At 33.3% G+C, this 68,273-nt stretch overlaps 5 protein-coding genes and 2 long non-coding RNA genes across 13 annotated transcripts in view; 5 read left to right on the top strand and 2 right to left on the bottom strand.

Annotated features, from left to right (window-relative positions):
* The window catches only part of LOC146926636 (uncharacterized), a 3,844-nt gene extending 406 nt beyond the window's left edge, over window positions 1-3,438 (top strand). Inside the window, exons 1-6 of the mRNA XM_085700150.1 lie at window positions 1-14; window positions 228-459; window positions 1,333-1,560; window positions 1,654-2,361; window positions 2,445-2,504; window positions 3,005-3,438. The exon at window positions 1-14 is cut by the window's left edge and continues 406 nt beyond it. Of these exons, the coding sequence (XP_085556276.1) occupies window positions 1-14; window positions 228-459; window positions 1,333-1,560; window positions 1,654-2,361; window positions 2,445-2,504; window positions 3,005-3,045 (1,283 nt within the window). The 3' untranslated portion in view covers window positions 3,046-3,438. The remainder of the gene's footprint in view (window positions 15-227; window positions 460-1,332; window positions 1,561-1,653; window positions 2,362-2,444; window positions 2,505-3,004) is intronic.
* Window positions 3,439-10,034: 6,596 nt separating this feature from the next.
* Window positions 10,035-15,066, top strand: LOC146926635 (ERBB-3 BINDING PROTEIN 1). Its single transcript, XM_085700149.1, has 10 exons — window positions 10,035-10,132; window positions 10,230-10,350; window positions 10,722-10,806; window positions 11,152-11,301; window positions 11,392-11,545; window positions 13,605-13,820; window positions 13,903-14,039; window positions 14,131-14,222; window positions 14,313-14,492; window positions 14,730-15,066. The coding sequence occupies exons 2-10, from the start codon at window positions 10,260-10,262 to the stop codon at window positions 14,807-14,809; spliced, it is 1,185 nt and encodes a 394-aa protein (XP_085556275.1). The 5' UTR covers window positions 10,035-10,132; window positions 10,230-10,259; the 3' UTR covers window positions 14,810-15,066.
* Window positions 15,067-17,283: 2,217 nt separating this feature from the next.
* On the bottom strand, window positions 17,284-24,705 carry LOC146926634 (ribosome biogenesis protein BRX1 homolog 2-like). Of its 5 annotated transcripts, none has more exons than XM_085700146.1 (10): window positions 24,591-24,705; window positions 23,674-23,860; window positions 21,050-21,278; window positions 20,421-20,562; window positions 19,840-19,918; window positions 19,542-19,666; window positions 18,975-19,076; window positions 18,035-18,103; window positions 17,852-17,950; window positions 17,284-17,751 (listed from the first exon to the last, which is right to left on the bottom strand). In XM_085700146.1, the coding sequence occupies exons 3-10, from the start codon at window positions 21,259-21,261 to the stop codon at window positions 17,620-17,622; spliced, it is 960 nt and encodes a 319-aa protein (XP_085556272.1). In that variant the 5' UTR covers window positions 21,262-21,278; window positions 23,674-23,860; window positions 24,591-24,705; the 3' UTR covers window positions 17,284-17,619. The 5 variants fall into 5 exon arrangements, with proteins under 5 accessions (XP_085556272.1, XP_085556271.1, XP_085556274.1 ...); XM_085700145.1 differs by lacking the exon at window positions 24,591-24,705 and adding an exon at window positions 22,235-22,299 and having other exon boundaries at window positions 23,674-23,894; XM_085700148.1 differs by lacking the exon at window positions 23,674-23,860 and having other exon boundaries at window positions 24,591-24,688.
* Window positions 24,706-26,567: 1,862 nt separating this feature from the next.
* On the bottom strand, window positions 26,568-29,178 carry LOC146926633 (uncharacterized). Its single transcript, XR_015005459.1, has 2 exons — window positions 28,550-29,178; window positions 26,568-26,769 (listed from the first exon to the last, which is right to left on the bottom strand). It is a non-coding gene; the product is annotated as an uncharacterized LOC146926633 (long non-coding RNA).
* A 19,847-nt stretch (window positions 29,179-49,025) lies between these two features.
* On the top strand, window positions 49,026-52,755 carry LOC146926632 (uncharacterized). Of its 3 annotated transcripts, none has more exons than XR_015005454.1 (5): window positions 49,026-49,704; window positions 49,836-49,912; window positions 50,606-50,726; window positions 51,435-51,575; window positions 51,747-52,755. It is a non-coding gene; the product is annotated as an uncharacterized LOC146926632 (long non-coding RNA). The 3 variants fall into 3 exon arrangements; XR_015005453.1 differs by having other exon boundaries at window positions 50,534-50,726; XR_015005452.1 differs by lacking the exons at window positions 49,026-49,704; window positions 49,836-49,912 and having other exon boundaries at window positions 49,924-50,726.
* A 1,052-nt stretch (window positions 52,756-53,807) lies between these two features.
* On the top strand, window positions 53,808-54,989 carry LOC146926631 (uncharacterized). The gene has a single exon (XM_085708099.1). The coding sequence runs from the start codon at window positions 54,043-54,045 to the stop codon at window positions 54,835-54,837; it is 795 nt and encodes a 264-aa protein (XP_085564225.1). The 5' UTR covers window positions 53,808-54,042; the 3' UTR covers window positions 54,838-54,989.
* An 8,899-nt stretch (window positions 54,990-63,888) lies between these two features.
* On the top strand, window positions 63,889-64,952 carry LOC146926630 (uncharacterized). Its single transcript, XM_085706944.1, has 2 exons — window positions 63,889-63,934; window positions 64,167-64,952. The coding sequence occupies exons 1-2, from the start codon at window positions 63,889-63,891 to the stop codon at window positions 64,712-64,714; spliced, it is 594 nt and encodes a 197-aa protein (XP_085563070.1). The 3' UTR covers window positions 64,715-64,952.
* The last annotated feature ends 3,321 nt before the right edge of the window (window positions 64,953-68,273 follow it).

Below are 68,273 nucleotides of genomic sequence, written 5' to 3'. Positions count from 1 at the left end.
CACCCATCAACGAGGTTTTTCAACTACCCTTTTTGTTAATTCTTGTTTTCATTCAATTTTCGCTAATGGGTCGTTTTCTTGATACCCTTTTGAGTTTTTTACAACCCCTTTTGGTTAATTTTTGTATTTATTTAGATTTACTCAAATGGGTCGTTTTGTTTTTTTGGTAAAGATTGGATCTTTATTTATATATTTATTTGTTTGTTTTTGGTTTGGTTGATTTTTAGGTGCCGAAGAGTTTGATGAGTTTAGGTGAGATGCTTGATGAGTATATATGTTTGAAGGAGCAGAAAGTGATGTTGGATCAAGAAAGGGTTTGTATGGAACAAGAGAAGAACCGGGTTCAGATGTTTTTGAATGGTGTGCAGAATGTTATGAATGTTTACAATGCTAGTAAAAGTATTCCGTTGACCAATGCGAATGGAGTGCCTGCTGCAGTTCCTTCTCAATCGAATCTTGGTGAGAACACATTTTCTTGATTAATTAGGGTTGATAAGTATTTTTTTGGGATGATGTTGTTTTAATTTAGGTTATGTGTGATTGTGTTTACTTGATTAGGTGATGTTAGTTATGTTTTTGTTAGGCTTCTTAATTATTAGACACGTATGAAGCACGAATACGGACACAACACTGACACAAACACATGTCTGAACCTAGGACACCTCTAATCCGAGGAGTGTACGTGCTTCATAGTTATACACTTAGGGTTTTAAATTGTAGCTGTGGTTGTGTTATGGTTCTTGATATTGCGGAGAATTGTGATCCGATGAGTGGTTGATATTGTGGAGAATTGCAATCTATTGTGTCGTCATTCAAGGTTGATATTGTGAATTGTGATTGCAGATTAATTCTTGCAATAGTGTAGTACTTACAGATATAATCAATTGAAGATACACAAGATATTTAAATAACAATGAAAAAGAACAAAATCATGTGTGAACATGTTCTGCTAAAAGTTATGGCTGAGTGTTAGTTGTGGTTGGTTGCAGACTGTAATTCTAAACAAAGAATGTCATAAACTTTACATCATCAAATGAATTTCTCTGTCAATTTGGTGTTCAATTTGGTGTTTTTATGTATGAAACATTTTGTACTTGACAGTTACGTAACATTCATACAAGGTTTTTTGGGGGTTAGTTTACCATATTTTGTACATATCTTCACTTAGTCACAATTTTCTTCTGTTGTGTTTGAAGTGTGCAACTTTGCAAGCCAAGAATGGTTATCAATTCAGTATTACTTCTGGAATTGACCCCTTTTTATTTATCAAAACCACACTTTAGGACTAAGTTTCAATTGAAATGAAAACTGATTTAACATTCGACTTTTCAGGTGCTCCTACTACTGCTGCTGCTTCCCCTGCGACACAGACCACATCAAATATGCTCTCAGTGCCTCAGTCTAACAACACCAATTCAGAGAATGGAAGCTTTGAAACACCTGTTTTGAGTGTATCTGACAGAAAGAGAAAAAATACCAGAGCAGTGGAGCATGTACCTTCAATTGCTAAAAGACCTCGTGGTAGATCATCCACTACCAGCAGGAAAATTCCTGTCTCAGGTATAGTTGTACTCGTCTCCTAGCTTGTGCATCTGATATGTATATGTGTCATGAAATCGTTGATTTTAATATTTGTTCTGTCCTCACTCTCAGGTCAAGACACACTGCCAAAATCAAACAAAGCAGTCAATCATCAAGTAGTTTATCACCCTTCTTCTGCAACTCAATCATCGGCTGCGAACTGTGTACCAAGTGGAACACAGGTTCAAGGATCCAGTGTTGTGAAATGCTTATTCAATCCAGCTCGAACTTCTATCCCAACCAATTCAAAAGTTCCAAAGACACCTCCCAGAACAAATTCCAGTCACAGCAATACAAATATATCCCCTCCCGAGCTTTCTCAGGCTGCACCTAGCAACGTAGTGGGTACATCTACTTGTTACACTGTAATTTCAACCAAGAGAGTTATGGTTAGCCCTGCAAAACAAATGGCTTATATAGAGAGTAGTCATTGCATTTCACCCGTTAAAATGAATTCAGATAAGGCAAGTAAGAGGGATCATGTAAGAAGCAGGTTGAATTTTGATTCTTCTGATATGCCTCAGAGCTTTGATTCTGACAAATCATTGCCTAATAAGATTTCTACATCAGAGTCTAACAGCGAAGTTCACTTATGTGACCTTGATTTCCCCAATTTTGATACCTTTAGCTCAGACTTCTCATTTGCTGAAATGTTAAGTGATCTGGATTTTTCTTGTGAGGGTGTTGATTTTTCAATTGTTTCAAATGATAATCAAGTTATCCCGGAACTACCATCAACTTCAGTAGAAGCTCTATGTGAGAAAAATATGAACATACAAGGTAACGAAAATAATTGCCTATCTTCTTAATTATCTTAATTTTGACCTGTCCCACAATTTACTGAGAAATTTTCACTTTTCCAGGCTCTGATTGTTCGAATGTAACAAATACCTTCACAAGAAGCATAACAATTTTAAGCCCAGGTAAATATACTCAATTCTTTTAAGTATAAAATTGTTGATGTGATTTAACAACTTAAGCTTTTGGTATTGTTAGTCCATGACATGATAGTTCAACCAAGATTTAAAATTGTGGTAGGGTTGTGTTGCGATATGATAGTTCAACCAAGATTTAAAATTGTGGTAGGGTTATGTTGCGATATTTTATGTTGTGGAAAGTTTCAATCAAATATGGTTGCTGTTGCCACATTTGCGGTTGCGATGCACATGCAGTGACATCAAAGACTTTGATGTTACAGCCACATTTGTTGTTGTAGACTGTTTTTCAAAATCTTCAATTGGTTACTCTTTATTTGAACTAAAAAGATCTTACAGATGACAAGTCTGTGCATTATCACATTTCAAGTCCAAATGACATTTTTTTAAGAGCTAAACACTTCGAATATTCATGAGATATTATATGTATATGTTTGAATACTTTGCTATCTATCAGAAATATTAACTGCGTTATATTTTGCTTCCAGAGAAAAAGAACCAGAGCTGCTTAGATCAGGAGAATTGTTAATGAGGGAGTTTGAAGAATGACGCAGGCCGACTTGCTACAGTTGCTGCAACAGATTCTTATGGTCATAGTTCCAACGAATGTAGCTATCCTTGATTTAGGATGTTAACACCATTAATTTTTTCCTTAACCTTTGAACCTGTTTGGTCAATGGTCATCAAGGAAAAGCTAAAATGATTTTTGTGATTGTAGATAAGTACCTTTGTTGTTCTGGTCTACTCAATAGATTAACTTTTAGCTGGAATTATTAGATGCTAAACATGGTTAATTGTCTATGATTCAAGTCTAAAAATACTTGGAGCATTATTTTTCTGGTTGAAATGGTGTGAAACAACTAAACTTTGTACTAGAATGAGGTGAAGGAAAGACTAAACATGCAAGGAATCAACTTATGAATTCAGAATTTGCACTTGGCATTTGTCTTTGATGGTTAAAATTAGATTAGGGGACGTAAAATCTCATACAAATTTATTGAAGATTTGCAGTGAAATTAATGTACAATATACCAATTAGAGAATTTTGGAATTGAATTCAAGTCACAGTAGATATGTCTATATCAGTGCTGATGTGATAAGTCTAAATAAACTGAGTTAAAGAATTATATCTTTTAAGCAACTTGGCATTTGTCTTTCTTTCTTGATTGCAATGAGTTTAAATTTTTAAATACAAGACTTTATGAACAAGTGTCTATCATATCACCTTCTCATCCAACTCTTTATGTTATTCTCTCTCTCTCTATCCTATCCTACACACCAAACAAGCCCATGCCAAATTTGATATTTCAGAAGAAATAATAAATATCTCCAATTCCTCAACTTATAGTAAAAAAAGAGAAGAAAGTATCAACACTTGTGAAAGAGAAAATGAAATGTGTTAAGATCTACATCAACATACTTTGTCAATGGTCAGCATATAAACATAATATACATAAATGTAATAAGAGTTAAAATTGATAGTCTCTTGGTATTTCTAACATATATACTATTTATTCTCACATGACATGCATGGCTCAAATAGACTTATACTATTTATTCTCACATGACATGCATGGCTCAAATAGACTTATTTAATACATGAAAAATGAGAAATATACATTTATATTGGTTGGTGATTCAAGCATGTAGTTGATGTTTTTGTTTGTGATTAAAATAAAAGACTCCAAAAATCATATTGAATACATGAAAAATGAGACACATATATGTTTTCTTTGCAAGATATATTAGTTATTCGTGCATATAGTTTATGATTGAAATAAATTACTCCAAAGTCATGTTTAATTCATGACCATGAGAGAAAATCAATTGTGTGAGATATATCTAATATTCAAAATTATTATTTTTTAATTTAAATTTAATTTTATTTAATTAACAAAGCATGCATTCAAAAGGTTCAGTAGATTTCTAAAATGATTCTCTTTGAAAATTGTGTATTAACTCACAACATTAATTAAAAAATTGCTCAACAAAAATTAAATGTTGTAATGTTTGTTTTCTTAGTAGGATTTAAGTTGTTTATCTTTTAGGTCATTCTATATCAACTATGTGGCCATATTAATTCGTTTATATATTGATGAATTTGTCGTATTTTTTTTTTTTGGTAAATTTACAACTTAATTTTTTCATCTACGCTTTCACACCTTTTGCCCGATTTTCTTTTAAACTTCACCATTGTGCACAAACGAAAATTTTCAATAATAATATTAAGAGAGGGTCAAGCACATACTATTATATTTGGTCAAAAGCACAAAAAAATCACAGGACAAGACCGTCCCAGAGGGTAGTTCATAGGGAGGAGGCATGATCTTTATCTCATTTCTCATAATTCTATCAAGGAGTGATAGTGGCATTGCTCTAATTTGAATAAACATATAGTATCAAATTGGTGAAGTCTAAAGAATCCTCCCATATCCTTCTGAAACAGACACAATCGGCTCCGGTACAGGGAAGAAAATCAAAATCCTTCAACCCGTAAGGATCATTAATTAAAGGGAGAGAAGCAAGAAATTACTTAATAGAATTTATGCAGGTATATGATAACTTAGCCTTCATTACACTCTCATCTACCCAAGAGTACCCACTTATTTCCCTTTCAATTTTTTTTATTCGGTTCGAACAACTCGACACAAGGACCAAACCCTAAGTTGTATATTTATGTGAAAGAAGAGGACAAAACATCCGTCCAATTCTCATTAAATATAGCTTCGATCAAATAATCAGATGAGGTACTTAACCTAAGAACATTTTTTCCGGCTACAGGCTTAACTAACACAAAAAGGAAAAAAAGGATAATTTATCCAGTTTGATGAATGGATGAATTTTTTTGAGATAACTGAGAAATTGGAAGCACAAAAGTATTCAAGAACCATAGCAAGAGTTTGCAAAACGGAAGAGATGACCAAAAAAGGAAAGGTGAAAAAGGAAAGGAAAAGTATTATCTCTCTCTCTCTCTCAAGGTCTTACATCTCTCTGTCTCTGTCTCTCTCTCTCTCTCTCTCTCTCTCCCTCTCTCTCTCTCTCTTGTCGTAACATATTTTTATCAACTTTCATCATTCTGACAACCCTATTGGCAATGAAGGTCACATCATTCGCATCAAAATACTCGATTAGCAAGCTGAAAAACCACACTCGTACTACTACCTTCTCCAAATGATCATCGAAAGTGTTGAAATTATGGTTCCATTCCCTGAAAGTGAGATAATGATCATATATCAACCATAACCACCTAACATAGTTTGATATTGATCCTTTTTACTAGTAAAGGTTACTAGAAAGCAGTCATCTCCTATATCGACTATATATTTACACATAGTTCTTTTAGTCGATTCTTCGACGTCTTGTTTCATATTCTCATTCCCAACATATTGACTATAGCCCTTATTTTTGAGGATTGATAGATACAGTTCTCCTTTTTTATAAGTTAAATGAAATGCTAGACAATCTTACCCCCTAATTTGTACTTCTTCCACCATCAGACTATTCTCATCCTCCTCCTTATTGTTATCCACGAGATCTTCATCGTTAGACATCTCCTCCTCCTCTTAGCCCAATTCCGCTTGAAGAATCCAATATTAAGTCATTGTATGAGTGGAAAAAAATCTTCAAAAACCCTTTCTATTATACATCATGAAAGTTAAAAGATTAATTACATATTTTGATAGCATCAAGGATCATCAATTCTCGAGAACACTTATCATATTTTGCATTATGAATGCAAAATTCGTATAATGATATTATTTAGAACCATTGACATTGTTTGTATTTTATGCCAAGAACACACAACTCACATAACAATTTCACGTAAGTTAAATAGCCACCAATTTCACCATCTCGGTTTTTTAAAGGAGCGTCGAGCCTTAAAAACACTATACATTTCATGTTATGATTATTAAATTCCTACAACTATTAGATTTGGCATTGCCAACTCAGCAACATTTTATTGGTCCTTTGGTACTTAAAGGTCCAATACGCGAAAAATATAAGAGTATTACTTTTCCCACCCTATGGCCTTCTCGCGCGCCCTGCAAAAATTCCAAAAATACCCCTGGTCCGGATTATGTTTTCCGAACCAGATTGTTAGTTTTTCCGGAACATAAACTCCGGACAAATACGGTATTCATATTTTGTGTCTTTCTTTGATGTCAAGGGTCTCTGTTGACCGTTATATGAACCCCACACAAGCTGCAATGCAATTGCAGGGTTCATAGGAACGGTCAACAATGACCATGACACCACAAACACTCCTAAAAGCTACCTAAAAAACTTAAATTTTTTGAAGAAATGTAAGAAAGGATGTGAAGAAGAATGAAGGAAAATGTTGAAGATCCAAGCCTTTTTATAGCCTAAAACAAGTACTAGGTGATTTGTAAGTCAAAGAAAAAGTGTTTTTCATTCAAAACCGTCCAAAAAACGCTTTAAAACTCAACTAACCGGCCAAACCTTTTGGTGAAACGTCACTGGCCAAGTTGTTACTGAGTGCTTCCGGATTATATAATCCGAAACACATGCAGTGTTTCCGGATTATATAGTCTGAATGGCACCAGAATAACATAAATAATGAATCTTTTGGGAAGGTGGTTCGAAGATGAGCTTTTGAACTCGATCTTGCCGGCCTGCCAACTGACATGTTACGATCGGCAGGCCGACATGATCGAGTTCATAAGAACCTCTTTTTATGAACAATGCAATCAAATCATAGTTTTCATAACAATAAATACCAAACTTTTTTTTGTAAATCTAGAAGGACTATCTATATATTTTTGACAGCATGCTCAGGATCTTCATAATGCCGTCAAATAGAGAGCTAAATCATCCATTCGCGACAGCATTAGAAAGATCCTGAGCTTGATGACAAAAATTTGCATGGTTTGCTTTGGTGTGTTTGTGTGTTTTGCTGGTATTGAAGATCAAAACCGGAGAGGGTGTATTTATAGAGGTCCTTGGATGTTTTGGACCACATAAAATCTTAGTGCAATGTGGTCCATACAAAAGAATTCTATGCTGAATAGGTCCGGATTACGTTATCCGGAATGAACTGACGCCCTATGTATTTCCGGATTGTGTAATCCGAAAATAATATATTGGGTTATTTTATCGATTAAATGAAATTAAAACAATAAAAACATAACTAACACGCAATAAAAGACGCAATTAAAACATAAAGCAACGACTTAATTCAACAACACATAACTAGCACGCAATTAAAACAACATAAAACACGTGGTTAATTAAAACATAACACATTATCACGGATCATCTAAACAAACTTCTTCCTCCTCTGGTCCCTCCAGCAGAGCCCTAATCTCTTTGTAATTCCTGGGCCGGTGCAAACTTTTCAGGATTTGTTCAGCAGATCTAACCAACGAAGCGTCCAACTCAATCGGTCCTCTAGCGCTGTGCTGACCAAAGACAGAGAACATGGTTCTCACGTCGTCATCGTTTGTGAGCTTCATCCGGCTGAAGCGTAGAGATCCGGCTGAGTCGGACAATGGACATCGATATTCAACACCGACCACCCTCCTCGTGTCTCTGCGGTTGAGTTGACAGTTGATTTGATCCAGCTCATCCTTCAGCCCAGATAGGGTGACATCGTCGCGAATCCTAAACAGATGGGGTGGTGTTCCACCGTTGTAGTAGACTGCCGCTAGCTTGGTGTTCGGATCAAAGCCAGGGAATTCCTTTTTTTTTTTCTGGTGTAGTTTACTTGTAATGAAAACAGGGACCCCTATTTATAGAGGTATTTGGCCGTTGTGGACCACAAAAATTGTAGGTACAATGCAGGCCACACAGAAGAATCCAATGCTGAAGCAATCCGGAATATACAATCCGAACCAACCCTCACCATACACAACGTCCCAAGTTTCACTTTGGGACACCCCATTATCGTCTTTTTCCGGAATACGTTATCCGGAATGCATGTGTAGTCCGGATTATATCTTCCGGACTGCAGCAGAAGCTTTAGGCCGGTGGTCTGCACCACAAAGAAAACGTTTTTCAAACGTTTTGGGCGGTGGTCAACGTGTAAAAACGTGTTTTTACACGTTTTTTGACTGTCATTATTGCCTTCAAACACATTTTTGGTCCCTCCCTCCCTATAAATGGGCTTCAAAAGTTCACAATTTCTCACACCTTCTTTCTCCTCTTCTACAACGATGTGTTTCCATCGTTGGCCTTTCATAGGAAGAGGCCTCTTTGGAAAAGCATCAGGGTTCATATGATCGGTCAATAGGGTGGGGGTGAGTCTGAATCTGAGGTGGGTTTGTCTGGGTGTCATGTTGACCATCATGGTCTCTTGTTCCCTAGAGGCCCCTGTGCCCCCTCTGTCTCCCCACCAACAGATTTTCTTCTTCTCCACCATCTTCTTTCCTCCCACCCTCATTTCTCTTCATCAGTGGCTGGAGTTAGAGCTGGAGCCATTGGTATAGCTTATGTAATAGGATAGCATTAGAAATAGATTTAGGATATTATGTAATAAGCTTAAAAAGCTTGAAAGTTTGAAAATTGTTGTAATGTATTGTTCATATATTAATAAAATGAATTGTTTTTATGTTTGTGTCTTTTTATTTATGTTTTTTAGTTTATTTGCATTTTCATTTACGAATTGTAGACCTTACAATTGGAAAAGTTCTAATAAAACACTATTCCGGATTATATAATCCGGATATATCTGCAAATAAATCCGGAAAACATAATCCGAACAAGGGGTAAAATTGGAAAAAAATAGGGCGCGCGAGGAAAGGCATAGGGTGGGAAAAGTAATACTCAAAATATAAAAAGAATCAATCCTGTTAAATGGACAAACTTAAAAGATCACATGTGCAGTTTTGTCAAAAATATATTGAAATGCAGAAAAAAAATCAAACATATTTTTGAGGTGCATCTTAGACGCACCCACTTGCAAGATCATGATTTTGAAAATGCAACTTTTTCCCTCATTTGATGGGTGAATCCGTAAAAATATCAATGCAATTTATTTTTTTATTGTGTTTTTATAATTGTCAGGTCAACCTGTCAATTAGGGACGTAACATGGTAGTATTTTTAACCCACCTATTCAATTGAATATGTCCCACCGTATTCTAAACGAGTTATGCAAAGTGAGACAAATTAATCTATCTTACCACCCATGAAAAATGATCCAACCCTAAAAAAATTCATTCTTTTGTTCATGTATACTGCAAACAAAGAGCGTGTTAAAAAATATTTATTGTTTAGGACAATCATTTACTGTAAGGAGAAAATTTCTCTTTTGTACATTTTGTCAGTACTAATATGAGTATTGAACTGAATAAAAACATGGAATATCATTAAAAAAAACATGTATGTATGCATAAGATCAAAACTAAGTCAATTTTTGTCAATAAAAACAGTGTTTGTCCAAAAGAAACACATACATCTCCACTATCACCATCTTTCAACAAAAATAAAATAAAATTTGCAGTGTCACCAATTTTGATCACGAAGAGTACATAGAGCCAAAACTTGCCTCTTCAATGAAACCCTAATTTCACTTCACAAACCCTCATTTCTTCGAATCTTTGCCGCAAAACCCATTTCTTCCTTACTCTTCATTTTCTTCATTTTCATTTTTCAACTGTAAGTGATGCTCCAATTCTTCATTGTTTTGATACCCAATTGGGGAAAAATTTGATTTTTACGATTTTTGTTTGAATTTTTCATCTGGGTTTTTCAGGAGCATCAAGGATTGAACAAGTGAGGCACCATGTCGGATGATGAAAGGGAGGAGAAGGAGTTGGATCTCACTTCACCTGATGTTGTAACCAAATACAAAACTGCAGCTGAGATCGTTAACAGTATGTATTGTTTCTCATTCTTTTTTATTTTCATATTCCATATGGGTTTTGTTAATTCATAAATTGGATGCTTAAATTTATTGAATTTAGCTTAGGTTTATGTTTTTTTTTGTTAATTTTCATTTCTCGGTTAGTTTAAGGTTTCATTATTAATTTTACTTATTTTCGGAATATATCATTGTCTTTTTTATTTGCAAATTCGTAATGGGTTTTTGTAAATTCATAGATCAGATGCATAAATTGAATATATTCTTTTGTTTTTTTAATTTCTCGATTAGTTTAGGGTTTCATTGTTTGTTGTGTTTTTGTGCATTTTAATGTAGATGATTTTACTTTTTACTTATTTTTTTTTGGATTTGTTTGTTATGCAGAGGCTTTGAAGTTAGTTATTTCGGAATGTAAACCGAAGGCCAAGGTTGTCGACATTTGCGAGAAAGGAGATTCATTTATTAGAGAGTAAGTTTATATTGCTATATAACTAGTATCCTCTCACGTGCAGCATACATTATTTAATGTATATTTTCGATTAGTTATTTAATGTATATTGTCGATTAGTTATTTTCATGTAATTTCAATATTTAGATTCTGTGAAGGTTATTTTATGTATATTGTCGACTAGTTACTTTCTTGTAATTTCAATATTAAGATTCTGTGCGATGCATACCGTGATAATAACCGTTGATTGTATAAAGAAATATTGTATTTGGTGTTTTTGTGTGATTGTTGTAATTGCTATGTTAGTTTTGTTAATATTATTTAAATGGTTTTTAGCTTATGATGTTTTCTTTTATTGGTGTGAAGGCAAACTAGTAACGTGTACAAGAATGTGAAGAAGAAGATAGAGAGAGGTGTTGCTTTCCCGACCTGTATTTCTGTTAACAACACAATTTGCCATTTCTCTCCTCTAGCCAGTGATGAGACAGTGTTGGAAGAAGGCGATATAGTCAAAATGTAAGATTTTAGAGCTAGTTTTGTGATTACCCTGTGGTTTCGGCTATCATTTGAAAGTTGATAATGATGCATTTCTTTCAATGGTTGCAGTGATTTGGCTTGTCATATAGATGGATTCATTGCTGCTGTGGCTCACACTCATGTTCTTCAGGAAGGTCCGGTTACTGGACGGGCAGCAGATGTCATTGCGGCTGCAAACACTGCTGCTGAGGTTGCCTTAAGGCTTGTAAGGCCAGGAAAGAAGGTAATCAATTGTAAGATTTTTCCCTCATTTATATGTATTATATTGAAGTAATTTTGATTTTATTGCATTCATCCTGCTCCACATGTAGATAGGTTATAAGTCAGTGTCAATATGGCACTTTAAAATTGAAAGATAAGTAGATTACTTTGTTTGTTGCATCTGAAGGGATACCTTTGCCTTGGGAATTTTGATCTCTAAATGATGAAAACTAATCATGAGCTAGGATTAAATCCAATGAGGCTTTATTGTCATAGTTACACTGATAGAGGTCATTTATAGATTTTCTTTTTCTTTTGCATCAACCATTTAACCACAAAAGTTGCGTCTTTTCTTGTCCTCTCAGCTGACATATGTAGCTCATTGTTCTGTTTGTTTTGTTCATTTCAGATTACTTGGTTGTCATTCAAATCCTTTTGTACATTTTATTCAACCGATATGTCACCTCTTTTTTGATTGAAATTGTAGAAAGCGATATGTCATTTCTTTTGTGATTGTCTTTGTAGAAAAAAATCTCAGTCTGAACTGTTTCATTTTCCCCAGTTTTTTCAGTCTCTCTCAAAACTGTCTTATTTTGGTTTTTACTTTATAACATATTTGTGGATTTGATTAAATGAGATGATCTCTACATGATGAATACGTCATAGGCTAGGATAAGCTCCAATGAAGCCTGTTTTTGTCATAGTTACACTGATGGAGAGTCATTCATTCTTTGTTTCATAAATACCCATATCCCTTTGGGTGCGTCTTTATTGACCTTGTCATACTTCAAGCAATTTTTTCTCCCTTCATTTTTCAATATTAATTATGATAATATAATGAAGCTTTATCTTTTGTCTATTTGGACTCCTGAATCCTGATACTTACATATGATAAAACTGTAATATTGGCGACTTTGCCGAGGTGATCAAAATCATATTGATTTCCTCTTTTTCCCTGTTGCCAAAACTTGAATGGCTGGGACTAGTTTTATGTTCTGATTTGTATAGTCAGTACAATTTTCTAGTATAGCCAACATATTTTTTTTTTAACTTTACAACTTTCATAGATTTTCCTTCAAAACAAAAAACTTTCGTAAATTTGATTTGATGAACTGGTCTCTATATGATGAATACATCATAGGCTATGGATAAACTCCAATGAAGCCTGTTTATGTCATAGTTACACTGATGGAGAATTATTCATCCTTTGTATCATAAATACTCACTTTCCTTTGTGTTTTTTATTGACCTTGTCATACTTCAAGCAATTTTTTTCTTCATTTTTTGAAATTAAATATTTTAATTTAAAGGAGCTTCATCTTTTGTATATTTTGACTCCTGATACTTATATATGATAAAACTGTAATATTGGCAACTTTGCCGAGGTGATCAAAATCATATTGGTTTCCTCTTTTTCCCTGTTGCCAAAACTTGAATGGCTGGAACTAGTTTCATGCTGTTTTGATTTATATTGTCGGTACAGCTTTCTAGTGCAGCCAACATATCTTGGTTTTTTTACTTTTTAACTTTTGTAAATTTGATTTGATGAACTGATTTCTATATGATGAATACATCGTAGGCTATGGATAAACTCCAATGAAGCCTGTTTATGTCATAGTTACACTGATAGAGAATCATTCATCCTTTGTTTCATAAATACCCACTTCCCTTTGGTTGTGTTTTCTATTGACCTTGTCATGCTTCAAGTTATTTTTTTTCTCTTAATTTTTTTTAGATTAAATATGATGACATAATGAAGCTTATCTTTTGTATATTTTGACTTTTGATACTCTTACATATCATAAAACATTAATATTGGCAACTTTGCCGAGGTGATCATAACCATATTGGTTTCCTCTTTTTCCCTGTTGCCGAAACTTGAATGGCTGGAACTGGTTTCATGTTCTGATTTATATAGTCAGTACAATTTTCTAGTATAGCCAACATGGTACAATATTTAAACAATTACATATCAATTGCATGTAGCGAAGTGTGAGAATTTGTTTTTTCGACATTCATACATACAAATTTCCTGAGTTGTAGTAGGGTGTATTAATATTTTCAAATACTTTTCTTGACAGAACAAGGATGTATCTGATGCAATTCAAAAGGTTGCTGCTGCCTATGATTGTAAAATTGTGGAGGGTGTTCTAAGCCACCAATTGAAGCAGTTTGTGATTGACGGTAACAAGGTTGTACTTAGTATCTCTAATCCGGATACAAGGGTTGATGATGCAGAGTTCGAGGAAAATGAAGTTTATGCAATTGATATAGTGACAAGTACTGGAGAAGGCAAGGTAGGATTAATTTCATTAATATTTTTTCAGCATGATGTAGCACCATATGAATTATTGAACTAATATTTTCAATCCCTTGCAGCCTAAGTTATTGGATGAGAAGCAGACAACTATTTATAAGAGGGCTGTTGACAAGAGTTATCACTTGAAGATGAAAGCATCTCGGTTCATTTTCAGTGAAATAAGCCAAAAATTTCCAATCATGCCATTTTCTGCTAGGTAACTCTACTTAGTTCAATTCTAATGATGTCATCAAGTTTAAGTTCCGATTTTGATTATATGTCCACTTACAATTACACTCTTATTATAGGGCTTTGGAGGAGAAAAGAGCTCGCCTTGGTTTAGTGGAATGTATGAATCATGAGCTATTGCAGCCATATCCTGTTCTGCATGAAAAGCCTGGTAATTTTTCTATAGGCAATAACATGAACAGTTCCACAATTGAATTGTGTTCCTACGAGCCTAAACTTTGCTATACTGTTTCCTTATCAGGTGATTTTGTTGCACACATCAAATTCACGGTCTTGTTAATGCCAAATGGATCGGACCGCGTCACATCTCATCCACTCCAAGAATTGCAGCCCACAAAAACGATAGATGATCCCGAGATCAAGGCATGGCTAGCCTTGGGCACAAAGACAAAGAAGAAAGGTGGCGGAAAGAAGAAAAAAGGTAGGCTTGGAATAGATTATGTTGCTTTTGTTTTATCATGTTGCTTTAGTATCAATGCCTATTTTTGTACCAAAAAAAAAAATCAATGCCTATTTTTGTTCCATCATGTCGCTTTTGTATTTATTCTTTTTTTTGTTCTATCATATGCTTTCTGAAATGCATGGAATTTGCATATGATGTAATACTATAGGTGTCACATTTCTTGCTTAACAAATGATGCTTTGTGTTTTTGTTCAGGTAAGAAAGAGGACAAGGCTGATGAGACAGCAGAAGCTGAGCCAGTGGACTCAACAAATGAGGCCACATCTCAGGAATGAATTGACACCCTCACCCTCAATCCCAAAAAAGAAATGTTTTTCATTTCATTTTTCTGACACCCCTTTCAGTTTTGGTACATTGTTCACTAAATTATACCTTTTTGGATATGAATTTTGGTATAGTGTTTAGACATCGATTCTAATAGCAGTTTTCAGTCTCAAATATCAACTAAAAAACAGAAATTGTTATGCTTGGAAATTTGATCTGTCTTCGTATTTCAAATCTAAATAATACACCATACAATAGTTGAACTTAATTAATACATGGGTAGGTGCATCAATGATGTCTGAATGCAATTGATATAATGGAAATGGTGACATTTAACATGGGAAAGACTAAAATTTTTCCACCATGGGAAAGTTTATTTTTACCATTAGATTAAAGAGGAGCATATATTTTATGATGGTCTGCACACACAATATCATCCACCATCATTCTCTCTCTTGCACTCACCACCACCACGGTATTCCTTCATCTCTCCATCTTGGTCTTCATTTTCAATTCATAAAAGAACACAAAAATCACAACTCATGGATTTGGGCAAAATTGTTTATCCAACAGCTGAAACAACCTCATATTCTCCCTTTCATTCTTTCTCTCCCATTCAACTAAAACTCTGATTTAGAAATTGAGATTACAAAAACAAACATAAACAGAGGATTGAGTTCTTTAATTAGATTGAAGCCAGAATATTGTTTTTAATTCCGGGTTCTATAAACACCATGGTTTTTCAATTGCAACACATGGAGATTGTTTTTGAATTGTTCTTTAATTTTAATATTTTTTTCTTTTTATTTTTCAAATTTTTTTAAGAACAACAAGATGAAGATGGAAATGTGTTGTAGTTTCATGGAGGTTGAAGATAGTAAGTTGAAGATAATGAGGTTTAAAGCAGCAGGTGGTGAGAGGTGTGAATTGCAGATCTACTGATATTATGTGATGAGGAAAAATATAGGAAATAAGAGAGAGAACACTCAGAACAGTGATGTGGAAGTGTGTAAAAATATTTAGTGTGGAGAGAGTATTATAATGATGTGTTCTTGATTTGATCTAAAGGTCACAATAAACTTTCCCATGGTGGGAAAATTTTAGTCTTTCCCATGTTAAATGCCACCTAAAGAAATGGTGAAATAAGGTCTATTTCCGTTTATTTTTTGGAATGAAAATACGAAAGTAAAGAGGCAAAAAACTTAACATGGTTAAAAGCTTGTTTTTATGAAGGGTGCGTTTGTTGTATAATTTTTAGAAAAAAATCTACTTTTTTACCAAAAAAAAAAAAAACTATTGTCATTTAAGTTTTTCTTTAGGTTTTTTTTTTTTTTTAAATATGATTTTATCAAAATAATGTACGACTTCATGAAAATGTCAGTACAACATTTTTGCCTAAATCTATTGGCCATGTTTTTCTTTAAGTGATCTTTACTGGGAGTAAACAAATAGAAATCTTTAAAAAAAAATCTCTAGACTTTTTAACACAATCCTTTTTTTTTTAAGTTGAATCAAACGGACGCAAAATCTCTAATTTTGAAGTGATCACAAATGGTTGATGTAATATTCTTTCCAGGCAATACTAATGTTTAAAATATCTGATTGAACTGTTAGGTTCTATTTGTGAAATGGTAAATTAGTCTCTTCTTTTGGGTATATTGTATGAGTCATGTTTAATCGTGTGAATTGCATTGTTGCCATTTTTCATAAAAGAAATTGTGGCTTTGTTATTTTGCCAAATAAAATTGGTTTAGTTTGGATGTTGGCAATGAGATAACTACTTGCCTTCCTCACAACTGTCTAAGAGTGTAGAAATAGGGTATGTTTGGCCAACTCAGAGATCAAACCATTAACTGAAGTACAGTAAACTCATAAATGTTCATTCATGGAAGACCATGGAAATGCAATTAACACAAGAGATCATTGAATATTCTTTATTCTGACGACTTGTTCAATTGAGAATATACAATGCCAATGGTTCCCCTTTTATATCACCGAGGGTAAAAAGGGGAAGATAACAAAACAACTAAAACTGAAATAAAATACAAGCTTAACAGAAACCTAACAAAAGCAACTGTTTCCTAACTGATTATGAGATAGCCAAGACTAAGTCAAATGGGTCAAGTAGTATAAATACCATGTTGAGTTTGGAAAGCAGATAGTTAAAAATACCACGGTGCAGAAGTTTTGTGAATAAAATACTTTCAAGAGATTGGCATGGGTTGTAACATTCCGGATTGCACCTTATCCCGAACGACATGGATATCGATTTTTACATGTTTTGTGCGTTCGCAAAAGATAAAGCAACCATTAAGCCAAATGTTTAACATTTCTATTTTCAGTTAAATCAATGTCAACAAGAACAAGATCATCAACACAAGTTAAGATTGCAATAAAACCAGCGGAAGAACTTTTAGTAAAATGTGAATAATCAGATAGATTTGGAATGAATATAATTCAAACTTAAGAGTGCTGAAGTTAGAGATTTGGAAGATAAAAGTCAAAACAATAATTTAAGAAAATAACATTACAGATCATAGTTTCATGGGGTGGACCCAACTAGTACAAGGCAGGGTAGGAAACAGTCACCAGAAAAACAATAATTTAAGAAAATAACATTACAGATCATAGTATCATAGTTTGATGGGAACAATCAAATAGAAGTACATCCCATATCTCCAATAGAACATATAAAGCAATTCGCAACATCAAAAAGCCGCTATAGAGAACGGACTGCCAGCCAAAAATCACCATTTCATGTTGGATATAAGGTGAAATGTCCATTCTTGCTTTTAGTGAAAAGAGGCAGGTGAATTTAAGATTAATCTTTCCACATATCTGCAAACTCATCAGGCTCAAGAGGATTGGCCATCTCATGCATTTTCCTCCTTGTCTTTGCTTTGACCTTCTTTGCAAACGTTCCAGCCTTTTTCTTCTTCTGCAAAGCTCGGATCTACAACATAAAAAGGTTAAAAATATAACCAATATGTAGTTATTTTCAGTAGAAAATTACAGAAATTATAAGTGTACATTGAGAATATTTTGGTTGCTACCTGGTTTGGCGACACGTAGAGTGGATTCTCATATAAAGTCGGGCCTCCAAAACTGCCACCGAATATTTTAATCGGATTCAAGCAAAACCGTGGACCAACCTAAACAAGTAGTTTGCACACATCAGTTAAATGAATCTTAGGAATTGACAGATCAAATATAAATCGATAAGCCAATTTGCAGACCTCAATCAATGTCATTTTATCAAGGCTTCCACGGGGTAATTTGTCTGAATCATTGTGAGGAACAGAGATCTGCATGAGAATAAAAATGTGTTTTATTATGTAACATAGTTCAGTAAGCATCAATGACAACATAAAGTAGAAAATGAGAATAGCATTGCAAAGCCACATCTGCAAAAAATGCAAGTGTGCCAGCATAAAATAATACCTCTATCTTGTTTAAATTATTAAGACCTCCATACATTATAAAATAAGCAAAATTAAGTTCACCGGATTAGTATAAAAGTCATCAATGCATGAATAAGTAACACTGTAGATCCGTCAATCACATGTGGTAGCGCCATGGTGTTTAAGACATGCATACCTATGTGAAGAATACATTTTCTTTTCTCCTAGACTAGAAGTGTAGACAATGTAATTACATGATAATAGCATCCAGTGGTTTACAAAAAATCAGTTGAAAGCTTTCCATGTAACCATAGTAAAACAATCATTTACTTCTTCGTTGATATAGTATATAAGGTTTTGGTTTGATCTTACATCAAATCTAGACACATGTCATAATATCATATTTCTATTGGTCTTCAAAGTAATTGTGTTTTAAGTATATTTTTATTTTCATATACTAAAGCCTGTTTGTAAAGAAACCTAAGGCTAATGCTTTAATTTGAAATGTTCCCAAGCCCAGTTTATCCATCAGCAATGTTAGCAAAGAAAGAGGACATTTAGATTTGTCATCTCAATTTCACTCCAAGTCAAAAACTATGGCTAACCAAAACAATTGGCATAATTATAACCAAGATGCCAGCGCTTATTTGTTTTTAGTAGAGTGATGTTGAAAACAACAAACCAACAGATTTTAAAGTTTAAACTCGAAAATAATGCAAATTTGAAAACAATGTTATGCCAATTATTTAGATCTTTTGCAAATGCAAACACAAACCTGGTAATTTCGGAACCATATATGGTCATCAACAATCGAGAAAACAAAAACGTGGTCATGGAAAGGTTTAGCCTTTCTGTGGTCCTTCGGTGTTTCAAATATCTGGATGAAGAAAAGAAAAACTACGTCAGCAATAATCAAAATTGTGTATACTTTGATTATTCTAATAACCAAGAAAAAAATGCACGCGCGCACACACACAATCCACACCCCTTTTCAAATACATAACTCAAGTACAAGAACCAAAACTACAGAAAATTGTGAACAGGAATAAATGCTTAGCCCGCATTCTACACAATTAAAATTTTAAACTATGACAAGAGCCAAACATAACATTTATAGACTTCTCAAGTCAACGGCGACAGATTAAGAAACTTTTAAGCATATAGATATATGACAATAGATCACAAATACGTCAGAAAAATGCACATACAACAACTTTCGATCATACTAGGAACTCATACAACGCAACACCCCCAAATCACCACCAAACTAAGATGGTATTATCGAAATGACCTTAACTTTTGAATCCAAAACTGTGCATAGAAGAGTAATCAAACCAAATACCTGTAACAGCATCTCCTTCAACAATTTCCAGTATGCATCTTTTTCAAAATTTGATGAAAATGTCAAAAGAGGACGAGAGCCTTTTAGGTGATTCCCAGTAAGCTTCAATTCCTCCATTGTGTGCACTGGAAAGCAGTGACGGTAAAAGAGAAACTAGTAAAATGGCCTCGGAGAGAAAGAGAGACGGTCATAATTCAAAAAGAAGAATGAAGAACTGGATTACGGATCCTAGAATACTATATAATCATAGCAAGGAAATATGTAGTAACCTTAAGATAACAAACAGATAGAATATTACCGGCACTAACTAAAAATTTAACAGACGGGCCGTTGGGGCATTTTGCCATCCAGAGATAAAGATCTTTTGCCTTCCTGCACTGAAATTCACATACAAAGAAGGTAGATATAAGATAGTTATCCAAATGTCACAAATAGACTAGACTTGCTCGAGATTAAATGGAAAATGTTGTCTCAGTCGCCAGATTTAAAATAAGTAAACTGCGTAAATACATAGAAAACCAATTTGGGAGGGGAAACAAAGGAGTGAAAGTGTTCTACACTTTAAAATTTAAAATGGATAAAAAAAAAATCTACAAGACACAAGAATCAGTTGTGTAATCCATCACAAAAAGGAAACAGATTATATCAATTTGAAATTAACCAACAATAACATATTGCATTAGATCTAAATATCAACATTTTTTTTAGGGAATCTAAATATCAACATAGACATCAACATTTGTAACAAAATGGAATAATTCTTCACACCATAAACAAACAGTCAATTTTCTAACTCAACAACAACATAGCATAGCTCATAAACATAATGCATAGATGTCACTGAAAAACCTTGTCATAAAAAATATTTAAAAAGAATACCTCAAAAAATAAACACGACGAACAGTTTTTGAGCTCAACAAGCTCATTCAAGGTGGCGCCCTTAGTTTCTTTCGATTCAACCTTGTTATCCTTTTTGCAATGAGGCAGAAGCGATACCAAGTTCAACATCAAATGTCGGTACCTATAATAAGTTTATGATCAATACCATATTCAAAAACCAATAACCCACAATAAAAGGAAGAAGTATATTTGTGCTTAATTTCACGCACAAACATGAGCGTTCTGACACAATTATTTTACTGCACACAAAGAGCTTGTTTGGATTGCATTATTTAAATTTATCTACTGGAATAAAAACTTGTGAGACTGTTAGGGACAACTTCTAGAAACAACATATGAAATGTCCATAAACTGTTTTCAGCATCTTCCATGAGCTCTCCAAGATAGTTTATGGATACAACTTATAACTTACATCAAAACCATTTGACATTAATTTAATTTTTGTTGCAGAAATAACTTATAAATAAGCACTTACAAGATACACCCTTACAACATAATAACTTAACTAAGTTGTTTGCCAAACATAACCAAAATAAACAAATCCAAACTCAAAACAAGCACAAACTGTGCGGATACAGCAAAATATATTTGGGTTTTGAGATTTGTACCTGTAAACAATACGCCTAGAGCAAGTAACCAAAACTTTCTCTTTGTTCCTGAATACAGGTGAAGCACCATTATCCTTAGCCTCAATTTCATTCTCATTATCATTCTTATCCTTCCATCCCAAAAGGGTCCTCACTGGTCTCTCTGGAGCAACATCCTCCTTTTTGGGCACGGCCTCAGCTTCAGCCTTTTCACTTCGCTTTCTCTTCCCCATGTGGTTTGGCTACAAATCTATCACATAATATAAATTAAATCATCTTCCCCATGTGGTTTGGCTACAAATCTATCACATAATATAAATTAAATCATTTAATTCATATACGTCATTAGTGTAAAAAGTTGTTACACTGTCGATCAATCATAACTGGTAGAACGTTAAAAAAGTTTGATGTTTATCATAATCACTTCAAAAGTCACACACATGATCGGTTGCTTGAGATATAGTGACAGTGCCTGAAAATTAAAACTTTAGGCCTGTTTGGAATTGGATTGACTTATTTTAGCTTATCTACTTGCATAAGTTTTCTGAGACTGCTTGGGAGAACTTATGAAACCAGCTTAAGACATATTCATAAGCTGTTGTCAGCTTATTTGCATAAGTTCTCCAAGATGGTTTGTTAAAACAGCTGATAGCTTATAACAATTCAACTTAATCTTATCTTTTTTCCCTATAAATTGCTTATACATAACCGTAAGCTGCAAATAAGCTGTTTATCCAAACAGGGTCTTGCATTAAAACTAATGATACATGATCCATTTAGCTACAAAATAAATTTTTGTTAATGACCCATTTGCCACTTTGATTCAATATAACATTTTGACAGTGACCCATTTGATTTCTTCAGAGCAACATAAGCATGCACGAGGGCAATGAAACGAAATAAGAGAGAACAAAATTACTGAACTCGGTGCTAGCAGCAACTATATTCTAGCAATAAACGAACAAAAGCTTCTAATGAAGCTAATTACAAGCATACACAAACAATCACATTTTTTCCGTGAATGAAATTACTACACGAATTGTACACATCCTTGAATTTCTTGCTAAAATACCTAAATTAAGCTAGTGTTTATACAAACGCATTAATGTAGAAGTTGAAGCTACAAGTAAATTGGTGTTCAATTGATAGAAAACGAAAAACGGATGCAAATTAATCTGATTCTGACAGAGAGAGAAAGAAGCTTACGGAGCTGCGACGATTTCGGTGGAAGGCGCCGATTGAAGATGAAGCAGGTGGGAGAGTCCAAAAACCTTTTGGACTCTCCCACCTGCTTCATCTTCAATCGGCGCCTTCCACCGAAATCGTCGCAGCTCCGTAAGCTTCTTTCTCTCTCTGTCAGAATCAGATTAATTTGCATCCGTTTTTCGTTTTCTATCAATTGAACACCAATTTACTTGTAGCTTCAACTTCTACATTAATGCGTTTGTATAAACACTAGCTTAATTTAGGTATTTTAGCAAGAAATTCAAGGATGTGTACAATTCGTGTAGTAATTTCATTCACGGAAAAAATGTGATTGTTTGTGTATGCTTGTAATTAGCTTCATTAGAAGCTTTTGTTCGTTTATTGCTAGAATATAGTTGCTGCTAGCACCGAGTTCAGTAATTTTGTTCTCTCTTATTTCGTTTCATTGCCCTCGTGCATGCTTATGTTGCTCTGCTTCCACCGTTGTTACTGTACATACGTATGTATGTATGTATCTGTTTTTGTTATCTTAACTGAAGAAATCAAATGGGTCACTGTCAAAATGTTATATTGAATCAAAGTGACAAATGGGTCATTGACAAAAATTTATTTTCTAGCTAAATGGATCATGTATCATTAGTTTTAATGCAAGACCCTGTTTGGATAAACAGCTTATTTGCAGCTTACGGTTATGTATAAGCTATTTATAGGGAAAAAACATAGTTGTCAAAGCGGAAACGCGGCGCGACGCGGCCACCCCAAAAATTGACGCGGCGCGGTATGCGGGCGCGACGCGGGGGCTATTACATGACGCGGACCCTAAATATTTAATACTAAAATACTATAATGTTGAAAAAGAAATACTAAAACAACTTAAATATTACCCAAAATTCATAATGTATTCATAATTTGAAATAAAACATGTCTTATGCAAAAACATAAGAACATACTTGCAAGAAATACTAATAAAATTCAAGGTAGTTAACACCTTAAGCCTCTAAAGCTTAAAGTAAGAATGAACCAGACTTTTACATAAAAACGTAGTGAAGGAATGAACCAAACTAGTTTGAAAACGTAGTGAAGGAATGAACCAAACTAATTGACAGCTTTATATTGACAGGTTTATAAACGTAGTGAAGGAATTGAAATGTTAAGGGTGACCGTTCTTAGGAAGGAATGAACCAAACTAGTTTATAAAAGTCTAAAATATAAACCTGTCAATGTTAAGGGTGCACATAAAAATATAAAAAATTAATATAAATAAGTTGAATGAAGATTTCACAAAAGAAGTTTGAAAAGATTTCACAAATAAAAAACAAAGAAGTTGAAAAAAAAAAAGTTCAATAAAAAAAGAAATTGAAAAAAAAAAGATTGAAAAGATATCACATCACAAAACAAAAACGAAGAAAAAAAATTGAATGGAGAAAGAAAGAACAAACCTGATAAAGAGGTGAAGATCAGAGCAGGATGTGGCTGTGTTGTTGTTGTTGACACCAGAGCTTGTTAATAGGGATGGATAAGGATGGAGCAAGGATGCGGCTGTAAGATTGAATGGAGAAAAGAATGAATGAAGCAAGGATGCGGCTGTAAGATTGAAGATCAGAGGAGGATGGAGCAAGGATGCGGCTGTAAGATTGAATGGAGAAAAGAATGAATGAATGCGGCTGTGTTTCTCTGTACGATGGATAAGGAGAAGAGAAAATAGGGTTTGGCAAATGACAAAAATGTCCCTAAAAATGGTGCTTAAGTGGGGGGCAATTTCGTATTTTCGCCCCGACCCAGGAAAGCGGGCTATTTGACCGCATTTGAACCGCTCCGCGTCCAATAAAAGCGGCCGCTATTTCCGCTTTTCACAAACGCGTGGTGCGGTCGCGTTCTGACGCGCTAGGCTGTTTTCAGCCGCGATCGCGCCGCGTTTGCCCGCAATTGACAACAGAGGGAAAAAATATAAGATTAAGTTGAATTGTTATAAGCTATAAGCTGTTTTAACAAGCCATCTTGGAGAACTTATGCAAATAAGCTGACAACAGCTTATGTATATGTCTTAAGCTGGTTTCATAAGTTCTCCCAAGCAGTCTCAGAAAACTTATGCAAGTAGATAAGCTAAAATAAGTCAATCCAAACAGGCCTAAAGTTTTAATTTTCAGGCACTGTCACTATATCTCAAGCAACTGATCATGTGTGTGACAAGACCTTTAAATGTTGAACTAATTTATGATGCGTAAACAATAAAAAGTAGCTGAGGTTCTCTTGACAGTTTAGACCAGGCCATGAAAAATCTAGGAAAAAATTAAAGAGTATGAGATAAAAATTAGATCTTAGACGAAGTGGAAACGAAAACAATATTACAACTTACAGTGTAACGAAGTTGATCAAAGATTCGTCGGAGTGAAGTGAGTGTTGGGACAGAAGATTGAGAAACAAAAGAGTGAATGAGAAGAGGATTGTTTGTTTGTGCGGCTGCTAGGGTTAATGTGAGAATGAGAAGTATTTATGTAAAAGACAATACGACAGCGTTGCATTTGAACAAGTTTTTGGAAGCATATAAATAAAATAAAATAAGGGAAATGTTAACTTGTGCCCTCAAGGCACAAGTTAATGATTCAAATATAGAAATAATATATTGGAATGTGTGCATTGCATTTAATTTTTAACTTTTTAATTCATTAAATGCACAAAATTTTAGAGAATATTTCTTCTTTTGGCTTTCTTAACATGTGCCCTAAGGGCACAAGTTAACACTACCCATAAAATAAATATGTATTGTGTCTCGGTCGGTATTGGGTTTCGATGGCCAAATAAAGTTGGGCCGAACCGAACCGTGCATGTCCAGTCCAATCCGGATTTCTGAGACCCGAACGACCCGACAACCCGCGTGACCCGCCCGCTTCGGTTTCATGTGGGCCGGATATTACGGTTTCGGGCGGAGACGAATTATTTGTCCAGCGCTATTCAAAACCGCTACGGTATTGCATTACTGTCTTTTGGAATAACAACTTTAAAAGCAAACTGCTACTCTAACTCTAAATATCTCCATTGAAGAACCACTAATCGAAATGAGATTAATTAGAAGTTTTTATTTATTTTCCATTACAACGATAAATTAGAAGTTTTGTTTTTGTTTTTTCAATAGTTTGCTCCAATGAAACCAAGTTCATCTTCCATTCAGAATTCAAACTTTGATTCACCGCAGTGTAGCCCTTTTCACCATTTATGTTGGTGAATAAAAATTTGCTAAGTTACTCACCACTATCAAAATACTTTCTGTTAATTTCGTTGATCTATTTAGCGGTTGAAACACTCATTAATCATCATGGGTTTGAAGCTACTCACTATCCAAAACATTATTTTAGCCTAGTGTGCTAAGAAAGAAGTAAGAACATTAGTTTTTCATTCTAGAAAAATAAATAAGAACATTAGATTTTCGTTATAGAAAAATAAATAAGAAAATTAGATTTTCACATTAACTTTACATCCCTCTCTTTCTCTATCTAATGATGAATTTGACCTTTTAAAAAATAATACAGCATATGTACCAAAAAAATAAAGACGATCAAACATGACAAGGAAGCACAAATCACCATCAGTAATGACTTGTAAATTAATCAATCAAGATATATGTTCCGTACGCTTCTTCTTTTTCCACGAAATTATATTCCAATTCCAACTAAACCATAGTTAATAATTTAAAGCAAGTGACCAAAAAAAGCTAACCACTGATTGATTAAGCATGTATACAATTCACAATTTTAAAGAAATTACCTTTAAATTGCAATAAAAATTCTTAAATATGTGACTAGTCTATTCCATTACACGTAGTCACGTACAATAACAAAACATACTTACATTCAAGGAATGGAGCTTAGTTCAATTCTACAACGGAACGGGTCAGAAATCATATAGTAAGATTTAATGTAAGAATGGGTGGGGTAATGAAATTTGTACAAGGATACTACCCTACTCCCTTTGTCCTATAATATTTGCCATATTTGTCTATTTTACACTAATTAAAGAAAGAAATATGATAAATGAAAGAAAGAAAATGGTGATTTTGTCCAATTATCCACATTAACTATTTTTTTTTCTATTATATATGGAGAGTGGAAAATAATAACTTAAAAGTGATACGCGTAACATTAACTAGATGATACGGTTAATAAATAAGCAATTAGAATTACATTGAAAACTAAAAATGACAATTTTTTTAGACAATTTTTGTGTGCAATTGTAAAAAAAATTACGACACAAATGATAATTTTTTAGAAGGGTTAGTTTTTGTAACACCCATACCAGACGTATCTAGAAAGTCTGGCACGTGCGTTAATATTAGTACTGGATACATTAAAATATACAACAATTAAAATCTTCGAATGAATAATATTTACATCAAGTTCCGTTCGTATAAATAATAATACAATACAACTCATCCATACATAAAAATACATCCTTGAAGTCCATAACATCCTGCAGCTTCACGAACGAACTCTTGAAGTAATATCCATCCGGCACCGAACATGCATAAACATCCTGCTTATCTGAAACAAATAAGGATTGGGATGAGACATAATGTCTCAGTGAGTTCCCCTAAATCCTAGGCTATAGGCAACCTCAGGGGGAAACCTACGGTCACCACGTGTCTACATTACAACCTGACGGTTGATTATACGTGTGTGGGGACTTGCATACTTAGACGGTAGTGCATACTAGAGCCGTCATAGTCTTATCTCACTTGTTATAGGCTTCACTTCCTATACGTGTCATGGCGGTCGAGAGGGAACCTAGAACCGCATTGCCAAGAATACACGCTAAGTATCGAGGCCTAAGCATAACATGATCATGACACGATTCTAAACCGGACGATTAGGGGAATCCTAAGATCGTCATCGGTAACATGTTCATTTCTTGTTCTAATCCATGTTCTGTACCTGTCTTAAAGCATCTAATGCTCTTATTCTCGTACATAATCGTACATGAGTTCCTACGTGTTCATAATCATAATCGTGCATGGAACCATAATCATAACATACATAAACGTAACTAAGTTCATTTATGTTAGCGTTGAACAAACATTATTATCTTGGTTCATTTTACGGATAGTCCCGGGTGGAGTAACCCCGAAATCAATCCCATACATGACCGATGTACGTACATCGGACTCCCTCGGTGTCGTGCGGGTCCCTTGCGGCTTAAACCGTTCCCCTTAGGTCGAGAACCTCCCGTATCCCCCTGGCGTGGATAACAAGAGACACGAACACCTACGTCTTGTTACTCAGTGACATGCGGGTCCCTTACGGCTTGAATCGTTCTCATAGTGAGAACCCCTTGTATCCCCCCTGATGTGGATATCAAGAGACATGTCACCTACACTTATTACTCATAGTCTTGTCGTGCATAAGTTAAACATATACATACTTGAGTGCTTACCTCGGAACCTCAATCGAACCGATTAGTGGTAAACTCTTACTTGTTCATATTCATACCTAATCATGGTGGAGAGACTAACTAGTCAAACCACGGCTTACGTACTTGCTAAATCATACTAGCTCTTGTGCGAAGAGATTACACTTCGCGTCTTATCACTCTAGGGATTCTTGCTAAACATACTAGTTCTCGACTAGCTAAGCCGAGGCTCTACATACATTCCCTTTCTTAGTTCATTACTACCCCATCATGCTTAAACTCTCTTAAGTCATCTTTGTGACCCATGTTAAATTGCCATGATTATCGGTTCGAGTTCTATGGATGATTGGTACATTTTTCTATTAATTCCGAGGACCCAAAATGCCATAACCCAAGTAACAAACCATTTAGAAATTCAAAGTTTTAACCAAGTCAAGATGGTTCCAGTTGTAAAATAAGTGAAAACAGTAAAAATATACGTCAACACGATCGCATCGGACCCCCACACGACTGGCCCCAAGCACCCGAGCACAAAACAACACAAAAGTTGCCCTGTCAGGGGCGCCTGGCGCCAGAGAGTGGGCGCCTAGCGCTGGCCTCTCTGACTTTGGGCGCCTAGCGCCCTTGTTCAGGCGCAGCGCTGCGAACCTGCGTGTTTCGGCTGCGGGTTCGTGGCATTTTCGACCCAAAACTCCAATTTTTGATCTCCTAAATGTACCAACTCATTCCAAACATTGTTAACAAGTTTATGTACTCAAAATAGCTTACGAAAACATATATAAGATCAAGTTCCATGGCAATTTATCATGTAACACAAGGCATGGCTTTGGGTTCAATAAAATGTCATAGAAGCTAAACTAGCACAAAACATGAATATCCAACCCAAAGGTAGGTTACTCTATCTATAGAACTCACCTAATCATGTTGTGAACTTGATTCCAAAGCTTCAAGCATCTTCTTTACTCCATGTCTCAAAACCCTAACTTTTGACTCACCAACAACTATGGCCTTAACTCCACAATCCATCTTCAAATCATATTCTTCTTTGTTTCTTAACCATGAATAAACCTTAGCTTGCATCATCTTCTCTTGACATCAACAAACCCCATTTCTTCATGAACTTATCTTAAGGAGAAAGAGTGGAACAACCCAAACCAAACCCCCACAACTTGGAAGATCATATAGGAACATAACCCACAAGCTTGACATGAGTAAAAGGAAGAAATTATGGAAGAAAAAAAGAAGAGAGGGTGGCGCATGAGAAGAGGGAAGGAAGAGAAAGCTCTTGCCCAAAAAACCTAGAGAGAGAGAAGATTGGAAATGAGATATTCTTTGGCCATTTCCATATAAATATCTCTTAATCGAGCAATTACCAAAATGCCCTTGCCTTAAACGTGTTACATCCGTCTCTGATACTTATCTCGTATTAAGCTGACATCTCGTAATAAATATTTCCATCACACTTACTTTCCATGAATAAAATTCATCTGACACGATCAACGGTTAATATACCGATACTGTCAGGCGGGATATTACAGTTTTTTTCTTTTTTAGTTTTGTCAGTTTGTCATTCCCCTTGATTTGTCGGTGTTTTTGTGGTTTGGGCGACGTTGCGACGACTCACGGGTACCATACTTAAGTATTTTTTGTTTTTGTTAATTATGGGTTGAGTATCTCTTATAGTCCGTTTTATTTGATACATATTTGTGTAGCCTTTAAAAATGAATATCAAGTGGCTCAAACACAATATATATCACAAAATTCAATAGAAAAATGGGTTAGGTTAGGATACAACTCCAAAGAATAGCTTTCCAAAGGCTATGTTAAACCAAACAAGGATAGAAGCACTTTTTCCTTCCTTTATCCAAAAACGGAAATATGAATTTCCTCACACTAAGCAAGTCACTATAGTCCGGACTCTGAGGAGACCATTTTATAAAGAGGTAGAGTTGAATTCTATGACAACCTTTAACTCTCTTTGGTATGGTGGTGGGAAAGTGAATGCATGGGGGTAGTGTCAGATTCTCACCCAATCCTCCTCGTAAAGATGTTCTTCCATATATACTATTCTTAAAAGTTAGTATCCTTCAATTCAATTGCACTACCCCACCCTATTTTCAATTGTGCGAATTTGATCCTCATTAATCATAATCTTTTATTTGTATTAAATATGTTTTTATCCTTTTTTTTTTTGAGGGAATATGTTTTTATCCTTATAAATGTTCTAATTTTTTTTGTTTTAACTTTGATAAAACATTTTTTCAACTTTTAATGTTCCAAAATCTTTCAATCATCATTTTTGTTTATACTTTTAAGTCAATTCATGTGTATCCTTCAAATTTTTGAATGAGTTTTTACAAGAATATTTAGAAAGTTATAGGAATCTCTAAAAAAAAATATAGAATTTTTTAACAAACATGAATTAAATATGATTTTTTAAGCATAAAAAACATAAATATTCATATTTAAGTTATGTTTTTTTTTAAACTTCTAATTTTTTTAAAGTGATTCTTACAATATTATAAACATGGTTGCGGATAGAAAAATCAAAATTCCAAATGATATACATGAGTTGAATTAAAAGCAAAAATCAAATGTAGTGATTGAGTATGAGAATTTTGCTTTGATTTTTACGTCGCTGTTGATTATGAGAAACTTCCCTTTTCTACTACTCATGTCAAATAATCGGGCACACTATTAAAAATTACAAGTATCGGATAGCAAAAACTTCTACAAGTTGTGCACAAATAGCATGTGGCTAACCCTACCACATAAAATGTTGAAGTTAAGAAAGTTATTGAGGCCACAACTTCAATTCCAATTCCAAACAATGCGGCGTTTAAAATTGTTATACAAAATGATCCTCTTCTCACTAATATAATAAGGTCCAAGGAAAGGGCAGCTACCAGTTATTTAGGAGGTATTTTAACTCAGGAGATAGAGATATCTCCTATTGTTGTTAGAGAATGTCCTCTACAACCAATGCAGGTGGAAAACAACTTAGCTCAGGTTGAGAAACAAGTGGAGGATCAACAAATAAACAAATTTCCTAACATGCACAACAGTGACCTTTGGAGTGATGCAATAACAAATTTGGATTTCATTCAAGATGTCTTAAATCCCAACGCCGCTCATGACTTGGAGATTATGTGGTTATATTGGGAATGACAAAAATGCCAGTGCTAGTGGTCCTCAGGTTTATACCAACGAGAGAGAGAGAGAGAGAGAGAGAGAGAGAGAGAGAGAGAGAGAGAGAGAGAGATTATTTAGAGAATCATTCGACTGCTATGAAAGAGCCTTTCATTGAGGTAGTGTTCAAGATAAAGAAGTAAAAGGGTTTTCCAATTCGTTATACTCAATCTAGGACAAGCTTTCGAATTGATTTGACTTCTCTTTTCAGTTACGTTTTTTTTTTCTTTTGAAGGAGTTACGTTTCTTTTGTTGTTCCTTTTATTTTGGCTTGGTTTATTTTGATTTTTCTTTCTTATTCGTTTTTGTCATTCAAGAAAGCTTTGGTCTATGTCCCCATTCTCCTTTTATTCTTATTTATTTTTGGGTCTTGTTAACCAGTGCCCCCGGGGCACTGGTTAAGGAAGCCAAAATAGGAAATTTTAAATAAAATAAACATACTTTTTCAACTTTTAATGCACTGATTACACATCTCTCAATGCAAATCCTACCATATTTGACCCTTAACCAGTGCCCGGGGGCACTGGTTAACATTTTCCTTTATTTTTTTATGGTGTATATATTTAGAGTGTTGCGATTGGTTCTCTTTGTGCACTCCATTTGCCCAAAAAAAAAAAGACCAATCAAAACCATAATATTTGTATGTTTGTTTCATTCACAGCCATATGTGATAAACATTTATATCATGTGAAATGTAGCACTCGAAACCCGACGAAGCAATTTTAATAAGCTTATATTTTGTGGTTTAAAATATGGGAAGAAAATGGAAGAGGTTGGAAGTTTTCCTCACTAATTTTAATTTTATTTCAACATGAAGTGTTAAAAATCCAAACCTTTCCTCAAAAAAAAAAAAAAATCCAAACCTGAAAAAAACTGAGATAGAATTTGCAGAGAGAAAGATAAAAAAACTCAAAATTCTATTTTAATTATGAGTTACGAATACCACAACATACAGTAATTAATAAAAATAATATTATATCTCTAAAAAAAAATTATTATAAAAATATCACTTTCAATAAAAATTTATAAAACAATAAAAAACACGTGATGCAATATTCTTTCTCCAAAAAGTTTATTCAACTATCTAGCTGTAGTATAAATGACTACTGTAAATGTCTAGTTGGGCGTGAATGGAATCAATCAAATTGTTTTGACTTATATGGTAGATCCACTTTTTTTTTTTTTTGAAGGAATTGGTAGATCCACTTTTTAGATTTCAATATAGACTTTCGTGTGTAAAGTTGTAAATGTAAATTTAATTGACATTAACCCTACTCCCCCCGATCAGTAAAAATAAAAAGACGGGAAACAAACCAAATTATAGGAGAAATGTTGGTGATGTCGTGAATTTTTCTTTTGGATACAATCATATTTTGCAATTGGCTATTGATTGTTATAGCGAAAATGTTTTCACGAATATGTCATGAGCACTATTTTGTTTAATAACTTTCCTAAACTATACCCCACCTTTTCCCATGTTTTTTGGCACGAGATAAATATAATCGGACAATTCTTTTTGGGATGAATTCGGCATAACTTTTGTCGGGTTAAACTCTTTGAAATTTTTCGTCTCAAATTATATATATCATTTTAAGACATATGTTTATCCCAACTTATATGTTATTTTATGATTTTTTAAATGGGTTGAATATGTTTTTTATCTCTATAAATATGTCAACTTTTTGTTTTAGTCCCTCTAAAATTTTCCTTCAACTTTTAGTCCCTATAAAATTTTCAATCTTCACTTTTGGTCCCTATTTTAAAGCAAACTCATATGTAAAATTCATATTTTTTAATAAAATTTTCAAGAGAAATTCAAAATTTAATAAGAATCACTCCCAAAAAAATTTAGAATTTTTTAACAAAACATGAATTTAATATGAATTTTTATATTTTTTACGATTAAAAATTCATATTTAATTTGTGTTTTGTTAAAAAATTCTAATTTTTTTTTAGGAAATTTTTTTAGAATATTTTAGGGTTAATTATGTTTCTAGTCCCTACAAAATAGCGACCTTGTAAGTTTAGTCCTTACTTAATTTTAATAGCATTTTTAGTCCCTATAAAAAAAATTTACTTATAATTTTAGTCCCTGCTAAAACAAAGTTTGATTAATTATCCTTAAATTCTAAAATTTTTGAACGATTTTTTTGAGACAAGATTAGAACACTATGAAAGGTTCGTTTACTAAAATTTAGAATTTTCAGACATGAAATGAATTAAATATGAATTTTTTAAAACGACAAAAGTTAAAGATAAAAAGTAATAAAATCTGGATGTAGAAATCAAATTTTGCGATAATTTTTTGCTGAGGAACTTTTAGTAATGTTCTAAACATGTCTGCAAAAAATTGTTCAAAAATTTAAGAGTTTAAGCATAAATTAAACAAATTTGAATTGAGTAGGGACTAATACTCAGGGCAAAAAAACAAAATTAGGGACTAAAAATGCTATTAAAATTAAGTAAGGACTAAACTTACAAGGTCGCTATTTTATAGGGACTAGAAACATAATTAACCCAATATTTTATACATTTCTGCACAATTTCATTAAAAAGTACAAAAATTAAATTAAAAATAGGGACCAAAAATAGTGATTGAAAATTTTATAGGCACTAAAAGTTGAAGGAAAATTTTAGAGGGATTAAAACGAAAAGTTGACATATTTATAGGGACCAAAAACATATTTAACCCTTTTTAAATTTATTTTTTCAATATCATTAATGAATGACATTTTTGTATATATTATATCTATTTGGGGAGCCGTGTCGGGACGCCTTTGAGCAGGGATTCTGGATTTCGTTCCTTGGGGTCTTGTCGCCTAGCTCTTGTGGTGTATGCTTGGTTCGCTGTTCCTTAGTTATGGGTTTATGGTGCAATGGCAGGGGCTTTTTGGCTTCCCTCCTTTGGGTGGTTTGAGGTGTTGTTTTTTGAGTGTGCTTTCAAAGTCAATCATTTCAATTCAGTACCTCTAAAATAGTCACAAAATAAGTCATTTCATGTCTTGATTTTGCAAAATAAAAAATTATGTATCCATTTTTCATTTCTATTTGTTATATAAGGTTTAATTCTTTTCACTTGTCTTTATACTCCAATATTGCCTTGTTAAAGACCTCACACATGTTGTTCTCTTTTAGGTCACATTGAGTATCTGTCATGAAATGAGACCGTACATCCTTCATGTTTTTCAAGTCTTCTCATTGATTCATTGCATTGTTCTTTCCATGGGGCCCTAGCAGCCATCCATAAAACTTCCTTAAGCTCTATTCTAGGATATTTATCTCTCCAATTGCCATATAAATGTTTCACACACAACCTTTGCTTACATGCTATCTAATATCTTGAACTACAGACATTATTCCGTAAACTAGTAAATGTAGATTAACTATTAATAATCCATATGAATTAATACTACAAATGAATTTAAAACCATATACATTTTGCTAGTCTAAAATGAAACCATACACTTTTGGTTAAATATTTTGAAGATCATTAAGTAATAAATTCAGAATCCACTACCACGAGTTCTTTGTGTCTGCCTCAACAACTCCATATGCTATTGTAATCATCTTATTGTTACCATCCTTACCAACTAACTATTGCTATTAACTAACTTCAAAATCCCCCTTCCAGAAAGCATACATCTAATCCAATGACATGCCTGCATCACTAGAAGATTTTCTTTCATTTGCTTCATATATTTGCGGCATGCACTTGGCCGACACAAGTTTTTGGCAGACATGTATGCCTTTGCGCGCGGGCATGGCCCATGCAAACACATGCTTCAGTTGTTTTTAAATATGTACATGCTTCGATCTTTGGTCATTTGCGACATGGTTATTTTGACGTAAATATTTGTGTCAGATTCAAGTCACACTCGAATGTTAGAAAAACTTGGTATTTGCGGGCAGTGGCGTAGCCAGGACCATGGGGTAGGGGGTGCGGGAATTTTTTCTCATAAAAAATAATTAGGATAAGAGGATGATGCTCTAGTATAAGGTAGAGAAGATCCTCAAGCTCAAAAAATATTTACAGAAAGATTTAGGGAAAATTACAAAGACCTCCCTTAAGGTTTGGTTAAAAGACACATACCTCCCCTCTAGTTTTAAAAATTTAGTAACCTCCCCTCAATTTAACTCTCTTAACCATTTGTTAGTTTACTAACATTAGCTTGCCTTAATGCTATGAATTACCCCTCTCTATATGATTGAATGCATCTGCAACACTGATTCAACCCACCAATATTAATCCAAATCTTTAGACATGGCAACATGAAATGATGTGATGACACTGTATTCCTCTTCTACTTGTTTTCATTTATACTAATTAGTCGTAAGAAATCGATTAATATTCTTTGGTTAACTCAATGTAAAAACCTTTCATAACTCATAACAGACTAGTACCAAAATAAATTGTTGATACTTGAAATGGTAATCATGTTAACAATTTACACTTGCTCCCCTCTCTATTGCATCAGAACTTTTTTCGCTCTTTTCTACGAAAACTATTTTGTTGCTCATCAGATTATATAAATTATTTCTACATAAAACTAGAGGTCATTCAATTAAGGCATAAGATCATTCAATTAATTGATATAGAAACCAGATAAGTTTGAAAATGAGAAAGAGGGTAAACATTCACTTCTGAAAGATAACACTGTTAAGACTTAAGAGAGTGTTAAGAGAGAATGGAGGAATCAATCTATTTAATGAAAACTTAAGGGAGGTTAGTGTCTATTTTAAAACTAGAGGGGGTGTCTCTGTCATTTAAAGAAAACTTAAGGGAGGTGAGTGTAATTTTCCCAAAGATTTACATTCATCTCCTTTACAGGTGAAAGCTTTTTAACTTTACTTAATAATAATAATTAGGCTAATAATAATAATTAGGCTAAAGTACACCAGAAGTCCTTTAAGTTATTTAATTGTAATAAATTGGTCATTTAAGGTTTTTTTTTCGTACCACTTACATCCCTTAAATTATTTAGTTGTAACAAGTTAGTCCTTTAAATATTTTTTGTAATGTTGTAGTCCTTTAAGTTATTTAATTGTAACTTTTAGGCCCCGAATAAATTACATTTTTAAGATCTAAAATACCACAAATTGTTACGGTTAAATAACTTAAAGGATCTAATTAGTACGAAAAAAACTTAAAAACTAACTTGTTACAATTAATTAAAATAAAGAACCTAAGTGATACAAAAAAAGACTTAAAAAACCTACTTATTACAATTAAATAACTTAAAGGACATTTGATATAATTTAACCTAACAATTATTATATATACACACACTAAACATAAATATTAAACATATATATTCTTATTTTGTCAAAAAAAAAAAAACCATATATATTCTTATGATTATCCATTTTGATTAGTTATAGTGAACAATTAAGAATTATCATATGTTTTATATTTTAGTTATGCGATTACATTTCAGTATTTGCAGTTTAGGATAATGGCTAGGCCTATTTAATTCAAACCCATAATAAGGGTTCTACATAGATTTGCCTTTTGTAAACAAAACTATATATAGAAACTAAAGGATAAAAATCAATATAAAACTAAAACGTAAAATTGAACTGAACTATTATTATTCTATGCTTGCAAAAAGAGAACGAAGAAAGTCAAAAGGTACAATAATCATTATAGAGGAAACTTGATTTGACAGCCATTGGTTAATCTCTTGTATTGGAACTCCAAAGACCGAAAGAAGCAAGCAGTGCAAGAGAATATTGAGTTGAGGAGGTGCAGAGTTAAAATCTCAGCAGGTTCAGAGTGCAAAAATATCATATATATACGTTTAAACTTTAGAAAGTCAGGGGGTTCAGGTGCATCCCCTCAAGCTTGAGTGGCTCCGCTACTGTTTGCGGGGACATAAGCCGACACTAGTGTAAGGTTGAAAAATAAATTGGATTTTGCGGCGGACAAAAGCAGCAACAAATGTAAGGCGCAATTTAGTTATTTTTTAAAATTGAATTTTGTGGCGGAAAAATGTTGCCACGGATGTTAAGCGGGAGAAATAATTCAAATTTGAATTTTGTGTTGGATGAAGCTGCCGCAAATGTAAGGCAGGAAAATTGTCTCAATCTTATTTATATAAACTTATCGATACAATTTAACCTATACGTTTTTTTTTTAAGTTTCAATCTTTATTTTTTTTTTTAAGTTTCAATCTTTATGCAATCATGCCTCTCTCTTCATTTTATTATGTTTAATTTTTATTTGAGCAATGCTATTTATCAAGAAAGATTTTATCAAGAAATTGTCCCGAAATTAATGTTAGCCAATAAAATCTCAGCCTGGCCGGAAATCATGGGATGGTGGGTGTTATATATTTTTTTTATGAAACTTTAATAAATAAGATTAAAATCTAAGGGTGATTATTCTGCCATGTCATTCTTGAATTCATCAAGAAAATCCATTCTTGATATCTAGCATTTTCCTTTTTATTTTATTCCACTTTTTTTAATACTTTATTTTTCTTTAAACTATTTTTTTAATCTTTATTCTATATCCATAATTTATTGTTTTCAATTTTTATTCGTTAAAAAAAATATTTATTTTTTCTCACTATTCAATAAAACGCAAAAAAGAAAATGCAAGTGTTTGTGACGGCTTAAAGCCGACACAAATACATTATTATAGAAATAACATTTGCGGCCACCTTTGCTCCATGCAAAAGTTTTTTTTTTTAAATAATACTTTTGCAACGGCTTTTGGCCCACACAAATGCTCTATTCTGAGGCTTTTGCGCGAAACGTAGCACACACAAATGCTCTATTCTGATGGGTTTTTTTTCCTTTGTAGGGGGCTTTTGGCCACCGCAAATACATATAGTTTTCTTGTAGTTCATGTGCGAAACGTAGCACACACAAATGCTCTATTCTGATGGGTTTTTTTCCTTTGTAGGGGGCTTTTGGCCACCGCAAATACATATAGTTTTCTTGTAGTTCATGTGGTTGCAAATGCTGCCTTACATGCATAGATTCTATAAAAAATCAGACCTAGATTAGAATCACCACACTAAATAATGCTATTTTGATTTGACTACCTTAATTAGCATAACTTCTCATAATTGTAAGAATTGGTCATGATGTGCACCTTGAATAAACTCAATTGCTCGTCTACGGGCACCGTAAGCTTGACCGTGTATCCTGTACAAAACAATTTAAAGTAATGAATCAAACCATGAACCAACTAGCATTATTCTAAGTCAAACACTAAACTAATAACAAAAAGCGGTTTCACGGGAGTAAAATATTCCAGCATCAAATTAAACATGAGACCACTATAACTACTGACTTTACCATGGATTAAAATAAATAATAATGACATGTATAATCTTTTTGTCCACATGGGATCTGCATATCATAAGTGACATTGCCATGTCATCAAAATTGAATAATTGATCATAAAAATGAACTAGAGGATGAAAAGTCAGAAAAACTTGAAATATGAGGACCAAAAAGATAAATTTTAAAATGGGAGATCAAAACTTTAGAAAATTTAAAATAGGAGACCAAAAATACATTTAAACCCTTTTATCAAAATGCACAATGGGTAAAATATAGGAAAAATGATAAAAATAATCTCAAATGCAATTTGAAGCAGTTTAACAAAAAAAAAAATTATAAGCTAGTACAAAAAATTAGGTTCGTAAGGAAAACTTGTTACCAAATATATTTGTTTTGATCATATGAATTTATAAACTATAAACTAAAAAAATTGTCATGCCAAACAAAGCTTTAGACATTCAAGTGGGAGCTCTATTTTGACTGCTATGTTCAAGTCCTTAAAGACTACATACTTACTAATTTAATATAACTTGTTAAATAAATAAACTCCATAAAAAAACTTATTAAATAAATAAATAAAAATAACTCTACAAATACAAAATGTGTGAATATTAATATAACTTGTTAAATAAATAAACTCCATAAAAAAAACTTATTAAATAAATAAATAAAAATAACTCTACAAATACAAAATGTGTGAATGTGAGATATTCATTTTGAAAAATGTTTGATGTACACCCGTACATGTGTATATATACTATGAGAGAAAAAGAAATAAGAGGGAATAGTATATAGATATAATAAATTGGTTATGTGATAGAAAGAGATAAATAAAAAAAAGAAAAATGCTAACTAATATTATAGTAAAAAAACAGTGTAAAAAATCAATTAAAAGTGTAAAAAATGTTGTTTTGAATGTAATTTTTTTTCTTAACTAGTGCCTCCGAGAGCATTAGTTAGCATAACTCATAAAAATAAAATGAGACGCTAAAAAATTGTATAAAAAATTAAGATGTTTAAATTCAGTGTTCCCGGGGCACTGATTATGGAAGCAAATATAGTAATATTTGTGTTGAAAGATGTGTAATCAATGCATTAAAAACTTAAAAAATATATTTTTTGACTTACAATTTCTTCTTTTGGCTTTCTTAACCAGTGTCCGGACATTAGTTCATTTTGGTACCCCAAACCCAGTTAGTTAGTAAGAAGATGAACAAAACCCTAACCATTACATAATGATTGCATTTGTGCATGCGCGTAGAACAACATAACAGGAGTAGTACTTTTTTTTTTTAAACTAACGTGTGTGTGTGTGTTGGGGTTGCACTTATGTACCATAGTAAGTTTTAATGGTATATAACATTAGCCAATAAGGGTTTGCCACGTGGCAGACCTTTTTAAAAAATAAAAATAAAAATCAAATAAAGCTGGAATAAAGCAACATGACGTGAGAGAGAAAAGAAAGAACAGATTCATTCCTCTTCTCCTTCTCCCTGCAAACCTCACTTCTGAACCCACCACCCAGCATCAACTTTTCTCCGCCTCTCTCAGCCGCCATCCTCCTCTCCACCGTCGACCACGGTTATCCCATAAGCTGCCGTCAATTCTTCCTCTTGCCTTCACAATCTTTTTTCAAATCTGATGAATTTGATTTGGAATGAATTTTGGGATTCATTGAAGGTTGTTATTGTAGAGATCAGTAGACTGATAAAAACAACAAATGTTCTTTCAGTTTTCTCTTGAGAAGTAGTCTGATTTGGAATTTTTTGAATTGTTACAAAATAATGAAAAAAATTGTTATTTGTTATAATGAGATTGTTGTTATTAATTAGTGAAAAAATCTATAGAGAAATCTTGTTAGTCTGCTATAATGAAAGAAACTGAAAACATAAGTTGTGAAAAAAAAATCAGAATGCTGCTGATGATGATAATGGTTGAGTTTTGTTTTAAAATGGAAGGAAGAGCAATGTCTGTTCTTTTTTTTTTTTTTGAAAGAAGGTATGTTCTATCCTCTCTCTCTCTCTCTCACGTTGTGTTGCTTTATTTGATTTTTTATTTTTTTTAAAAGGGTGTGCCACGTGGCACACCCTTATTGGCCAATGTTACATACCATTAAAACCACTATGGTACCCAAGTGCAACCCGTGTGTGTTGTACTTGATAACCGTAAAAAAATGAAGAGAAAAAATGATGACACAGAAGTGTTGCCCCACCCGTCTGATAATCATCATCATACCAATGGTGGCTGATGTAATTTGGTTTGGCATATCACCAAGCTGTTTGTTGGTTTTATGGTTTCTGACTCTATCTTCTATACTAAGTACGCATGATTTATATAGAAACATAATCATACATATAAATATATATAGTACCACCTGCTTCTTCCTGACTCACAACTTCCTTTCCACTTTCCCTGCTTGCTTCTATATATATTTTCAAGTTTGTGCTATCTCTTTCCAAATTCTCCATCATCAGACGTTTGTGAAACCATGTAAATTGAGAAATATCGAATTAAATATATCTAACTTATTGTTGTATATTTTATATTTGGGTTGGGTGAAGTCATGTTGTTTTTTTGGATTTAGAAAATATAATTGAGTTGAGTTGCGGCTTAGGTCACTCTCTTTAAGATATTTCACACCAATTCCAACTAAGTTACAACAAGTCAGGGAGTCGGCAATTAGTCACAATAAAGATTTTACTGTTTGTATTTCAGTATATAATTTGATTATTTTAAAAAATTAAAATAATCGAGTTAGAATAAGACGACTGATCTTGATTCAACAATCATTAATATGGTTAATTATGTCACGGCACAAAATTCAAATGCTTATATTTTGGACAAGTGTTAATCAGTGTCATAGAATAATCTTACATTTACACAATCACATTTTAAGAGTCGTTGGATTTTAAATATGACCACATTACAAATGTGATAAATTTACATCCCATAGGTCTTTACAAATGTGATAAATTTACATCCCATCATATATATAAACTGAGCTGTGCTATTTAAAGGGAAGGAAATCATCCCGAGGTTATCCCAAATGAACATCAGCCAATCAAAATCCTGCTTTTACAAAATACATGGAAGAGAGAGAAAGATATCAACATGAAAGGAAAACTGGAGATAAAAGTCGGGAAGGTTTCGGGACCTATTCCCTAGGGAGATTTAGCATTTTTCATATAAACTATCCGATAAGATCAACCATTGAAATTGTCAAATAGTACATAAATGTGTGAAATCTATTTCCTTATGTTTCCCATTGACGTAGAAATACTAATCCACCAAAGAAGATTAAACCTAGTAGAATGGCTAGATCTGCTTCCACAACAATATTAGAATTTGTCTTAAAGAGGTATCAAAATTTATTGTCCGATACACCTTAAATATGAGAATCTATCGGGGAAAAGCTAGTCTGCCCAAAAACCTTGAAGTAGTTGGCCACACCATCCTCTCTAACCTTAATTGAATTAACTATTGCTTTAACAACTAAATTTGAATCAAATAATACACATTTCAAAGTAGATTATGTCTTCAATCATTAATTTACGTCATTAACTACGATGACCAATTAAAGTTGTTCTCTTAATATCTGGGCACCTCAGAGGACTTTGAATCCCTTTGTTAAAAAATTTACCTTCCATAGGTTATTAATTAAACGGTGTACAAAATACTAGAGTACAAATTTCTTATAGTAGCTTGCTTAAATTTGTTCGGCAGAAAGGTTTTTCTATTTATCTAAATGACATCAACCTTCAAGGTGCGTCAATGCTCGATATTAAATGAGACATGTGTATGGTTTTTCAATTTTTTTTTCGTACGTTGGATAATGTTCTTTGATTGAGAAATCCTTCTAATTCTGGAAAATATAACATCAGCTTCCTTTTTTCCAAAGATTATTAGTTGGCTTCAAGAACACGATATATACGAACTTAATTATTTGCTGATGAGCTAATTTTACGATTAATATAATGATCACCAATGAATTTGATAATTCCAAATCGTCTTGTGTGTTGAAATAGTAATTTCATACTGATATCAATTATTCAATGACATTAATACAAGAATACTACTCCCTCCGGTCTCAAATATAAGAAAAGATTCTTTTTTTAGGTTCATTGAGTAGCTAATGTATCTAGTCTACATTGTAAAGCAAATACATTAATTATTCAATGAACCTAAAAAAGGAATATTTTCTTATATTTGAGACCGGAGGGAGTATGACACATGCGGGTGATGTCAAAATTAATTGTGACTTTGGAATTGTCTTCTTATACATCAATAAATTACCCTAATTGTTGAGCCACGGGGAAAGGGGTTGGATCAAACTAAAGGGGGACTGTGTTCTATGTTCAATGATGATTCATTTATTGCATAGTTTTTTGAACAGGACTGAATAACAAGAGATATGTCATTAATAGTAAATTACATGTAATTTATCTTAGCAACTATAGGGATCTAAAAAAGCTGTTCACCAAATCAATTATTTTTGTTGGGTAGTACCACTACTAACCACCCTTTTTTTGGCACAAACTAACCATCATTTTCTATTAGGGGATAACAAAATATTTTTCTTAATAAAAAATACGTTCTTTTTTCACTTAAAAAAATATCTAAATTATCATAAAAAATATCTAAAAAAATATCACAGATTTTTTTTGAAAAGCACACATATTTTTTTATCAAGTAACATAATACCTATAGACTAACACATATTAAGTACGGAGAAATGAGGAATCTAAAGTTCCAACCATGTCATCTCTATATCAACGTTCTTGCAGCTATCAATTGAGCTACTTATATGATCACACAAATATAAAACATTTGTAGCTAACAATTGAGTTGTACTTACATAACCATGCATAGAGAACTCTATTTAATCGGTTATGGATAAAGGATTTCATTTAATGAATAGTTGGCCATTTAAATTGGTCTTGGATTTTTGAGTTTGTAAACCGAAATTTTGAAGTCGCCATCCAACCAATCCCAAAATGAGTGAAGGAGACGGGGAGCGAATTAAATTATAGCAAGGAGCAAAAGGCATATGAAAATGGCAATAAATGAGAAGCAGCCCTAGGATTTCAGTGCACCTAACATCAAATTGGAGAGAGGAACCAATTCAATTACTATTTTCACCCTTAGCTACCTAGGCAGTGCATATGCATAAATACACTAATTAAGATAGAACGATTTCTATTATTTTCATTAGATGGATGCATATTTGATTAATGGTCATACACATTGATGAGTCAAATTGATACACGAAAATCATTCATATAAATATGTATGGATTGTCTAATGTTAATCTAATAATCGAGATTATTTTACTAAATCATCACTATGTGATGTGATTTCCCCTAGCTGCAAGAGCAGAAAAACGATCGTATTATATCTCACACACATTCGTCTTCTGACCATTGTCAATTTCCCTTAAAAATATGTTGTATATAATGTTATATCTCACACCCACACCACCATTCGTCTTCCGCCATTGTCAATTTTACCGAAAATTAATATCAACACCTTGATCATATTATCTCTCTCTTTCTCCCATACAAAGAGAGCCTGCCACGACCTTATACTTAGCAACCAACACTTTCTTCGATTTTCAAACATTATTTATTACTAAAATAATTAAATTTAACATTTTGTATACAACATATTTTTATAACTTATAAGGGGATATGAAATATTAATATTTATTTAGGAGAGGGAGGCATTGCGTCATTAGTCATACATTCTTGGCTAAAATATGGTATTGGTCCCTGCAAAATAGGTCAGTTTTGGTTTTAGTCCCTGCAAATTTTTTTTATAGTTTTTGGTCCCTGCAAAAATAGGTCAGTTTTGGTTTTAGTCCCTGCAATTTTTTTTTATAGTTTTTGGTCCCTGCAAAAATTTTTGTTTTTGGAAATAGCCCCTGACCCCAGTTATGTGATGATTTGTCACTTTTATAAATTAAAAAATAATTATTGTATCTGTTTTATTATTATTTTTTAATTAAAAAATAATTATTGCTATATAAATTATAAAAAATAATATTCTTTTTATTAAGTAAGCACATATGCCACATATGCACAAAAGTGACAAATCATCACATAATTGAGGTCAGGGACTATTTCCAAAAACAAAAATTTTGCAGGGACCCAAAACTATAAAAAAAAAAAATTTGCAGGGACTAAAACCAAAACTGGCCTATTTTTGCAGGGACCAAAAACTATAAAAAAAATTTGCAGGGACTAAAACCAAAACTGACCTATTTTTGCAAGGACCAAAAACTATAAAAAAAAATTGCATGGACTAAAACCAAAACTGACCTATTTTGCAGGGACCAATACCATATTTTAGCTTACATTCTTCCATGAGAACTCCAACATGTTACTTTGAGTAACAAAGTTTTTTTTTTTAATGACAAAATTAATAAACTAATGGGAAGGAAAACAGCGTACAAAGGATATTTGTGTCCAATAAGGAACAGAAAGAGCTGCTCCAAAAACCATTTCCGGGATACAACCTTAACATGTTCAAAAAAAGCGAAAATGTCAAGCACTCGGTGTTTAATAAAGGCTTAATGGTGTGTTTAGTCCTTGCAATTAGGCGACATTTAAAAATTAGTCTCTGTAATCGTTAATCCTGGCAATTTGCCCTTGCATTTGTTAATCATTTAAAATTTTGTCCTTCTCCCCCACTTAATCACTGATTAAGAGGGAATGATGCTGAGTTATTAAAAACTGAACTGAATGTACAAATATGCCCTTATTCAGGGATCAAATTGACCAAATTACCCATCTCTCATCTTCTTCCCTCTCTCCCTTTCACCATCACAGCCACCACCACCCACCAAACTCATGTTAACTGCAGCAAAAACACAATTGGAAAATTACCCCTGCAACAAAAACACAATCAGAAACGAGTTTGGGTATGATAATGAAAATCCGTCGGTGTTTAACTGGTTGAGAAGCGGTGGATCGTATCTGGATCTCCGGCGACGGGATGTGGTGGTCCACTTTCTTTTCCGGCACATCTCAATTCGACGTCGTTTTCGTATTGCATTGTTCATCTTCTTCAATTTAACAAACCATGAATCCAACCAAAAAAATTCCAGCAAGAATTGATATTCCAGAGTCGTTGAAGCTTTAGAGAAATATGAAGACGAAGAAGAAGCAAAACGACGGCTAAAAAAACTGTGTTGTTGATGTGCAATCAGATTTGATAAGAATGGTGTTACTGAGAGAGGTTGAGAAGAAGAAGAATCCGAAGAATGCGAAGGATGTTGATGAAGAATTGGAATTGGTGAAAGTGAATTACAGTGAAGGTGAATTGAGGAAAGAATCGCCTAACAGGGTTATGGAAATTGCTCCTGTTTCAACTTCACATCGTGATGATGATGATGATGTTGATTTTCACTGTAATGGTAAAGCTGTTGTTACACTACCTACATAAAAAACAAGTTCAACAACAACAAAACTCGGCATCGTTACTGTTCAACGCCTTCGTTTTCGTCGATGTAATCAACGCCGGTGGCTTTCTTCCAATTCAACTGCGATGAGAGATCGCTATTAGAAGCTGTCACCGGATCTGGTTGTAACGCCACCATAGTTTGAGACTGAATGGGTTACGAAGATGAGGAAGAAAAAGGATTTGGGGTTTGATGTTCGGTGAGGCAGAGAGGGAGAGGGAGAGCATCAAAAGCTTTTGGTGATGGTGGAGGGGAACGTGATTTGAGATGGTGGGAATGAGAGTTGGTCGCGGTGGTGGTTTGCGGCGGCTGGCGGTGGAGGTCAGAGAGAGAGAGAGAAGGGTAAAGATAATGAAAGGGAGAGAATAGAGAAGAAGGAAGACGAGGGTATTTTTGTCCATTCCCATGCCCTTTTGCTAATTAGATGACATGGCAGTCATTAAGTGGGGGGAGGGACGAAAATTTAAATGATTAAACAATGCAAGGGTAAATTGCCAGAATTAGCGATTACAGGGACGAATTTTTAAATGCCGCCTAATTTCAAGGACTAAACACACCATTAAGCCTTTAATAAAATACAATTACTTATCAATTCATAGACGTTAGTTAATAAAAACTAACCATGTATGTTTTCATACATATACTTATTTCCCTCTTTTGAGCCTTTTTGCAGTTTTCGCGAGTGAGTTCTGAAACCTTTCTTATGCTTGGCTTCATAGGATTTGTTTATATTTAATGTTTTTATAAGTAGAGGGGTGTAACGGTTCGGTTTGGATTGGTTTTCAGTTAAAAAAATATCTGAACCGGTGAAACCTTCATCGGTTTGGATTGGTTCGGTTTTCAATGTTTTTCAAAAACGAAACCGAACCAAACTAATCGGTTTGGTTCGGTTGACCGGTTTATTAAAAAATACAATTAAAAAATTCATATTCTCACAAAATATTGCATAGAACTTTGTATAATTGTATTTCATATTTTGATTTTTCATGTTCTCTATTTATCAAACAACTTTTTATAACTAACCTTACTCAATATTTCATACATATGATCCAAGATTCATTCATCCATCATTCTTCAAAAACAACTTTATCAAACTCAAATATTTCAATCATTTATGATCCATACATGCATCATTCATCAACAAACACAAAAATTCCAAAAAGAACATCCTAAAATTAAAACATAGTCAAAATAACAAATCCATGCAAACTGAAATTAAAACTTCCTGAAATTTAAACATCATGAAATTATGGTCGCCATGAAATTAAATAAAAACATCCAAACTAAATCAATCTAATTCCAACGTGAATCGTCAAACTGATGAGATGAGAGAAAGTGAATGGATTAAAAATTATTTTATGTTTAATTTTGGGCCTAACCATGAGTTTGTGTGCGGTAGGATAAATGGATGATATTAGTAAAATAAGGAATGTGGTTATCATCGGATTGGTTCATCGGTTTCACGGATCTTGAAATGAAAAACCATGAACCAAACCAAACTAGATCGGTTTTTATTGGTTCGGATTGGTTTCAAACCGAACCAAACAATCAGATATTTTTTTGGTTTGGTTCGGTTTGGACTTTCGGTTTCGTTGGTTTTGTCCGAACCACTTACACCCCTTGTAGAGATGTATTTCTTTGTATTTGTTCTCTTGTATTCAGTGGCGAAGCCATGATTTATATAGAGCCTGGGCGAAAATTTTATCGCAAATTTTACCTCGGATTATATAGAGCCAGTAACTAAGGTACCGTTTGGCCAGACTTTTTTTTCGGTCTAAAAGCTACTTTAAAACAAAGTTAAAATAAAATTCTTTAAGGAAAAAGCTAAAGCTGTTTGGTTTCTTTATTTTTTTTTATAGTTCTAAAGTTATGAATTTATTATTTTAAAGTTATGAATTTATTATTTTTTTGGTGGTGTCCAGGGTTCGAACCCGCGACCTTGCATATATTTATACATTGTCTATATCAACTGAGCTAAGGTAGAGAATAGTTTTTTTTTCCTTTCAATTATACTGTATAACATATTCTTCCATGTTTTTAATATTCTTACAATTATAATTAATTGATAGTATACATATTCTTTTCAATGACGGTGTATATACATAAGTTAAATCATATACAACAATTTGGTCTATCGGTATAAATAGACAATGATAAATGGCCTAGAGCATCGTCCCCTCATCCTAAATTTATTATTATTTTTCTGGTTACACCTAAATTTATTATTATAAAAAAAAGAACAATAATATAATTATAATATTTGTCACATAATTTTTTTATAACCATATTTGTCACGTACTCAATTATATGTTTGATGCCTTATAATTTTTCAGTAACAAAATTGATAAAAAAAAAAAAAACCAGCTTAGAATGTTAACAAAATTGATAGTGCTCATAGTGTGTTTAGGAGGCATGTGTATCAAAACTGACTCATACAAAAATATATGGTCCAGGCCCACAATAAGATACTAATAGATAACCCTAGTACTTCTTCATAGAGAAGAGAAGCCGCCACTCCAACGTATTTATCAGTTTCATTTCATTTTCTTGTATGTGCCTCTCTCATCCTGATGCTTCTTGCTTCATCTTTTCACCTTTTTCTTGTCATCGGTTAGACCATAACATTCTTGAAAGATACTTACACTTTGCCCTTTCTATACCATAACCTTGAAAGATACTTAGCCCTTTCTATAGCCAGCAGTTTAACCATAACCTTGTACCATAACTATGAAACTGCAAACAATGTAGAAGCAGAGCCCGGGCACTAGCCCAGGCTAGCTGGGTGGTGCTGTCGCCCCTGCTTGTATTGTTGTATTCTGGTTTTTTTTTTTCTCCATGATTTGTTTCATTGTATTTTTGCTTTGGCTTTGCCCTTCTTGAGGCGGCTCTTTCCGTCACTTGACCTCTTTACAATTAAAAAAGTATAAATATATCACAAAATATTTTCATAAGCTCTTGTAAACACTTGTAAAAACACCCTCTTAACATGACACTTTAAAATATTTCAAGACAATAATATTATTTTATTAAAGTTCAATTTCGTCTACATTTATTGGATAAGTCACAAAAGTCTACTTTTGGATTTACTAAAAGGCCTGTTGTTTTTATTTAGATAATATTAGGTCTAAAAAAATTAGTCAACATATATTTAATCGTGTGACGTTACATATTTATAATGAAATAAAAAAAATTGAATAAAACTTTAATAAAATAAATTGTCTAAAAATATAACTATGAGCTGAACTAGCTAGTATTTTTGAAGTTGGGATAAGAGGGGCTATAGCTAGGTATATGGATCAATCTCATGACTTTGTAGAACTACATTCGTTCAATTCAATTCAACCACTTTAATTTGCTGCACTGCACCATGCACTACCTTTTCTTTTCATTCATTTGTCTACATGCTTTTTGCAGTGACTCCCCTTTCAGTAAAAACCCCTTCCTACATCCTTTATTATTAAAGCCAGACTTGATGAGCTGGCAGTGTTGCCCTAATCACTTCTGTTTTTCCCTCCCTAATCCCTAATTAATGCTGATCTCAACTGCCAACCACACCCTAAATCTCAGCCTTTGATCTGATGACCTTTCATGTTCCTAGATAAACCAATCAGAATCTTTGCTTTTACACTATGATTCAAACTCTTTTCATCTTCCCTTCCTAACAAGCATTCAATCGATACACTTACTCGGGAAACAGAACATCACTCCATCCACTCCCCCAAATTCTCTCTTCACCTCTCGGCTCTCTATCTCTATCTCTCTCTCACAGTGAATCCCTTCTTCACCTCCACGAAATCAGCCACACCCTTTCCACCATCTCCTCTTTGCAACAATCGCCCCTCATCCTCCCATTTCTCACTTTTTCTGTGTATGATTCACTTTCAAGCGAAATTGAACGCCTCTTTGACGGTGTCACCTCTAGATTGAACATTTATCACTACTTTCTCCTATGGTGATTGTTATTGGTTTGATTTCTTCTTCCTTTCACCATTTCTAATTTTAGGGTTTTTAGTATTTTGTTTTTGTTCTACCTGGTTATTGTGTTGTGTTGCGCCGTTGAAGTTTACGTGTGAAGGTGTAGGTAGAATCAGAGAAAAAGGCTTCCGACATCTACATCGATTGATTATTGGTAAATCTATCTTTCTATAGTTGTTTTATCATTTTGTTTTTTCATCAAAGACCATAGAAAAATTGATTTAGGTTTTTTAGGTAATTAGGATATTTGAGCTTTTTAAATTTATTTCATTATTCTCCTTGCAGGTAGTGTTAAGTTGAACCAAGCTTTAATAGTATAGTATGTCATGGCTTCGTTTGGTAGTAGAAATGCACAATTAGAGGTAACGTTCTTCTCTTTTGTCTCTCTCACTCATACAATAAAAAGGAAAACCATGACCATGTGTAATAGATAAATTTCAAGTCTACTAGAATGTCGGGATCTATCCATTACCGAGAACGGTTAATGGCAGGTCAATCCCTGAAGTCAACTTGCAGAGGTAAAATTTGTGCTTCTTAAAAAATATTAGTGTATGACAATGTAAAAATTCCATAATGTCCAAATGCATATGGTTTAAATTTAAATGTGGAATGAGACATGCTTTCTTTCAAATAGAATTTAAAGATTGCGAGGCCTTTTCTTTTCTGTCTATGTAGTTTAATTTTAATCACATGGTTCTCCAAAGATTATAATACTTATTGTATTACAAATTGAATCATAGTTTGAATTTTGATTGAGTAAAAATTAAAGTTTATTTTCCCTTGCCCAATCAAAATTTGGGGTTGAAATTTGTTGGTCTTGAATGAAGGACACATTTTGATTAAGTAAAATTTGAGTTTATTTTCTTTGGTTTGTGTGAATTCTTCCTGAGCTTATCAACTTTAATTCATATGCATTTCTTTAGACATTTTATTTTATTTTATTTCTGACTTTAATTTTTGCATAACTTAACTGCTCTATAAAGAACTACTATCTATCTTCACTGCCTCATTAAGAGTTGCTTCAAAATACCTTTATGGTGTTGAATATTGTTCAGTCCATTTAGCAAGGCTACCAAAAGAGCTGATGTATGGTGTCGACAATTTAGTCCCGTCATAAGGAGAATTGTCATATGGATAGGTGATTCGGCTGAGTCACAGAGAGTGATTATATTTGAGGTATGCAAATTTCGTAGATGTTCTGCTTCTAAAGAAAATAAAGCTCTGCAAAATTCAATGTCACATTGAGAACTCTATACATTCAATGTCACATAGATTTTTCGACTGTGCTTTATTTTGTTGATTTATTTGAAGGTATAGTTGCAAGGCTTATTGCCATTTGATTTCTAATTACACGTGTTAGTTTATATATGCTAAGGTTATCATTATGTATAGAGTACATGCATACACGAATCTATATATAGATGAGTTTCTACACATTGTGAATTAACAATTCACATTTTGCATATTTTCTAATAATAATACATAGACCATTTGCAATATTTAGCAATTATGATTTACTCCACACATTGGAAAATCACAATTCAGTTTATGATTATGATTACATAGAGCATCTGCAACATTTCTGATTGTAATTAAATTTATTACTAAATCATAACTGAAACAAAAAAAGCATAAATGTTGCAGAAATGTGAGGGATTTATGATTAAACTAAATGTTGCAGTTCCTAATTGTGGAAACTAAATGAGTGAGGGCTTTTCTGTAGAAGCTAAATGTTGCGAGCGAGGGCTTTTCTGTAGGAACTGAAATGGTGCAGATGCTCTATGTAATTCAATTTATAACTAAATCATAATTGTACATCTTACTTAATTAAAGAAAATCCGAGCTGCATATCATACCTCATTGGAAACATGTTTTACTCCACAGGTGAAGAAGCGCCCTGCATATCTCTTCCCTAAGTCACCTTAGTCTCCTTTACACTTGAACACAACAGTGTCATTCACCCAAGTTTCTAAATCCTCATATTCTCCACTTTTGGTCACCGTCATCTGAAGAGTGACGACATAGGTATGTAATATGTTTGTTCTTTCTCAATTTCTTATTCAATTTGTTCTTTCTAAATCTGATATCGATTTTGATTGGCAATTTTGACTGACGATTCCATTTTGTTGGCAATTTTATACTATTTGAATTCTATTTTGATTTTGGATTTTGATTAATTTCTACTTTGGGTTTTAGATTGCATCATGTGCCATGTTGCAATGGATGTGAGGATCAAGGCTTAAAGCTACGGCATTGAGTTTTTTTTTATCTCTATTAGTCTCTTTTGTTTTCATTCTCTTGAAGTTGATTCTCTTAATTTTTTGTGTGCACTTTTCTGTTCATGTCAATCACTAATTTATTTTTTCAATTTTTTACAGCTTTTGTAATCTGTTTTTTGTTCTTATTTCCTTCCTTTTTTTTCCTCTGTTTGACAACCAAAGAGGAAAAGATTAATGTGTGCCATGCTCAGTTGATTTTCTTCATTTTCTCAGTAAATCATTTTCTCACATATCTTCTTCAGCTCCACGCCTCTCATTTGCTTCTGTCATCTTCTTGATTGTTCTCCTCTATCTTAGATGCATGATCTTAAAATGGTCATTTATCTCCTCTATTATATTTTTCATGATGCTTATGGGTTTCGTATGATGTTTATTTATCATTCATTTTTGCAGCCTTTTCAATGTATTATGCAAACCAATTTGTAGTCTGAACCTTTGAAATTATAGGCTTCCTGTAGAGGTTACAAATTTCAGTTTATTTTTTTTGCCTCCAGTTTGAGATTCCCACTATTTTCTTTGTTCGCTTTCAATCTATAAAAATCCTTTATTTTACTTTTGCTAAACTCCATTTTAATTGGTAGTTAGGAAAATATGATCGCAAAAAACAACTAATCCAATCCTCTATCCATTTTGTTGTTCAAATTGAAAATTGTAGAACAAGATGAAAGTGACATTGCTGCTATAGAACTCAAGGTGGAGCTAATCTCAAGTGCAACTTAATGTGTTTTTTCTATTGTGACATTGTATATACAGATGTAAATGACACTGGTGTAGTAATATAGTATTAGATTTATATATACAGATGTAAATGGCAGTGGTGTAGTAAATATGGTATTAGAATTTTGGAAAAATTAAGAAAGATACACATTCTACAATACCACAACAATGAATGATTGTTAAGACTGCATAAGAATTTTGTGTGTTCAGCTCTTTGGGTTCATAAAGTGTCATTATGGCACCAAAGCTTCTACCACCAAACAACCAAAAGATGAGTTCTGTAAGTGAAATTAGTTTATTGATAAGAAATATTAAATTGATTTTATTTCTAACTTCAATTTGATCATAATTAATAAGAATAGTTTTTGCTTGCAATTAAAAAAACTGGTACTAAGTCGTTTAAGTTTTTTTTTTTAAAGTAAAGCACTTAAATATGATTATGTTGAATTTCATTCAACTAATCCTTTATATATTATAAAAGTTTAACTCGCCATGCTCGCAGTTAGCCCTAAACACTCTGAATTTTTCCTCCTAAGTCAGCATTAAATTTCGGTTCTAAACTGCTAACCACCCACTACACCTCAAATGCATTAAACATGGCCTTTCATGAACATCCTTCAACCAATCAGCTTCCTTTGATTACCACTAATAACTGATGAAGAGGGCGACAATACCACTACGATCTCAAATGTTGTTTATCATAAAGTATTTTGTAATGTATGATGATTAAAGTTTAACTCAATTAATGATTAGAATACCTTATTATTTATATGTTATCATTGTTGTACAAGTGAATATGTTTAAATTTTAACTTATGACATATGACTTCTATTTGTTACTATGTGTTAATAATGTAGAGACTTATTCGTTTAACTTCTGCTCGGTAGGACCCGTGCGATAGCACGGGTCAAGAGTCTAGTATATAAATAACTTCCCCTTTTCTTTCTCAATTCTCTCCTTTCCTTTTGGGCCCCCTCTATACCCTCTACCCTCTTTTTCAACCATCAAAAACCTTCTTCAACGTTTCATATACAACAATAAAAAAAAACTTTCAAGCTAGGTAATATATTTTTAACCTCAATCTCCTTAATTTCTACTCCTTCACATTAATTCTCTCTTCCCTTCTTTTCCACACATGTGTGTGAGTTAACTATTATTTATATGTAGCGTTGTTTCATTTCATATGACCATATCTAAAAATTTCTTCTCTTTTCTCTCATTATCTTATCGTCTTTTGAGTTTGAGTATCCTTTATACTCGTTTTATTGAATATCATTTCTTCTGTTGTTCAAAAAGGTTGATCAAATATCTCAAATTAACCCCTTTTTAATTGTTTATTCCCTCTTCTCTTTTAGCTAATTAAAGTTTTTTTGGTAGAATTTTAGCTAATTAAAGTATTAAATCAATAAAGATACACGAGATCATCTAACTAGCTAGATCCATCAAAATTAGAACCTAACACTTCATATTTTTCATATATATAATTGTTTTTGGTCATGGAAAATAACCAAAATAATACTAGTAGTGCATTCACAAGCACTTGGAATCTTGAAAAAATGGAAACAAATGAACAAAACCGTATTATTCTCCAACAAGATCACCACAAAGTTCCTATGAATTCTTCTGGAATTTGGCCACCAAATAGCTACAACAGCATGATCATGGCACCACCACCACCTTCATCAGGTTCACTCAGTGACATATTAGGGATCCACCGAATCGAAGATGTAGAAGAACAAGAAGAAGAGTTAGGAGCTATGAAGGAAATGATGTACAAGATTGCAGCTATGCAACCGGTGGATATCGACCCAGCAACGATTCGAAAACCAAAGCGAAGAAACGTTCGAATCAGCGACGATCCACAAAGTGTTGCAGCTAGACATAGAAGAGAAAGAATCAGTGAGAAGATTCGTATCCTTCAAAGACTTGTTCCTGGTGGAACTAAAATGGATACAGCTTCTATGCTTGATGAAGCCATTCGTTATGTTAAGTTCTTGAAGAGACAAATCAAGTTGCTTCAATCCACTCCTCAAAATCAACAACAACAACAACACATTCAATTGCCACTTTCATCACAATGCATTAATTCTACAACTCCTAGTGCTTTGTTATTGTCTCCTTCTTCTGGTTGTGACGTATGGCCTTTTGCACCAAATTTACTACTCACTTCCACAACAGCTGCCACAGTGGACTTACCCGCCGGAATTCAATTTGACGCCGGAGGACATTCACATGTTCATGCTTGTGAAGGCTCATCAAGCTTTAACCATCATGAGGTAATTAGTGAGTGATTAATTAGTTAGGTTAAATTATATATTATACTTAAATATTTTTATATATGTATTAAAAGGACAGTCCATATTGCACAAGGTTTCGCCAAGTGAAGTTTGGATAGGGTTGATGATTGTCTTCCCAAAGAGAAAAAATATTTTAAGGATTCGAACTCATGACCCTATGTCGTAAGTCACAAGACAACAATCTTACCATTATTTATGTATGTGTATGAAATATTAATTGGAGACGCATTTTTTATATTAGTATGTGTATTTAACTATATAAGTAGCTAGATCATGAGTTTGGAGAAAAAAAGAGGAAAAAAAATTAAACAGCTGTGAAGACGTATATATATAGGTAGGTACTATAGAGTAAAGTTTGATAGGGGAGATTGATCATGTGTGAGGGAAAAAGGTTTGTTAGGATTGTTGACTAAAGGTTGTGAAGAATAATCATAACGTTTGGCTTTGGTTACGTATAGAGGCATATATATATATATATATATATGTGTGTGTGTGTGTGTATATTTATAAGAATAGAATAATGTGTATGCAGTTTGAATGTTGGCCGGAAAGTTTGTTTGGCCGACTCTCTTTCTGGGAATAAATTCAACAGTGACGTGAGAAACCATATGAATATTTATTGAATAATGAATATTGATCAATTTATAGTTAAATAATATCTCTCTATCTAGATTTCTTTTCTGTCTTTCTGTGCCTCTTTTCCATCTCTGTATATAAACATAATTACACATATGCATGCTTATTGGCATGTGTGCCGTATCTAAACAAACACACACAGACTCAAAGAGTGATTTGTACTCAACAAGACAATGTATAATGTTAGAGTTTAACTAACTATTTATAGGTCTAGGTTTTGATATATTCTGATAATGTTGGTTGAACATGATTCAAAGACATAACTCATGGTTACTTCAAGCTGAAGGTTCCTTGTATTCACGCACATATAACTAATTTGTAAATTTTATTATTAAAGGCCTGTGTGTGTATAGAACTGAAATGATTTGCATTTTATCTAAAGGAAGGAACTCTTACTTGATGCTACTGTTTCCTGGTCGCAGCTGAATTGATTTTTTTATACTTTGAGGGTTTGTTTACATGCTGAGGTTTTTTTTTTTTTTTTTCCTAATGGAAAATTATGTTTAGGGTATTATTTTTTAAAGTAGTATATGCCTTTCATTATGCTATTTCAAGTATGTTTTTTCTTGAAGTGTGTCTATTATTGACCTCTAAAAAATGATTCAAATGTAAATCTTTACTATTTTAAGTAAAAAATAAATTTGTAAAAATATAAAATCGAGATCAGAAATTATATCTTATTAAAAAAATACTAAAAATAGTAGAGTCCACCTTTTATAGGGACTAAAAAATTAAGTAAGGACTAAACTTAGAAAGTCCTAATTTTATAGGGACCAAAAACATATTTAACCCGTTTTTTGTGTTATTTTTTACAGGGGAGTTTGTTCAATTAGTTTTGTAGATTTTTTTTTTGGTGGTGGCCGGGGTTCAAACCCCGAACATTGCATATATTATGCATTGTTTATACCAACTGAGTTAAACTCAAGAGGACAATTAGTTTTGTAGATTTATTCGTAGGAATAATAACTTTTCTCGAAATATAAGGATGATAGTTTTATTTAAAAGTATTTAAAAAAAATATGTTCGGTTAATATTATAAAAAAACCTTTATAATACAGAGGTTACATGATAATTACAAATAAATTTATTCTCATCTTCATGAGAACTTCATTATCACCCTTTTCTTTGGAGAAATTTTTCTATTTGCTGAAAAATTTATACACACGAATAAAATTTAGGGATGCATATTTCTTTTATTTTATTATTGAGAATCTACAAAAATAGCATGAAACAAACACACCATAAATACTTAAATTACATAAAGTATTAAATGTTTCTAAAAAAATTGGCATAGCTTATGCATTGAAAACTTTTATTTAAAGGCAAATTGAATATATTAAAAATGATAAATGTGTGCATGCATACTCAAATCCATTACAAAGAATAAAAGAACAAGTAGACGAACAAATCCCACAAGGAAAGACAAAAAAAAAGAAAAAAAAAAAAAGGAACACAACAATATCCAAAGGGAAACATCCAAAAACAAATCAGGAGCAACAAAAAACTAACTAAACCAGAGAGAGCTCAATAAGGGATAAATAGCAGTGCTCCAAAGGGATTGCTTCTTATGCTCTATTTTCTGAGCATTTCTAACTTATAAAATGATATGATATTCTCTCTTTCAGAAAGAAAAGAAAAATGATATGAGATTCTCATAAACAAAAAAGCACGAGAGAGAAAGTTAGAAAGAGAGAGGCGCAATTTATCTATATATTTTTTTTACTAGACTAATTTCGTATTTATATTAGGTTTGAATCTTCTTGGATAGCATATATTTAAGTAATGGACTAGACCACTAAATTCATCTCGCACTTTGTAGGAAACTATAAAATAAATCAATGGAAATTATGTTGTGTCAAAAAAATCAATGAAATTCTATACTTGAAAAAGAAATTTAAGTTAAATTTTAACCATATTAATCTTTTTAAGAATCAGAGACCAAATTAATTTTAATGTCTTGTAGTTTAAGTTTCTTGCATGTTAGGTGTGAGGCTAACTAAACTGTCTATTATTTAGTTCAATACTCTCTTCATAATTTTGGATATGGATTGAAAGTGAATCCACCTTATATTTTTACAGTTTTGGCTTTTGATTTATTGTCGAACTTTTATTAATGAAATTGTCTTTTAACGATTCCTAAAAAAAGAAATTGTCTTTCAACGTAAAAAAAAAAATAAGAGACCAATTTAATAGAAATCTTACTCATACTAATCCTCGAGGGAGAGATGAACTGTTTTTCCGTAATAAAAGGGAAGATACTAATTTTTATAAGGATATATGAATTGATTTATACCCCATCGTTCCATTCCGAATTTATTTATATTTTTTTTGTCTTGCTAACCAATGTCCTTAGGGCTATGGTTAAGAAAACTATAGATAGAAAATTTGTCTTGAAAATATAAGTTTTAACTTTTGATTAAGTAATAATTACACCACTTTTTATAAAAAGTTACAAGTTTTATTTGTTTAACCAATACCTTGAGGGCACCGTTCATATTTTTTTTGGAAAAATGTTTTTTCTTACTTTTTTTTGGAAAAAGTTTTTTTTACTGACATAGAATTTCTTTATACAGCAAATATGTTTTAAATAAGGGTAAAATATATATGTTTAGAGGGGTATAGTACATGTCCTCGTCGCTTAGCTCAGTTGGTATAAACAATGCATAATATATGCATGGTCAGGATAGAATATCTTCTTGTATAGCATACTAGTACTACTAAATAAAGGAAACGAACAAAAAGAATTATGGTGGCGACTTGTTCAGATTTATCAGAGGAGATATGAAATGCATCTTCAAATTCATCAAAAATGACCACCGCATTTTCAAGTCTATTTCCATCATCAATCGCTAATTCTCATATTCTCTGTCATCATCACTGTTCAAACCATCCCTTTTCTTCCTCGCCTCGTCCAAAGATTTCCTAACCTTACATACCTCGATGTCACTCGCTTATCCCGAGATATAATCACATCCACAAACTTCTTGCCCAAAACTCCACTTCCCCTTTAGACACCAAATCCATCGCTTTTGAAGAGGCCATCACTACGTGTAAGAGTAGGTATACGGCCGACGACAATAACCTACGACATAGCCTACGACAACCTAGACAATATATTTTTATAATAGAAAGTGCTAAGGTTAAATTTTGATTTTTAGAAGTTTACTTAGCTAAGTAGAGAAGGCCAACCTTTTCTTTCTCTAAAATATAATAGAGTGAAACCTACCAAGGAGCCTACCAAGGAGCCTTCTCACTTGTATATAGTATGTCCCTCTTGTTCTCAATTCTCAATTCTCTAAAATATTATAGTAGAGAAGGTTAAATATAATATGCAATGTCCTTACCAAGTGAGTTAAACTCACATGGACAACAAACTCTTTGATATTTGGTTAATAATTTTTTTTAAAACTAAATTGACAAATATTAAGTTAATAATTGAGATTCGTAGAGAATGAGAGGAGGTTCAGAACGAGAAAGAAGGCTAGAATTCCAATAACGTGAATAGAAAAAAGAAAATAATACAAGTGATACAAAGAGTATGTGTGTCTATATATATAATGGACAATAGAAACTAAAAGGACTAAGCTACTATTATATAATAAATAAATAGTAACATACTACTATACTAGTGTAAAGATGAATACAAACATGTCTATCTTAATGTTTTTCTATTACGCATAATGCATGTTTATTTTATCGTTTATCGTATCTAGTTATGAATTTTTGGAGTATACCACAATCAAATAAAGATTGAACTTATATTGTTTCTTTGATTTAAAAAAAAAACATAAAACTTACAATGTTCCTACTATATATGGTGGAATAGTTCATGTTATAAAGATGTTTAAATGATTTTTTAATTAAATATTTAAATAAAAAAATAAAATTATAATTGCAATAATTTAAATGAAAGATATTGTCGTGGATTCGTTGTGAAAACCACACCAATAAAAACTTGATGTGTGGAGCAAATTAACACCAAGCAATCAAATGAAGCGGATGACAAAATAATTCAAACAAAAATAAACAGCAAGAGATAAAGGAGGAAGAAGAAGAAGAACACAAGAATCTGTTTACCCAGTTCGGTCTAATGATGACCTACTCTGGGGGAGAGAGCAGCTCTCCGTTCCACTATAATGATATGAGTTTCTTTACAAAGAGATATTGAAGGTTACAAGAATTAGTCTTCAAACCTAACTCTACCCTCAGTCCCAGCCTCTTCCCGTGACCAAGAGACTCAATCCTAATAGTGCTTTGTTCAAGGTGAATCAAAACAATCCCAACCCTAGTGTTGTTGCCAAGAGAAATTCTCTATAAACTCTAGTTTGTATGTTGGCTTCTAAACCTTGTTTTCTACACCTATAATCATCTGATACAAGGTTTATATTTATAGTGGAAAGCATCCTTCAAAAAACTGAACAGAACCGGCCCATGAAAAATATGTTTCTGAAAAAAATCTGTCACGCAAAATCGGGCCCCGATTTTCCAAATCGGGCGCCGATTTTTCTAGTGCCAAAGCCTCCAAAAACAAGCACAAAATCGGGCCCCGATTTACCAAATCGGGCGCCGATTTCAACAGTACCAGGATGCAAATTTTTGAGTCATTTTCCAACAATTCTCCACCTTGACTCTAAAATGATGATGATGTCAATTTAACCATCAATCACCTTGCTGCTCTCTCCAACCTTCATCTATGCTTCAATAAAGTTAATCAAGGCCAAGCAATGCTTGAACCTTGATCTCGGTAATGATTTGGTGAACATGTCTGCTGGATTTTCTTCCGATGCCACTTTCTCCACCATGATCTCCTTTGTCTCAATCATGTCTCTAACAAAGTGCAAACTAATGTCAATGTGCTTTGTTCTTTCATGATAGACCTGATGATTTGCCAAATGAATGGCACTTTGGCTATCACAATGTATCTTCACACACTCTTGACTAATCCCCATTTCTCCAATCATACCTTTCAACCATATGGCTTCCTTGACCCCTTCAACAAGGGCTGTGTACTCTGCTTGAGTTGTTGAAAGAGCTACAACAGATTGTTGATTTGCCTTCCAAGTTACCGTTGTACCGAACAATGTAAACACAAATCCAGACAAAGATTTTCTAGTGTGTACATTACCTGCATAGTCCGCATCCACATATCCTTCCAAAGCATCCCTTCCTGGTTGTGACCTTGTATACTTCAGACCACCTGTCAAAGTCCCATTCAAATATCTCAGAACCCACTTCAAAGCTTGCCAGTGCACTTGACCCGGATTTGCCATAAACCGACTTATCACACTTATTGCATAGGATAAGTTCGGTCTACTACAAACCATACCATACATGATGCTTCCAACCCCACTTGCATAGGGAGTACCCTCCATCTTGCTTTTCTCTTCATCGGATTGAGGACACTGCTTTATTGACAACTTTGTGTGATGACCAAGAGGAGTGCCAACGACCTTAGAATCTTTCATTTTGAACCGCTCCACCACTTTCCTCAAGTAACCTTGCTGAGATAAGAACAACTCACCTTTGTTTCGGTCCCTTATGATATCCATACCAAGCATCCTCTTTGCATTACCAAGATCCTTCATCTCAAATTCATCATTCAATCTTTTCTTGAGCTTCTGAATCTCTTGCATGTCAGAACTTGCCATAAGAATATCATCTACATAAAGGAGAAGATAGAGAATGACTTTCTCATTCCTCCTCATCATGTACACACAACTATCATAGTTGCTTCTCACAAAACCAGCCTTTACTAGGAACTCATCAAACCGACGATACCACTGCCTTGGACTTTGCTTCAACCCATACAAAGATTTCTTCAACAAACACACTTTTGTATTATCTTTCACGAAACCTTCTGGTTGTTGCATATAGATAGTTTCTTCCAACTCTCCATGTAGAAATGCGGTCTTCACATCCATTTGTTCTAACTCAAGATCATACATGTTAACAATCGCCATAAGTAACCTTATAGAACAATGTTTTACCACCGGTGAATCCATTGTAATCAATCCCTTCCACCTGAGTAAAACCCTTTGCTACAAGTCTTGTCTTATACCTTGGTGCTTCGACCCCTGGTATACCTTCTTTCTTCTTAAACACCCACTTGCTTCCCACTACCCTTTGATTCTTAGGTAATGAAACAAGTTTCCAAGTCTGGTTCTTTTCCAATGAAAACATTTCCTCGTTCATTGCCTTCAACCAATCCTTGCTTTCGTTGCTTTCTAATGCTTCCTTGAAGTTCTTTGGTTCCGAGTCTTGCAATTCTTCAGCTGCATTCAAAGCATAAGATATGAGGTCAGCATAACCGTATCTTTCAGGTGGATTAATATGTCTCCTTATCCTATCTCTTGCTAGCTGATAGTCAGGATTAATTGTTTCTCGGCCTTCACTCTCATCAGGTACTGGAGTCTGATCCTCCTCTTCCCTTTCATCAGTGGTAAGCTCCACCTCAAACTGAATTTTCTCTACCTCCGTTTCTGAGCTTGTATCCAGGTTTTTGCACTTCATCCCCATACGGGTCTCATCAAAAGTAACATCCCTGCTTATAATAAATTTTGATCCTCCAGGTTCCATCTTCCACAGTTTGTAACCTTTCACACCTTCAGGATAACCCATGAAAATACACTTCACAGCTCTAGCATCAAGTTTGTCCTGTATCACATGAGCAAATGATAAAGCTTCAAAAACTTTCAAATTAGAGTAGTCTGCCGGTCTCCCACTCCAAACCTCCATAGGTATTTTGAGATCTATCCCTGTTGATGGACATCTGTTAATCAAATATGTTGCAGTACTAACAGCTTCTCCCCAAAAACTCTTGGACAATCCAGCTCCCAACAACATACACCTCACACGCTCCAACAAGGTCCTATTCATTCTTTCAGCAAGACCATTCCGTTGAGGTGTGTATGCCACGGTTCTATGCTTCTTTATACCTCTTTTCCTGCAAAACTCATTAAACTGCTCTGAAACAAACTCCAGGCCATTGTCAGTTCTCAACACTTTCAGTTTAGTTCCAATATAATTTTCTACAAGTGTATGCCATTCTTTAAATTTTTCAAAAGCGTCACTTTTATTCTTCAGAATGTAAACTCATACCCTTCTAGAAAAATCATCAATAATAGACATGAAATATGAACCTCCCCCATGAGTTTTAACTGATGCTGGACCCCAAAGGTCCGAATGAACATACTCAAAAGGCCTACTAGATTTATGTACACCCACCCCAAACTTCACCTTGTGTTGTTTGCCTAATGTGCAATTATCACAAAAATCTAGTTTGTTCAATTTTTCATTCCCTAGCAAACCTTGTTTAGCTAGCTCAACCAAACCCCTCTCACTCAAATGCCACAATTTAGTTATGTCCAGAGTGTCTACATTAGCAACCGATGCATGACCTATAACAGTGGAACCTTCTAAAATATATAAACCATGTATTTTAGACCCTTTAGCTATAACTAATGCACCATGAGAAATTCTCATCATACCACGTTCAATTCTAGTACAATATCCTAGACCATCAAACATGCTTATAGATATTAAATTTCTCTTAAGTTCAGGAATATACCTCACATCCTTCAAAAGGAAATCACGGTCATCAAACATTTTGAGACGGACCATACCTTGAATTTTGCAAGCCTTATTATTACCAAGGTGAACAAGTCCACCTTCTTTCAGCACCAATGTTTCAAAGTACTCCTTTCTCGTACAGATGTGATAAGAGCACCCAGAGTCCAAGACCCAGCCCTTTTCAGGTTCCCAACTTGTCACAGTTAGTGCTCCAGCACTCTCATAACCTTCCTCTTCACTTGCAATCTGAACGGATGGATTACCACTTCCATTGCCCTTTCTCTCCGCACAATCTTTCTTGAAGTGACCATAGTTGTGACAAATAAAACATTTGTACTTTTTTTATTATCACCACCCTTTGACCTAGACTTTGACCTGGAATTCTTGCCTTTCCCATTTCCTCTGTTTTGACTTCTCCCCCTTGAGACATTCAAGCCTTCTCCACTATCATCAACCTTCAACTCTTTGAACTTGGTTAACTCTTTGGTTCTCAAAGCTGCTTGAACTTCCTCCAAAGTGATAGTGCCCTCTTTGCCATAAAGCATATTATCCTTGAAATTCTCAAAGGACTTAGGTAAAGCACACAGTAGGTGCAAGGCTTTATCCTCGTCATCCAGATTTACATCTATGTTCGCCAAATCATCAATAATCTTATTGAACTCCGTCAGTTGCTCCATTATAGGTTTTGACTCCACCATTCGGTAAAAGTAGAGTTGTTGTTTCAAACATTGTCTATGTGCCAAGGACTTGGTCATGTACAATGAATCAAGTTTATTCCACATAGACACAGCAGTAGTCTCCCTTGCTACCTCTCTCAACACCTTATCCCCAAGACACAGAATGATAGCACTGACCGCTTTATCATTCATCTCCGTCTTCTCAACAGGTGTCAGATGCGCATGCATCTGTGCTTCTCCCTTCAATGCTTCAACACACTTTTGTTGAATTAGAATTGCCCTCATCTTTACCTTCCACAACCCGAAGTCGTTACTACCTGTAAACTTTTCAATATCCCACTTCGAACCCATGATACCTGGTTATTGATTTGACCTTTGCCCCATGGTGGGCGCCAATTGTTGCAGATTCGTTGTGAAAACCACACCAATATAAACTTGAAGAAGAGTTAGGAGCTATGAAGGAAATGATGTACAAGATTGCAGCTATGCAACCGGTGGATATCGACCCAGCAACGATTCGAAAACCAAAGCGAAGAAACGTTCGAATCAGCGACGATCCACAAAGTGTTGCAGCTAGACATAGAAGAGAAAGAATCAGTGAGAAGATTCGTATCCTTCAAAGACTTGTTCCTGGTGGAACTAAAATGGATACAACTTCTATGCTTGATGAAGCCATTCGTTATGTTAAGTTCTTGAAGAGACAAATCAAGTTGCTTCAATCCACTCCTCAAAATCAACAACAACAACAACACATTCAATTGCCACTTTCATCGCAATGCATTAATTCTACAACTCCTAGTGCTTTGTTATTGTCTCCTTCTTCTGGTTGTGACGTCTGGCCTTTTGCACCAAATTTACTACTCACTTCCACAACAGCTGCCACAGTGGACTTACCCACCGGAATTCAATTTGACGCCGGAGGACATTCACATGTTCATGCTTGTGAAGGCTCATCAAGCTTTAACCATCATGAGGTAATTAGTGAGTGATTAATTAGTTAGGTTAAATTATATTATACTTAAATATTTTTATATATGTATAAAAAGGACAGTCCATATTGTACAAGGTTTCACCAAGTGAAGTTTGGATAGGGTTGATGATTGTCTTCCCAAAGAGAAAAAATATTTTAAGGATTCGAACTCATGACCTATGTTCTAAGTCACAAGACAACAATCTTACCATTATTTATGTATGTGTATGAAATGTTAATTGGAGACGCATTTTTTATATTAGTATGTGTATTTAACTATATAAGTAGCTAGATCATGAGTTTGGAGAAAAAAAGAGGAAAAAAAATTAAACAGATGTGAAGACGTATATATATAGGTAGGTACTATAGAGTAAAGTTTGATAGGGGAGATTGATCATGTGTGAGGGAAAAAGGTTTGTTAGGATTGTTGACTAAAGGTTGTGAAGAATAATCATAACGTTTGGCTTTGGTTACGTATAGAGGCATATATATATATATATATATATATATATATATATATATATATATATATATATATATATATATATATATGTGTGTGTATATTTATAAGAATAGAATAATGTGTATGCAGTTTGAATGTTGGCCGGAAAGTTTGTTTGGCCGACTCTCTTTCTGGGAATAAATTCAACAGTGACGTGAGAAACCATATGAATATTTATTGAATAATGAATATTGATCAATTTATAGTTAAATAATATCTCTCTATCTAGATTTCTTTTCTGTCTTTCTGTGCCTCTTTTCCATCTCTGTATATAAACATAATTACACATATGCATGCTTATTGGCATGTGTGCCGTATCTAAACAAACACACACAGACTCAAAGAGTGATTTGTACTCAACAAGACAATGTATAATGTTAGAGTTTAACTAACTATTTATAGGTCTAGGTTTTGATATATTCTGATAATGTTGGTTGAACATGATTCAAAGACATAACTCATGGTTACTTCAAGCTGAAGGTTCCTTGTATTCACGCACATATAACTAATTTGTAAATTTTATTATTAAAGGCCTGTGTGTGTATAGAACTGAAATGATTTGCATTTTATCTAAAGGAAGGAACTCTTACTTGATGCTACTGTTTCCTGGTCGCAGCTGAATTGATTTTTTTATACTTTGAGGGTTTGTTTACATGCTGAGGTTTTTTTTTTTTTTTTTCCTAATGGAAAATTATGTTTAGGGTATTATTTTTTAAAGTAGTATATGCCTTTCATTATGCTATTTCAAGTATGTTTTTTCTTGAAGTGTGTCTATTATTGACCTCTAAAAAATGATTCAAATGTAAATCTTTACTATTTTAAGTAAAAAATAAATTTGTAAAAATATAAAATCGAGATCAGAAATTATATCTTATTAAAAAAACTAGTTACAAACCCGTGCTTCGCACGGGGTGGATTGCTTTTTTTCAGATAATTTTGTTGGCAAACACATGTATTTGTTAATACGCTTAAAAGTAAACTGATTCGAAATTTAGATATTGCATGCATATAAATATAAAAAACCATGATCCATAACATATCAAATCTTAGATAGGTCTACCATAAACGAAACTATTGTAAAAAAATTGTTCACTATTTCACTACAATTTACTCCAGTTACAGTAGCCATTATGAGGGTGTAACATATTCGGGAAGTAGGTCAGATTGTGGCAAACATTGAATAACTTAATTATTAGTATAATATGTGTCTCTCACAATCGATTTTTCCAAATTCTGATATACTTTAGAGCCTTTATTTAACAACATTGATTAAAAGATGAATAATAGTGTATAATGGTCGCAAGCATAAATTATTGTGTTTGTTTACCATAATGAAAACAACTTTATTTAAAAATTGTTTATCAGAAATAATTTTCAAGATAAGCTGCTCAATACAGCATCTCATTTTATGCAGTTTATAGATTTTTTTTTCCTTCAGATTCTCATTTTTTATAAGCTGTAACAATGGTTAGAAATTGGAATACTAAGAATAAATTATTTGTGCAATCTCATGAATTATGATACCTTATTTGCAATTCACCAAATCATTCAGTGAATAGATTATTTTAAGGGGGAAAAGTCTGATAAAGGATATTGCTTCAGCCTCTGGCAGGTTTGGGGCGTGGTTAGTAGAGTGATAAGGAGGTTGAGAGTTTTGCCCCCATACATAACTTTAACACTTAAATTTGCCAAGTTAGAACTTGAGTGTAACTCATTTACTCCCCTGGTATTATGTTGCAATACTACCTCACCAAATTTTTTTTAACTATTTTCCAATTTTTATATTTTTAAAAACTTTTAACTATTTTTATATGTTGCTTAAACTTTTAAGTTTTTGAACAATTTTTTGCATGCGTGTTAAGAATAATTAAACAAACTTTGTTTTAGCAGGGACTAAAATTACATGTAAATATTTTTTGTAGGGATTAAAAAAGCTATTAAAATTAAGTAAGGACTAAACTTATAAGTTTCCAATTTTATAGGGACCAAAACATATTTAACCCTTTTATTTTTAACTATTTTCCAATTTTTTTCTCCCAAATTCAGTTGCTTCTACACTGTTGTTGTGGGCGAATAAGATACCGTTTGACCCAGTTTTTTTTTTCAACTTCTCTACATTTTTAAGGAGAAGTTAGGCCAAATACAATATCAATTAAGTACTTACTAAAAAAATGTACTTTTTTAATGCATAAATGTAACATCCCACTCGTCAGTGTTGGAATATTACCAGTCGAACGTATCAGAGGTTAAGTTTTCAGGAAAATTCGTTTATGACGAAGAATGTTTTATGATGTAGTGTCGGTTTCGCACGAGTTGAATAACGTACCTTGTAAAAAATTTGTTCCCAAGAAAAAATGAGCAAATTATTGAATATTGCACAAACATTAGAAATCTTTACCAAAATATTTATGAAAGCTTTACCAAGTCTTGATTCATGAAAAGATGATATATTTTGTTCATGAGACCAGGAAAATATCTTAATAATTAAGATGAAACTAATTGGAACCAATAATGTGTAAATTATGATTACAAATTAGGCAAAATTATAAAAGTGAACGTTATTGTCATAGAGTTACCAAAAAGGGATTAACACTAATATTTACATCACACAAAATGAACCAAAGAACCAAAGAAACAACATACCCTATGCCAATGGTTGCTACGTTGGAAGTGAAATCTGACTAGCCAGTGTATAATATATAGAGATTTTGATATAAAGTTTCGGACAGAACAACTTTTCTTGGTGTTTCTACTTTTGCGATATTTTCCTATTTGCAGCTTTTTTTTTTTTGGTAGTGATGCATTTAGTACTATAGTGTATCATTAGAAATTGTTAATTATTAAAAATAATTGGTAAAAAAAAAAAAGAAATTTTAATTTGAAAACTGTTGAAGAAATATCCCTTCTTCCTTTTCCATCTTTTTTTATAAATTTATTTTCCATCTTTTTGTCTCCAGTCTTCATCATAAACATGGTATTCACATAATTTAATAAAAGAAAGAATTTGAAATTTATTATTCTTTGAGCAATGTAATAAAGAATTTGAAATTTATTCTTTGAGCAATTTAATAATTTC

The sequence above is a fragment of the Medicago sativa genome, chromosome 4 (assembly GCF_051527215.1).
Source record: "Medicago sativa cultivar Bolivia chromosome 4, Bolivia_mono, whole genome shotgun sequence".
NCBI lineage: Eukaryota > Viridiplantae > Streptophyta > Magnoliopsida > Fabales > Fabaceae > Medicago > Medicago sativa.
This window is presented reverse-complemented; position numbering and strand designations above follow the sequence as displayed.

Bases quoted from the DNA above. Each gene is read 5' to 3' on its own strand.
- LOC146926635 (XM_085700149.1), top strand. From the start codon at position 10,260: ATGTCGGATGATGAAAGGGAGGAGAAGGAGTTGGATCTCACTTCACCT. The intron at 11,546-13,604 runs GTAATCAATTGT...TTTTCTTGACAG, and splicing joins TTGTAAGGCCAGGAAAGAAG to AACAAGGATGTATCTGATGC. The intron at 14,493-14,729 runs GTAGGCTTGGAA...GTTTTTGTTCAG, and splicing joins TGGCGGAAAGAAGAAAAAAG to GTAAGAAAGAGGACAAGGCT.
- LOC146926634 (XM_085700146.1), bottom strand. From the start codon at position 21,261: ATGGGGAAGAGAAAGCGAAGTGAAAAGGCTGAAGCTGAGGCCGTGCCC. The intron at 17,951-18,034 runs GTCTGCAAATTG...CTACTTGTTTAG, and splicing joins ATAAAATGACATTGATTGAG to GTTGGTCCACGGTTTTGCTT. The intron at 17,752-17,851 runs GTAGCAACCAAA...TTTATGTTGTAG, and splicing joins TCTACGTGTCGCCAAACCAG to ATCCGAGCTTTGCAGAAGAA.
- LOC146926631 (XM_085708099.1), top strand. From the start codon at position 54,043: ATGGAAAATAACCAAAATAATACTAGTAGTGCATTCACAAGCACTTGG.
- LOC146926630 (XM_085706944.1), top strand. From the start codon at position 63,889: ATGATAGCACTGACCGCTTTATCATTCATCTCCGTCTTCTCAACAG. The intron at 63,935-64,166 runs GTGTCAGATGCG...ATAAACTTGAAG, and splicing joins CATCTCCGTCTTCTCAACAG to AAGAGTTAGGAGCTATGAAG.